This window comes from Myotis nattereri, assembly GCF_964212035.1.
Source record: "Myotis nattereri genome assembly, chromosome: 19".
Taxonomy (NCBI): domain Eukaryota; kingdom Metazoa; phylum Chordata; class Mammalia; order Chiroptera; family Vespertilionidae; genus Myotis; species Myotis nattereri.
Genome location: NC_138095.1, coordinates 25,736,671 through 25,797,618, shown reverse-complemented (window position 1 = coordinate 25,797,618; position 60,948 = coordinate 25,736,671). Strand labels below are relative to the sequence as shown.

The following is a 60,948-nucleotide window of genomic DNA, read 5'->3' as shown; positions in this document are numbered from 1 at the left end:
GCCAATCGGCGGCCTGTCCAGCCGGTGGATTCAGTTACAAGCTTGAGATCACCCCATACGCCAACCTCCTTCCTACCCCTCCCCAAGCTTCATTCATTGGCCCCGCTGCACCGGGTCTGCCGGGCACCGTTTCCGTTCCGCTCCTGTGCGGCTGCCTCGTGGGCCGGGCCGGGACCGCCAGGGCGAGGCATCCCATCCCGGCCGCTTTGTCTGACGGGGCCGGGCCCGGGGGCGGGATGAGGCTGCTGGGAAGGCTGCTGGGGGTGCTGAGCTGCCTGGGGGCTGCTCTGGAGGGCTCTCCTGCCCTCCGCTGGCACAGCACCTCCTGCCACCTGGCCAGGTCCGTCCCCGGCAGCCCCTCGGGGTCCCTGAGCTTCCTGGGCAAGGATGCGCAGGGACTGGCTGTGTTCCATGCCCACTGGGATGGGCACGGGAGGCTGCAGGCATGTAGCCGGCAGGAGGAGCCGGAGCTCACTGCAGCCTTCAGCGCCCTGTGTGCGGGCGAGATCTCCCGGGACTCCTTCATCCACAGCCCTGGCGCTGAGCTGCGGAGAGCCCTGGCCACCCTTCGGAGCCAGTGGGGGGCCTGCCCACCGTCTGCCGGGAGGCCAGCAGGAGCGAGGGAGAAGCGAGCGGCAGGGCAGCGTGGAGCACCGGGCGCGGGGCACCCGCGGGAGAAGAGAGGCTGGACCATGCCCGGCACACTGTGGTGTGGCTTTGGGGACACTGCCGGGAACTCCACGGAGCTGGGTGAGCCACGGGGCGTGGGCTGGGTACTGGGGTGGGGGAAGTTCAGGCTTTCACCCTGGCCTCCACTCTCCCCGGCTGTGTGTCCTTGAGGGAGTGACTTAACCACTCTGAACTCCAGTGTCCTTATCTGTAAAATGAGGGTGCCCCACCGTCTCATCACGGGAGGCTTCGATGAGATCACAGATGGGAAAGGTCCTACTCACCGCTGGGAGTCCTCGTTAATCACCGTCAGGGAGGGGACAGGCTGGGGCGGATCCGGGGTCAGCTGAACCAAATCGCCATTTCCTAAGAGGAGGCCTTGTGAGCAGAGAGTGGCCAGTGGGGTGGACGCCGAGGCCCAAGGGCCTGGGTTCAAATACCAGTTTAGCACATCACGCTCTTGCAAGCCTGTTCCCTCACCAGGATCATGAAGTGACACCTGTCTGGCAGGGCTGCCGCGAGCTTGCGTGTGGGAAGCCGGGCTCTTACGAAACACTCCGTAAAAGGCATTATCGCTCCGATGGCTTTTCTGCACTCTCAGCACGACTGCCTGTGCGTGTGTGCGGAGGGCCAGGGCAGGACTTGGCTCCTGAGCTGGGGCAAACTGGCCCTCTGACCATGTTTCATCATGCCAGCACCCAAGGTTGCACCTGCCTGTTTGTCATTCCATTCCACACACATCCATGGCCTCATCGTGGTATTTGGGTGTGAGCGTGGGTCTGCCTCCACAGTTCCTCCCAGGCGGACCTTTCCGTGGGCCTGGGCTCCTGGGTAGGCTGCCCTGCATTTGAAGTTGCACAGCACAGGCTGGGCCTGGGTGCTCTCTTTAAGCTTTGAAACTGTGAGTCCTGCCCTAGCCGGTTTGGCTCAGTGGATAGAGCGTTGGCCTGTGAACTGAAGGGTCCAGGGTTCCATTCCGGTCAAGGGCACATGCCCTGGTTGTGGGCTCAATCTCCAGTAGGGGGTGTGCAGGAGGCAGCCAATCAGTGATTTTCTCTCATCATTGATGTTTCTATCTCTCCCTTCCTCTCTGAAATCAACAAAAATCCTATATAATAAAAGGCTAATGTGCAAATCAACCGAACAGCAGAACGACCGGTTGCTATGATGCACACTGACCACCAGGGGGCAGACGCTCAATGGAGGAGCTGCCCCTGGTGGTCAGTGCGCTCCTGCCTCCACGCGCTAAGGATGTCCAACTGTCATCAGTTGGACATCCCCTAAGGGCTCCCCTTTTTAAAAAAATATATATTTTATTGATTTCTTAAAGAGAGGAAGGGAGAGGAATAGAGAGTTAGAAATATCAATGAGAGAGAAACATCAATCAGCTGCCTCCTGCGCACCTCCTACTGGGGATGTGCCCGCAACCAAGGTACATGCTCTTGACCGGAATCGAACCTGGGACCTTTCAGTCTGCAGGCCTATGCTCTATTCCCTGAGCCAAACCAGTTAGGGCCCAAAGGCTCCCTTTTATTATACAGGGCTCCCAAGGCCTGGCTGAGTGACACCCGCGCCCCCCCCCCCCCCGCCCCCCTGGAGTGCATGAATTTCGTGCACTGGGCCTCTAGTATATCAAATAAATAAAAAAAGAAACTGTGAATCCCATAGAGGGAGACTGACTTGCCTGAGGCCACCAGGTCTCTAGTCCCAACATCACATGGGCATAGCCAGTGTGTGGTTCCTGGGACCCTGATGAGCTGGTGCCCCCTCCACTCCCTACAGGTGTCTTCCGGGGCCCCGACCTCTGCTGCCGGGAGCATGACCACTGTCCTCAGAGCATCCTGCCTTTCCAGTACAACTACGGCATCCAAAACTACCGATTCCAGACCATCTCTCACTGCGATTGTGATGCCAGGTGGGCAGTGGGCAGTGGGCAGTGGGCAGGGGGCTAGGGTGGAGTTACTCAGCCCCTGGGTGCAGAGACTGGGATTCCAGAGCATCTTAACGGGTTCAGACAGCCCGGAACCACCACGCAAGTGGGAAAGCTGAGGGCTGAGTGGAGAAGAAACTCTTCATTTAAAAAAAAAAAAATACTAGAGGCCCAATGCATGAAATTCGTGCATGGGTAGGGTCCCTAGTAGCTGCCAGCCGGGCCTCCATTCCTTGGCTGCCAGCTGCTGGCAGGGGCCTTCCTTCGTTCTACACTGCCCACTGGGGGTCAGCGCACGTCATAGCAAACGATTGAACTCCCAGTCGGTCGAACTCCTGAGGGGATACTTTGCACATTAGGCTTTTATATATATAGATATTTTTATTGATTTCAGAGAGGAGGGGAGAAGGAGAGAGAGAGAGAGAGAGAGAGAGAGAGAGAGAGAGAGAGAGAGAAACATCAATGTTGAGAATCATGGATCGGCTGCCTCCTGCACACTCCACACTGGGGATGGAGCCCACAACCCGGGCATGTGCCCTGACCGGGAATCGAACCCTGACCTCCTGGTTTGTAGGTCGATGCTCAAACGCTTGAGCCACACTGACCGGGCAAGGGAAGGAACTCTTGGACCCATGCCACCTGCTGGTAGTGGCTGGTGGGCTTGGGGAGGAGCCGGGGCCCTCTGGGGCCCGGGGACCTGAGTGCCGCCTCTGTGGCAGGTTCCGGCAGTGCCTGCAGAGCCAGCGGGACTCCGTCTCAGATCTTGTGGGTGTGGTTTTCTTCAATGTGCTGGAGACGCCCTGCTTTGTGCTGGAGGAGCAGGAGGCGTGTGTGGCCTGGTACTGGTGGGGCGGGTACGTATCAGCCTCCTCTGCGCCCTTTCCCAGGGAGGGCGGCTGCTTGTCTGTCCTCCGGGGAATGATGCGTCGTTCTCTCTGTCCCCTCCTCAGGGTGGGACCCAGGAGGCAAACATCCCCCCCTTCCGCTCCCCCCCTGCCCCACACAACCCGGTCGGATGAGGGGTGGGGCTGACCGAGCCTTGGTCTCCATAGAGATGAAGGGGGGTGGGGAGCTTCTGGAAGCGGGGATTCTGGGTTACCAATTGCCATCAATTGCCACCTCCTAGGTGTAGGACGTATGGCTCCATCCCCCTCGCCCGCCTCCAGCCAAAGACCCTCTACAATACCTCCTGGCGCTCCCCAGCCATGGCCCTGACTCCCAGCCCCCAGAGCCCAGCCCCCAGCAAAGACAATGCCGCAGCCCTCCAGGCCCCCGTGGCCTCCCCCAGGCCTGATCTGGCCCCCACAGCGTGGTTGGAGGTCACCCATTCGGGCCATCAGGGGCCTCCGGGTGCCCTAAAACCTCAGGGTGAGCTCAGAACCTAACCTCAGGGGTGGGGGTGGGGGGGTCCTGAGGTGAGAAGGTGTCCCGGCCTCTGTGCATTGGGGCGGGGGGTGGGGGGGCGGTGGCGGGAGGGTGTCTGTGTTACTCCCTTTCCTGCTCCACGCTCTTCCCGGGGTCTCTCTCCTTCCCTCAAGTCACACTGCAGCCAGAGGGATTTCCATAAGCTTCCAACTCGACAATGTCACTGCTCTCCGAGCCCCCACCTTGGCTCTTGTTACCTGAACTGAAAATGTCCCAACACCCCAGGGCCCTCGGGCACTGGTTCTGAGAAACCTACTCCTCAGTCGAAACTTGAGTTTCACAAACTTCATTTGGTTCCTCAAAAGCAACTTGCTCTCTCCCACCTCTGGGCCTTTGCACATGCTGTTCCTTCTGCCCGGAGCACTCTCCCCTCCTCGTCCTCTCTCCAACCGAGCTTAGCAGCCTCTGCCTCCAGGGGGCCTTTTCTGAACACCCTCAGCGCTCTGGACCCCACTGTGTGTGTGTGTGTGTGTGTGTGTGTGTGTGTGTGTGTGTGACTGAGCCCATGTGCTGCTGTTTCTTCTGGATGGCAGTGGGCATGGGGGGAGAGGCCCCCTTGGGGGACTGGGCTCCCCTCACCACCACACCGCCCCCAGTCGCCCGCCAGGCCTGCCGCAGCTTCCGTCACCTGGACAGGTGTGAGTACCAGATCAGGCCCCAGGAGACCAAGTTCCAGCTGCTCAACGGTGCCCGAGAGCCCCTCTTCCACTGCAACTGCACGCGCCGGTGAGGCCTGCTGGGACCCTTGGGGGTGGGCTGCCCGCTACCAGGCACTGGGAAGGGGCACCTGGCTGGCGAGGCCTTTCCCCAGCCTGAGCCTGCCTCTGCCCTCAGACTAGCACGATCCCTGAGGCTCCACAGCCCACCCGCAAGTGCCAACATGCTTTGGGAGCTGCTGGGCACGACCTGCTTCAAGCTGGCCCCTCCCCTGGACTGTGCTGAGAGCAAAGAGTAAGTGGGAGCAGAGCCAGGAGGGAGGGGCACTTTTCCCGAGGGGGTGGGGTAGCCTGTGCCCGCCTGGTGCACCTGGGCCAAGTTAATGGGGCAGAGGTCAGGGACCTCTGAGCGCCATTGTCCTCTCCCTACCCCCTGGCGCCTCGGGTCAGCTCTGTAGTTGGCCCACATGGGTTGCATCTTTTTTTAAAAAAAAAATTATTTTTATTGATTTCAGAGAGGAAGGGAGAGGGAGAGATAGAAACATCAAGGATGAGAGAGGATCATTGATCGGCTGCCTCCTGCACGCCCCCTGCTGAGGATCAAGCCCACATCCCAGGCATGTGCCCTGACCGGGAATCGAATCGTGACCTCCTGGTTCATGGGTCTATGCTTAACCACTGAGCCACACCGGCCAGGCTGGGTTGCATCTTGACTCTGCCATTTACTTCCTATGTGACCTGACAAGTTGGGTCAACCCTCCATACCTCTATGTTCTTATCTGTAAAATGGTCACAGAAGCCAAAGAAACTGTGTGTGTGAGGTGCACCCAGCCTAAGGCCCGTGGACACGTCGTTAAAACGCTTGCTTAACTCACAATCTCATTTCGAGTCTGATTCTCCAAGCCTGCCCCGTGCTATTTTTCCTATTTCTCACACGTGAGGAAACCGCCCCAGACTGGCCCAGGTTCCTGCAGCCGGCCAGCGGCAGAACCCCGGCCTCTGGGTGCCGGGCTGGTTTATTCTGCCCCCTTCTGGTATCACCACCCCCTCCCCTTCTCCAGCCCTGCTCCCCACGGCCTCCGCTCCCCGTGTCCCTGTCCGCAGAGCAGGGTGGAGTCCTTGGCAGCCGTCACCGCCTGCCCCACTTTCCTCTTCCCGCAGCTGTTCCAGGGGCCCCAGGGCCATCAGGGTGTCAGCTCGGCACTTACAGCGACTCCGGCAGAGGAGACTCAGGGGCACAGGCACAGAGGAGGGGCAGGCACGGCCTTTGGAGCCCCCGAAGGCCCCCATGTCATTCTATGACCGGTGCCTGCAGCAGACCCAGGCAGCTCTGAGGACCCAAGAGCAGCAGACATCCTGGAACCAGTGACGTCATTTCACGGCCCTGGACTGGACCTTGCCCGTGGCTTTGCTAGGCCCTGGGGGGGGTCTCAGCCTCTTTTCCATGTGTCACACTGAAGCGGGGCTCTCACCAGGGGGCCGAGGCCCAAACACTGGACTAGGTCTCCTGCTGTGCTGGGTGACCTTGGGCTGGTGACCCAACCCCTCTGTGCTTGGACTGTGGTATTCAGGAGGCTCATTCAATGCCCTGGGGTTGGGCCTTGCCAGGGCACTTCACTCCAGATAAGCACGGGGCGGGGGTAACGAGTTGCAGCAGCCTCCTCGGGAGGTACTGGGAGGAGGCGCACGTACATTCATGTTGCACCGGGAATACACATCTCGGGGTCTTGCCCAGGGGAACCTGAGCGCCTGCGTGCTGAGGCCCGAGGCAGCAGGCAGGGAATGAGGGAGGCCACAGAAGTGCCTGTGTCTGAATCCAAGATCGGGGGCACTAGACAGCGACTTCCCAGCTCCCCTCCTCCTGGGAGACCCCTTCTCTGAACAGCTGCTGGCCCCCTCATTCTGCCCCGACCCTAAATTCCAATCTCCCCTGTGCCTTTGAGCAAGGGGCCTCCTCCCTCAACCCGAGCCTTTGTTAACTCCTTAAAAAAGAGCAGGATAAACAGGACGTACCTACCTCAGAGGGCTGTTGAGGGTTAAGTGAGCCAATGCATGGCCAGCGCTTAGGACCTAGTAAATATCCCCTCCCTCCAACACACTGCCAAACCGTGCTCGTGCTCCGGCGTCTGATTTTGAGAGGCCTCCCGCAACCTCTTGGAGGCCTCCGTTTGCTCACCTGTGAAATGGGACTAAGAACTGCACTGGACTCAACACCACTCAGGGCTGTGGTGCCGATTAAAGGAGATGGCATGTGTAATGTATACAGCTGGTGCCGATTAAAGGAGATGGCATGTGTAATGTATACAGCTGGTGCCTGGTGCTTGTCAGATGAGTACATCCTCTCCTTGAGTCCCTTTCTCTGACTCCTCCATCCCCACCCCCCCCAGACTGCTAACAAGTTAAGAAGGAATCAAGAGCAAGGCTAGAGAATTTAATTCCTAATCAATGACCTCTAGGATTGCCCTGCTCCCATCCCAGATGGGGGCCTAGGTAGGGCTTTGCTGATTGTCACAGTTGAGGTGTCAGGACTGAGTTTGAGGGACCCCAGTTGGCCACCCCTGGCCGGGACAGAGTGTCAGGTGTGGAGAAAGCTGGAGCAGCAGCAGGAGGGAGGCAGGTGGGTTTACAGATTGGGCCAGAGTGGGAGCCCACCCCAGCTTCAGGGCCCCAGGCCCCCTTCCTCCAGCTTCTGCCGGCCCTGAGGGCTGGGAGACAGGCTGTTGGGGGTTGGGGCCTCCTGGTCAGGTTCCCAGGGGCCACCACCTCCAGGGTCCACAGTCTCCAGGCGCAAGGCAGGCAGCAAGCCCAGGCTTCGAGGCACAGTTGGGGGGAGGGTCCAGGGACCAGGCAGCCCAGAGAGCCCCTCCTCACTACAGCCCTGGGTGCCTCCATCACTGCTGCCCCTGTTGGGGGCCACACAAGGCAGGCGACGGCTCTGGGGCGAGGGGCTGCGGCTGGTGCCCCGGCGTTCACAGGAGGAGGGCCGGAGGGCCAGGCCTGGGAAGCGGGCCAAGCCCGGGCTGCGGCTCCGGTGCCGCTTGGACTTGCCAGGGCTGGGGCTCCGGGACTTGGGTGCGAGCAGCTCCAGGGTGCTGTCATCCTCCTCCTCCGAGCTGGTCCCTGAGCTGTGTGTGCTGCTGCTGGCCGACTCCGAGGTAGGCAGCGAGATCTGGCGGGAAGGTGGGTCGCTGGAGCGTCCCAATCCCCAACCGGCCACCGACTTCTTCTCCCCAACCCCCAGCTTCTCCTCATTAGACCCGGGAGGTCAGGCTACGTGTAGGGGGCCACGGAGCAGAATGTAGAGGCCGTGCCCGAGCCGGTTTGGCTCAGTGGAGAGAGCGTCAGCCTGCGGACTGAAGGGTCCCAGGTACAATTCCGGTCAAGGGCACATGCCCGGGTTGTGGGCCTGGTCCCCAGTAGGGGGAATGCAGGAGGCAGCCGATCAATGATTGCCTCTCATCACTGGTGTTTCTATCTCTCTCCCTCTCCCTTCCTCTCTGAAATCAATATATATATATATGTATTTAAATGCAGAGGCTGGATCTCTGGCACCCCTGGCCCTGCAGTCTGGTTACTCACCTGGAAGGGCTCAGTGACTCCAATGAGGATGCTGTGGGTGTGGCTGTAATAGCCCAGGATGAAGTCTCCGTGGCCCTTGGGCAGCGACTCCTCACTGAAAGTCACCTGGTGGGCCCAGGGTATAAGCCCAGGTTGGGGTCAGAGTGGTAGTCACAGAACACTCCCCCCACCCAAAGTCAGCGGGGTCTTCCTCCCCTCCCCCCGCTTCCCTTGAGTACCTGGTAGTTGTTCCTGTCCACATCCTCATGTTTGGCCCAGACATAAGCCACATAGTCCTTGCAGTGGCGGAAACCCACCTGCGGTGACAGGAATCAGGGCTCTGACCCCGAGGGCCTGACCCCAGCAGCCTCCCTGGGTGGCATCAAACTCTGGAGAAGCCGTGATCCCACCTGGGTACCCAGTTGCTCTCCTCCAGGCCCTTCCTTCCCCAAGTCACTGACCACCTCGCCCTGCTCACCCGGTACAAGCCGATCCAGTCCCAGGAGCTACGGGCGAACACGGTTTCCACGCGGTACCTCACCACAGCCTGCTCCGGCCGCACCCACTCTTCTGCCACCTCCAGCCGCACCAGGGGCATGTCGTCCCTGAAGGCAAACTGCCCAGGGGCGGGGGCAACATTAGCGAAGACCCTGTAGCATTTCATGCACCCTTAGGCCTGAGCCAGCACACATAGGCTGAGATAAGGGCCTTTGAAGCTACTGCAGAGACGGGGAAACTGAGGCAGAGCAGGTCTAGGATAAAAGCTAGACTTCCTGCCTCCCAGCCCAGGGCTCTTCTGCTCAGAGCCTCCTTAAGGAGTGAAAGAGAACACAGCTTTGAAGTTCGTAGACCATGGGTTTGGCCCTGGCTCTATCCCTGACAGTCTACAGGACCCTTGGTGAGTTTTTTCTTTCTCTTTCTTTTTAATATATTTTTACTGATTTCAGAGAAAAAGGGAGATGGAGGGAGAGATTGAAACATCAATGACAGGAGAGAATCATTGACAGGCTGCCTCCTGCACGCCCCCTACTGGGGATGGAGGCTGCAACCCGGGCATGTGCCCTTGACCGGAATCAAGGCTGGCAGGGACCCTTCAGTCTGCAGGCTGACGCTCTATGCGCTGAGCCAAACCGGCGAGGGCTTGGTGAATTTTACAACCTCTCTGAATGCCAGGGCTCTTGTCTATAAACTTGGATGATCTTACTGAACTCTTGGAGCTGTTCGGCAGATTCAATGAGATGCCGTTCGTGAAGCGTCCCATACACTTCCCAGTCCACAGCGGGTGCCCACTTAGCGATTTGCCTATGTGCTAGTCAGGGAGACACGATGTGCTGGGTATGCCGGGGTAAGCCGAACACCCCTGAGAGGGCCAGAAAAGCCTGGGTAAAAGGCCGGAGACCTCAGGTCACTTCTAGGCTCTGCTACTTGCTTGCTCTGTGACCTCAAGGAAGGTCCCAGCCAACCCAACTCCCAGCTTCCCCTTCCGTATAGCAAGGAGGTGATGATGACCCTGTCATCAGTCCATAAAGACACTTTATAGCCACGGGCACCCTCCTCCCAGGGTCACCCGCATGGGTGGGGTTGCCGGGGTGGCAGGTGGCCAGGGTAGTGGCCCCTCCTCTGTCCCTCAGAGAAGGACTCCAGTGGTGCCAGCCTCAGTCTTTTGTCTGCTTCCTGTTGATCTGGTTTCAGGTTTCCCTCCCTCGGCTTCGGAGCCAAACTGTTCCAGAAAAAAAAAACCAACACAGCACATCCTCTCCCTGCCCCTGGGCTCCAAATCGCCAGTCTGGCCAGGTTGGGCTCTTGGGAATGGCCTCCAGGATCAAAACTTCCGCTAACACTCCTCCATCTCCCTCTCCCCACCCCCCAACCCTCCTTCTGATAGTGTTGCTTTTTGGGTTGGAGACTTGAATTTTCTGAGCCTCCATTTTCCTGGTAAGGAAACTGGGAGGAGAATTTGGACATCGCAGGGCCTACTCAAGGCATTCAAAGGGATGGCATATGTCAGGTGTCCCACAAGGGGCCTGGCATGTAGCCAGGGCTCAACAGGCAATGTTTACAGGGGACAGAGTCCCGGATGAGGAGGGAGGCTCAGGGAAGGACATCCAAAAGGAGTGGTTCTCGAGGTGAGGGTTAAACCTCACACCTCAGCCCTTTACCAAAGGTCACAGGAGGCCAGACACAGGCAGATTGTCTTTCCCAGCTGCGAATATTGGCCAGTGTCCCACTGACCGACCATGTGACAGAGTTATCAAGGAACACATTCTCTGGCCTGCTGGGCTCCCCCTTATCAGATCAAGAGATCGGAGAGCCTCGCGTTGGGTTTCAGAGCTGGAAGGATGGAATCTACCCAGCTCTGCCATTGAGCCTGTGTGCGACTCAGGGCACGTGTCTACCCCACTAGGGGCTTCAGTTTCCCTATCCGGTTGGGTTACCTCGTCTCTGGGTCCAGTTCTGACATTCTTGCGTTTCCTCTTTTTACATTGGCAACTAGGGCCTCAACCCTCAACACAATGCTCAATTATAGTAACTATTCAGAGTTTAGCTTTGTATTTTTTATATCTCTACGCCCTCCCCCCATAACTACCTTACTCTTATAATGCCTGGCATGTTATAATGCCATATGTTATGATGGTTCATAAAAAAAAAAAAATAGCCCTAGCTGATTTGGCTCAGTGGATAGAGCGTTGGCCTGTGGACCGAAGGGTCACGGGTTCGATTCCGGTCAAGGGCACGTACTTTGGTTGCAGGCTCCTCCCCAGCCCAGGCCCTGGTCAGGGCACGTGCAGGAGGCAACCAATCGATGTGTTCCTCTCACATCAGTATTTCTCTCTTGTCTTTCCCTCTCTCTTCCACGCTCTCTAAAAATCAATGGAAAAATATCCTCGGGTGAGGATTAAAAATAAAATAAGTATTAATAAATGCTGCATGGGGTTAAAGTAAACATTTTGAGTTTGCTGGCCTTATTATATGTTTGAATTTTATCATACGTTGCCCTAAACCTTTCCTGGAAGAAGGGAGTTACTGATGAGTGGAAAAGGCCTGGGCTCTGAAACCCGACTCACCTGGGTTCAATTCCTAACTTTTCCCTTCACCAGCTGTGTGACCCTGGGCACGAGATGCTGTGTCTCTGAGCCTCAGTTTCCTCATATGACAACGGAGATCATAACCCACTCCCACTCGGCCTCAACAAATGGGGACGGCCAAGGGCAGGTACGAGGGGTGGGCTGTCGAATGCTGAGCGGGGCTTGGGGACGTCATGAGAAGAGGGTGAGGCCAGGACTCACGTGCAGGACGAACTGGGCAGCCACAGGCTTGTGGTCACTGACAGTGTATTCCATGTGGCTTCGGTAGCTGTGCTGGGTCACCTGGAGCCAGTGGCTCTGCTGTCCGGAGGGGCTTCGGCCTCCACTGGGCACCTTGACCTTCCACAGGATACGGTCTGTCCAGGCTGGCTTCCGCTTTTTGGCACTGCGGTGGGCAGCGGGTGGCGGCACAGCCTTCAGCCTTGCCTCCCGTCCCTCTTCCCTGGCGTCCTTGTCTTGAAGACCTCAGCCCACAGCCCCCCACCTCATCCCAGCGCGGAGCTCACCTGGTATCGTATTTGTTAGTACCCACGTCAAACTTGAAGGTGGGTGCAAAGTTGAGGGGCCCCTCCTGGAAGCCCTTGAGGATGGGCCAGGTGTCCTTGGCCATGTTGAGCTGTGAGGGTCCAGAAAGGAAGAATTGGACCACAGCTTGGGCAGGGCAGGTGAGGGCGAAGACCATAGCCTGGGGGTCCAGGTGTGCTAGGGGTGTTGGGGGTGCAGGCTGGGGTTCCGCACCTGGTCCTTCTCCCAGAGCTGGTGGAGCTGGTTGTTGTCGATGGCGAACTTGACAAAGTGCAGGTCGTAGCTCTCGATGCGGAAGTTTAGGTCCCCGAACCAGAACACAAGGCTGTTGGGGGGGGAGGGGTTGTCAGTGGGGCCCATGGGGGTGGAAGAGCCCAACCCAGATCCTTCTCCACCCCCATCCAACCCGACAGCGCTGGATGCCCCTAGCGATGGCAAAGTGGCTGGGTGGCCGCATAACCCCCAGCCCGCCACGGAGTAGCAGTGAGCTGTGCGTCTGGAAATCTAGGTTCAGACCCTCAATACGGCTCTACCCCTCAGCAATGCGCCGCCCTGCAGGCTCGGGCCCCATCAAACTTACCAGCATTCCGGCTCCTAGACGGGGTGACCCACCTCATCAGCCCCGCCTTGCCCCTCCAGGCCCACCCAGGACGGTATCAAGTTCCTCCTTGCCCTTAGGGGGCACGCTCCGCCACCAGCCCCGCCCAAACCCCACTCGGCCCCGGCCCGCCCCGCCCCGGCCCGTACTCGTGGTCCAGGATGCCTTGCGCCCCGGGCCCCTGGAACTGCTGGAGGCTCAGGATGGTCTGGAAGTTGTCCTTGCGCTGCTCCGCCTTGTCCATGTGCGCGGGCAGGTGGCAGTTCAGGAAGCAGAGCATGTGCCCGAAGGCCGCCAGGCGCACGCTCACGCCGCCCTTGTTGCCCTTGGGAGGCAACGTCGGGCAGGTCACGGGCGGGGTCCCGGCAGGAGGCGAGGCACCGGGCGGGACGCACAGGGGAGCGGGGACAGCCCAGCCCCGCGGAGGAGGCTGGGAGAGGGGTGGGTGCTAGGAAAGGGGGCAGGGCCCTGGGACCCCCACCTGCAAGGACCGAAAGGGGGCGGGGTCTAGAAAAGAGGATGAAATGACGGGCGGGGCCGGGGAGCGGCGGGCCTCAGGGTAAGGGCTGCAGTGTGGGGAGGAGCCCGTGACCGCGCAGGGTGCCCGGGGACGCATCCACGGACCCCTCGGGGCTCCGTCCGCGCCCGGCCGCTCCCGCGCGCTCACCCAGTAGCCACCCAGGCCGGTGCGCGTGCAGTCGGTCTGCACGTCCCGCAGGAAGGGCAGGTGGTAGTACTTGGCGAACAGGAGCAGGATGACACCCTGCATCCGCACGGTGCTCACCTGCGGGGCAGGCGGCTTGGCGAGGGGCGCGGCCCGACCCCCGCTGCCCCGCCCCGCCCCGGGCCCGGGCCCGTCCTTCAGGTCTGCTCCTCCATCCTCCCTTTCCACAGACCCATCGGCCCGGCCTCCCGGGGTCTCTGCCCACCCGGAGGGCGAGGGAGGCCTTACCAGCACGAAGTTGAAAGGCGCGAGCGCATCCATGAAAAGCTCGCTCCACTGATCCGTGAAGAGCGCGTCCTTGAGCCTCTTGTTGATCATGGAGTTCACTTCCTGCAACCTGGGGTGCGGGGTGAGGTGAGCCGTAGGGTTGAAGGACGCCCTAGCAGCCCCTCCCGTGGGTGAGGGTTTGGGGGGAGGGGGGCACCCATCCTGTCCCCTCACCCTATGGCGATCATGTCTGTCCTGTCGCTGTCATCGCTGCCACCGCCCAGGCGGAGGAGAGATGTGACGTCGTCAGGGGGCATGGCGGTGCCCACATTCCACGTGACCACAGTGATCCTGGGGTGGGGGGGGGGGCGCGGAATAGGAGGGGTTACTGCTGGGCGCCACCCTCTCATCTTCCATCTCCCTCCCACAGGGCTCTTTCTGGAGAGGGAAACTGAGGCAGGTGTGGGTGGAAGCCCTCAGAAGGACCCTCAGTGGGCCCGTATCCCTCCCTCCAGACTCTCCCAGGGGAAATCGATTGAGATCAGGGCATGCTGTCTTCTGAGTGTCCCCGAGTGGGCCCAGCACCCCGAGGATGCTTCCCAAGGGAGGTAAAGTAGGATAGAAGGATGGCTAATCTCAGGGCTCAAGCCCCCACACTCCTCCTTGGAGGAGGCCCCCTCACCAGAAGCCGGGGTCGCTCTTGCAGGTGGGCTGAGCTGACCAAGAGGAGGAGGACGATGAGGTGGGTGTAGAAGACGAGGTGGTGACTGGAGCTGGCATTTCTCGGGGCTGAAAGCTGGGGCTCAGGTGCCCACCAGGCCCTGCACCCTGGGTGCCAGGCCTGGGGAGGGCCATCTCAGGGGCTGGGGGCACACAGGGGGAGCGGTTGGGAGAGCGGCTAGGGGAGCGGCTGGGAGACCGGGGTGGTTTGAGCAGAGGCGGGGGCACAGTCTGAACTGAGGAGGCCCCTGGCCGGAAGGTGGGGGACAGCAGTCCTGGGGAGCGGGTGCCAGCCTCTGCAGGGCCCTGGCTCACATCCAGGGGCAGCATCTGGGTTGGCCGGGGCAGGACAGGATCCTCAGGGCTGCTACGGGGGGCCTCGGGCCTGGCTCTGAAGGAGGGGGAGAGCCGGGGGTCTGGGGGAGATTGGATCAAAGATGGGGAGACCACAGGACTGGATGCCTGAGCTGGAGGCTGGCGATGCCCTTCAGAAGTGGGGAGAGACCTAAGGGCGGGGGCATCCCTCTGTTTAGCTGGTGTCGGTCCCACAGAGGCCGGGGCTGATGTCATGGATGCTGGAGCCAGGGTCTGTTCCTGAGAGGGCGACAGAATTGGACTGGGCATTGGGGCAGAGTTGGAGGGAGGCTGCGGGTGCTGCTCCTCAGGCGCCAGGGCCAGGCTCAGGCCGGAAGTGGCTAGTGCTGGCTTGGGTTTCACGGAGGCAGGTACTGTCTGCTTCTGGTCCCTAGACATCGGAGCCAGCCTGGGCCCCAGGGTGGCTGGGGGCAGCCGTGGCGCGTTTGGGACAGACATCACCAGCCGCCCCGGGGATGCCGGAGCCAGGATGGAGCCTGATGGAGCTGGAAGAGGCTTCGGCGCAGCAGCGGCAGACACCACCAGCTGGCCCACGCATGCCGGGGCCGGGCTGGAACTGTGGCAGGTGAGAGCTGTGTTCTGCCCTCCAGGGGTAGACGGCGGAGCCAGGAGGGGTCGAGGAGACGCCAGAGCCAGAGTTGGCCCCTCCGAGGAAGGTGGCACAGCAGCACGTGGCCCCAGAGGTGCCAGAGCCAGCCTTGGTTCCAGGGGCACTGGCACTGCGCTCTCTTTGGCCTGGAGCTGAAAACTCGAGTCCACCTTGTAGAGGACAAGGTAAAGACACAGGGTAACCCTAGCCAGTGGCTTGGGCCCCGACTTCTGTGTGAGACCCCAGAAGATTCCATCTAGCTAAGAAAGGTACAGCTTTCCAAGGAAGTTCTTCCTCATGTCTTACCTCAATCCATCCTGCTGCAAATCAGCTTCTCTTTGGCAGGGAAACAGGACACTGAACCGTATCCCCTCCCTCAAGTCTGACACCTCTGTCAGAGTTGGGGGGGGGCGGGGGGGAACTAAGACGCCTGACTCCAGCGAGGCAGAGTGTAGTCCGAACCTTCCTGGCTGGCACCCACTCCCTGGCCACCCTGGAGTGTTGGGGGGGGGGGGGGGCTGGAGCCGGCTTTCCTGGGCAAATTCCCTGCCATCTCTGCTGCTCCCATGGCCAAGGGCTTCTGACCTGACACCCCACATCAGCTCGCTCTGGACACCCTAGGTCCAGCCTGCTCAATCCCTTCCTTCTTCCCAGGAGCTCCCAGGAGCCCTCGGGCCCCCCCAGCACGCATTGCACACCGCGGTCACGGCCCTCTCTGTTCTCCTCACCCATCCCCAGAACCCCACGCAGGAGCAAGAGCCCGGGCTGAGCATGGCCGTGTCTATCCCAAGCCCAGCTCTGTGCGACCTGAGCCAAGTACCTCCTCGCCCAGCGCTGCAGTTTTCCTGTCTGTAAAACAAAGGAGCTTGGTGAAGGGTCCCTGGCCACACCTGGCTCCTGGAATACCTTAGTCTCATTTTTTTTTCTTCTGCATTTATGAGCCCAACGTTTGCTAGGATTCTACTTGAGCCCCACGGAATAGTCTCTCTTCGCCAGGTGAGATTCTAACATTCAGAGCAAGCCCGGCATTCTGTTGATTCTGGCGTCACACCTCTCTGTGCCCAGGTTATGCCCTCTTACCCTCCTCACCTTCTCTCCCACGCGTGAGGACCGGCAAGCAGCCTCCTTCTGTCCAGCAGGTAGAATGGGGGTCACCCGGCCCCTGGAGGGACCTCTTTTTTTCTTCCCCATCTGTCTCCTGTTTCTTGTCCTCTGCCAGCGAGGGCAGAAGATTTACATTCGCCCTGGGGTGGCCCCATGCCTGCCTCCAGAGACGCGGTCTGCCTGCATCCCGTGCCCTTCTCGGTCCAGAGAACCTGAAACTCTGCCTCCACCTCCCCCCCCCCCGCCCCCCCGCCCCAAACTCAGCCCTTTAAGGCTGCATTTTGGGCATCCTCCCTGGCTTCAGGTATCCCACTGTGCACCCACCACCACCACCAGCAGCAACCACCACACCGCCTCCAGCACTAACAACTTAGACATCCCAGATGTCACAGTTTTAGCCTTCGGGGACAAGCCTCCTCATTTTGCATTGGCTCAGAGAGAACAAGCAACTTGCCCAAGGTCACACAGCAGAGCTGGAGCCCAGCTAGGTCCCCTAGCACCACCAGCCCAGTGTCCTCCTGGGGGCCCCTGGAGAGGGCTAACTCCATTTCTCGCCGGATGTCCCATCACGGCCCCCACAGGCCCCGGGGGGCCCTGTTCACCCAGCCCTGCTCAGTGGACAGCGGGGAGTGCCAGCCCTCAGCCAGGGGCACGGGGGTGCCCGCAGTGTGTGTGTGTGAGGTGTGGGACCGAGGAGCAGGAATGGAGAAGCTAGGCTTTAAGGGTCTTACCTTGGAGGGTGCTCCAGTTTGGAAAGCCCCGTGGGGCATGGGCAGGGGGCCCAGGCCAGCCAGGGTCCCTGGCCTCCTGCTGCCACTGCTGCTGTGGCCCTCCATGTCTGCAGCCCCTGGCAGCCCGGGCTCCCACAGGCTCCGGCTCCAGCTCCTCTGCTCCCGGGAACCAGTGATGTCATCAGCCGCTTCAACCTGCTGAGAATTTAAAGGCACAGGCATCCCAACCTAGAGGTGGTCAGGGCCAGGTGGCCTACCCCCCGGGAACCCTTCCAGCTGACTGCTGAAGTTGGAACGGTCCTGGGGGTGTGGGGAAGTGTGCCCATTGGCTTGGCCTGGGTCCCACCTGGCAGCATGGAGTAAGCTGTCTGTCTCTCTGTCCCCTCCCACCCCCCACCAGCAGGCCTGGCTGGCCCTTGCTCAAGGGAGGGGCAGTGACACACCTGAGGGTAAAGGAGAGACAAGTCACTGGAAGTCAGTACCCCCTTCAGGGCCTCAGGGACACCTGAGTCCCTACCCTGATCCTGTGACCTTCCTGGTGTCCTGCCAGCTCAGGACTTGCCTCGGCCCCCACCCTTGCTCCATTTTCAGGCCTCGGTGCCCGCCCCCTGCCTGGCTCTATCCTTCTCATCCCAGAGGCCAGACACCCAGGCTCTGGCTACTGGAGTCCTTTCCCACCTCAGCCTCAGCACGGCCCCTCCTCTTCTGCTGACACTTCCGCTGCCCGCCCTGGGACGTCCCCACCCACAGCCAGGCCCATCCCAGCCCCGGACCTCTCAGCTTTCCTTTCTCCTGTGCTCGGTGGGTGTGGTTTGGGAGGGAGACACGTTCAAGGTCACCTAGTCAGCTGAGGAGGTCTCCTGAGTTCCAATGAGGAAAGGGAGCGCCCTCAGTAACCCACGACCAGTAGGAGCCAATTGGGGTACCGGAGGAAGGGAATCGGGGCATAGAAGAGCCAGCAGTGGGGGAATGGACTGCCAGGAGGGCCCTGGGAGCTCCTTTGGCCAGAACCTAGCACAGGACTTGATGTTCAACAGGCCCAGGGAAATGTTCGTTGAATGAATGAATGAACACATGAAAGAAAGAGAAGAGAGAATGAGTAACCAAGTTCCGGGATGTCTATGGTTCCTCTCCATCTTCCTCCTCCCTATTCCCATTCGTATCTGCTAAGCAGTCCCTGCAATCCCAGTTCCCCCGGAATGGCTGGATTGCTTAGCGGGATCCTGCTCAGTTTAGGAGGAAAATGTTCAGCTTTGTGCTTCTGCATTCTCACAGGCCTGTGTGGTTCCCTACACGAAAGTCATGTGGACAGATGCCTTTCTGTCCCTGGATGGGCCTTTCACCTCTGCTTGGCTGCCTCTGGGTCTAGTCTGTGTTTCTGGGCCAGCGACTCTGCGAGGCTGGAATTCGCAGAGGGGGAGACCCAGGTCCCCTCAGGGCCCTGGGGCAGAAGGGTGTTTAGATGGTGACGGTGGAGGCGATGATAGTGGTAATGGGGTAGGTGACTGTAGTGGTGGAGATGATGATGGACGTAATTATGATGATGCAAGTGCAGGGCGGACAGTGATAGAGGGGGCAGTGGAGCTCATGGTGATGGCAATAGAGGAGGTGATAACAAGGCTCAGATGGTGGTAGTGGAGGTAGTAGAATGAAGGGGTGGGGTAATAGTGAGGAGGGCGATGGTAAAAGTGGAGGAGAGATGGGCAGAAGAGGTAGTGGGATGTTATGTGGATGGGAGAAGAGGTGGTGATAGCATCGGAGGTAGAGGTGGGGGTGCGGGTGAGGAAGGAGGTGAGAGTAGACATGGGAGTGGTGTGCAGGCCACCAGAGAGGGCTCCTGGGCCCTCGCTGGGCAGCCCAGGATTTCCCCTCCCTGAGCTTCTGGTCTTGACTTACTTGGGAAAGTCACTTAGATTCCTGGTTTGTGTAAGGAGATAAAAACAGCTGATACCTCCCGAGGTGGCTGTGAAACTTCAACGAGATAGTACACACGGAGCGTTTAGTACAGAGCCTGGTACAAGTAAGTTCTGGAGTTCTCATCATCAGTATCATCATCAGTTTCATCGCCAACCTGCCCATTTGGTGGATGCGGAAGCTGAGGCCCAATGTAGTTGTATCCCCGGGGGGAAGGGGAAGGGGACTCTGAGACCCAGACATGGCTTTACCAGGGGAAGAAGGTGGGGGGCGGATTCCAGCTGAGAAGGGAGTGGGGTAGGAGCTATATTTGAGCTGCTGGTGTGATGACTAAGGAGGTTGATAACAGGCTCTGGGGCTCAGGGCGGCAGGATGGGGGCAGATGCCAGGGAGAACCGCCCCCCTGCTGCACAGAGCTGGCTCCCTCCCTCCCCGCACTCCAGGGGATGGGGCGCGCACTGAGGCACAGGGTACAGCGTGTCCGGCCCCCTTCCGGAAACTCCTAGTGCTGACCTTCAGGCTGTTTGGGTCGGGAATAGGAAAGGAGAGCGCTGGTGCTTGGTTACTCTCCATAGTAACCCTGGAAGGTTGGAAATACGATCCCATTTGACAGAGGAGGAAACAGGCCTAGGGACCCCACAGCCGGTAGGGGACAGAGCATGGGGTTCCCAGGGAGATAGCGGATAATTTCTCCCACAGAGATGAGCACTGAACCCCTTCTTTGAAGGTGAGTCCACGTTGCCAAATTGAAAAGAGAAGTGCCCCGGCGAACAGAGGGAGCAGCAGGTGCAAAGATATGGCTTGTGGAAGGTTCTGTCCGTGAAAGGATGCAAAAGTTGGACATACGCCAGCATGGCCCTTCGGCTCAGAGTAAGTACACCGTAAGCAGGTGTATACACCTTCCTCTTTCCTCCTCCTCTTCCCCTGGCTGCCTCCCAGGGCTCCTGTGAGTGGTAAGGTCCTTCCTTTTACGTCCTGGTCACCCTGACCCAGGCCACGCAGTGAGGGGGGCCACACCGTGGCCACTGAGAAACAGCTCGAGAGGTAGAGGATGCTGCATGCACCCGGGGAGGTGGAGAAGGGGAGCCTTCATTAGGGAGAGCTGCCCAGAGGAGGAAGTACACCGGGCATCAATCAGGAACTCAAGACTTCACGCCAGGGTTCCTTACCGGTGCCAAGTGCCACATGTTATGTCACTGTCCCTGTGCCCCGGGGCAGGTGACATCTCTACCTCCCGTCGAGCCTCTCAGGAAATGGGCTCAAGGAGGAGGAGTGACTTTCCCAAGGTCACACAGCAGGGGCCGCGCTCAGGCATCCCTCCTCCCTCTCTGACTCTCCCCCTCCTCCTAGGCAGCCTGGCACCCGCTGTCAGCTGCTCTGAAGTGAGTGGCTATTTTTATTCTGGTGCGAGGGGATCGCAGGCAGCAGAGCCATGTAGGTTAGAAGGCTCTAGGACACCCGGCTTTCGCAGGCAAGGAGAGGCTCGTTGCAGGGACGTAAGCTTGCCTACAAGCTGGGGGGCTCTTCTTCCTTGCAGGCCCACCTGCCTTGGGCTCCCAGGTCTTCAGAAATTTTTTTTTTTCCTTGAGCTCAGAACAGAGCATAAAGCCGGATTGAACCCTCACCCTGATCCCAGATCCAACTTGAGCCCCAATCTTGGTGTTAACTGAGCCCCAATCCCGTGCCAAGACTGAGCCTCTCTATCCCAGCTCTAGACTGAGCTCTGCCCGTGGCCTTAGGTTGAGCCCTGACTCTAGTCACATACGGAGCCTGATCCAGTCCTTACTAAGTCTGGTCCCAACTTGAGACCTCGATTCTGGATCCAGATGGATCCCTGATCCTGGCCCGAGACTGAGTCATAGTCACAGACTGAATTCTAACCCTAGTCTACACTAACCCTTGACATTACACTGAGCCCTAACCCCAAGTTTAGACTGAACTTCCAAGTCTAGTCATGAACTAAACCCTGGAACTGGTGGAAGACTGAGTCCTGAGCCTAATCAATGGACTGAATTCTGACAATAAACTGAGCCCGGACCCGGGGTCACACAGCTCTGGCCACACACTGACGCGTACCCTCAGCCTGTGCGTTGAACCTGGCCAAAAGCTGAGCCCTGAGTGTAGTCACAGACGGAGCCTTGATCCTGGAGGGTGAGGCCCGAGCCTAATCATCACTGGCTGAGCCCTGACTCCTGCTCCAGATTCAGCTCTAACCCTGACCCCAGGCTAAGGGCTGAGCCTGATCCGGTCTGGGCCTGACCTCATCATCACAGACTAAACCCTAAGCCCAGCTCCCTCCGAGGAAGTCTGCTGGCCGAGATTACAAACTGCCACGTGAGGGAATGGATTACCAGCAGTGATTGTTCTGGGAGACCGTGGGCCTCCCATGGCTGCCGATGCCAGAATGTTCCCGGTACTGCTTTGGCCGGTGTCTCTCTCACTGGTTCCACTGGCTGGCTGGTCAACCCTCAGCAGCCCAGGCTGTGGCCCCTGCAGTCCACGGCATCCAGGTTAATGCAATGAGAGTGGTTTGATGGCATCTCGCCAGTGACCGACGTGGCCCAAAGGGCATTGAGGCTTGGCTCTGTCAGCAGAAAACCACAGGCTCCATGAGGCCTCTGGCTTCAGACACTCTGAGGCTCTTGCTAGGATGTGTGTGTGTGTGTGTGGGGGGGGGGGGGCGTATAGAGGGAGCCCATTGTTTTTTTTGTTTTTTTTAATGATCATTGAAGTCTTTATTTGTTTAAATATTTTTATTGATTTCAAAGAGGAGGGGGGGGGGAGAGAGAGAGAGAGAGAGAGAGAGAGAGAGAGAGAGAGAGAGAAACATCAATGATGAGAGAGAATCACTGATTGGCTGCCTCCTGCATGCCCCCTACTGGGGATCGAGATGGCAACCTGGGCATATGCGTGGACAGAGAATCCAACTGTTACCTCCTGGCTTGTAAGTCGAAGCTCAACCACTAAGCCACGCCAGTTGGGCACATTGTTGTTGTTTTTTAATATATATTTTTATTGATTTCAGAGAGGAAGGGGGGGAGAGAGAGAGAGAGAGAGAGACATCAATGCGAGAAAAAAAAACATCGATCAGTTGCTTCCTGTATGTGCCCCAACTGGGGATCGAACCAGCAACTTAGGTATGTGCCCTGACCAGGAATCCAACCCACAACCTTTTGGTGTACGAGAGGATGCTCTGAACCGCCTGGCCAGGGCAAAATGTTATAGTTTTAATTTTATTTTAAAATCAGAAGAAAAAAATGAATATGTAATAATGAATCCAGCCTGGATTCTATTCTTTTTTATCAAAGCAGTTGTAAAATCCAATTTTTAATATGATTTCTTAGTGGAGAAAGGGGCCCAGAAAGGCAAAAAAATGCCCAGAGGGTCCATGAAAATCCTAAGGCAGCCTTGGTTTGACGCTGAGAAGAATTCTGAGTCCCAGTCTCGATCCAGTGGGAAAGCAGGGTGATCAGTTTGCTGTGTCTGTCTTAGGCGAGAAGAGGGGAGGTGGTATTTGGCTCCAGTCCTCTTTGGCTTGGTGAGATGAGCCCAGAGGCATTTCAGGTTCAAATCCCAGACCCACAACTTAATCATGCTTGACCTTTTCTGAGACTGTTTCCTAACCTGCAAAAGGAAGTAGTTCATGGGCCTTTAATGAGGTAAGGAATGGAATAATGAAAACTAGCACGGTGCCAGGGACTGTTCCAAAACCCTTCTACCCTCGCAGCTCCTACAGAGCACGTCATGTTCCTATCGCCACAATGTGTGCTTTAGGAATTGAAACCCTAATTGAAATTAAAAAAAAAACACAAAAAACACCATAAGCCAGGACTCCCCAGGCTCCAGTTTCCTCTTGAAATCCGTGTCTGCCTAGTAGACAGAAACTCCCCTGTTGGTCCGCATCCCGCCCGCGCCCCCTGCCGGCGAGAGGCGGTGCTGTCTGGACGCTTCCTGCCCGAGCGTCCTGGCCCTCGGGGGTCAGAGGGAGGGTGGACACTCTCAGGACATGGAAAGTAAAGGCCGGAGGGCCGGTGAGGACCCGGAACCCCACTGGGAGCCAGACAGAGGACCCCCCGCGGGCCCTGTGGCGGGGACCCGGATCTGGGGGCGTGGTCCCTGGCGGGGCGGGGCGGGGCCTCGAGCAGGGGCGGGGCTAGTCTGCAGGGGCGGGGCTAGTCTGCAGGCCCAGACGTGGCGCTGCGGCCGGGCGTTGCACCTCCAGCTTTCGGATTACCTTCCTGCGGGTTCCGATGCGCCTCCCGCTGCCTCCGCCGGCCGTGCTGCTGCTTCTGGCGGCACTCACGGCCGCTACCACCACCTTCCGGCCCGACTGGAACCGTCTGCATGGCCTGGCCCGAGCCCGGGTGGAGGTGAGTGCGTCGGCGGCCCCCAGCCCGGGAACCACCGCCCCGTTCAGGTCCCAGGACTCTCCCGACTCCCAAGTCCCCATTGGGTCGGGACCATCCCTCTCACTCCGCAGCCTGCGGACGCCCTAGCACCTACCGTGGAAGCCCGAGACACTCGATCTTGCTGCCTAGGAAATCCGAACTCCTCCCCAAATCCCTACCATATGGTGGGTCCCAGACACACTGACCCTGTCCCCTAACCATTCTCTTGGCCTGTAACTCTCCCAAACCTGCCTTCTGGAGCCCACCTCCCCCCGACAAGCTCCATCGATACACTTTTTCCTGGAATTCCTCCCCCACTCCAGTTCCTGATGGTCTCTCCCTTTGCCTGGGGGAGGGAAGGCTTTCTGGGTGCCCCCCCTCCCCCCATGCAGGAGCCAGAGAAGGGGCCTAGGAACTTCATTACCAATACTTACTCTGCAGCAGCCCTCCCCACCCCACACCCCTGCCAGGAAATTCCCCACCAGAGTCCCTGTCTTGCTGTGTGACATGAATCATCTCAGCCCCTCTCTGGGCCTTAGTTGGCTTTCTGACAAATGGAGGGATACGAGGAAGAGGAAGGACTGCAGTGGGTGGTCCTGGGGTCTGGAATCCTGCTGGGAGGTGTCCCTATACCTTTAGGGAGCGCAGGGAGGGGCCCTCCCATCCTCCCACGTTGGGGAAGCTACCAGATGGTCTGTAGGGCTGGGCCCCACGTGGCAGGGAGGGCCAACCCTGCTGGCAGCAGGGTAGGGACCAGATGGCAGGTGAGTGCCCAGGGCAGTTCTGAGCTGTTTCCTTCTGTTCTGTCCCACCCTGAGGCTTGAGGGGCCAAAAGCGAGGCCCAGGTCTCTACTGCCTGAGAGGAGTAGGTGATAATTTCTTTCTCTTGGGCACTGGGAGTGAGTGAGTCAACAGTCAGCCAGACATGCAGGCCAGAGTCCCAAAGACCCGTAAGTGCCCTTGGGGTTGGTCTCTGGCCTTGCCCTCTTTTCCCTTGGTATTCCCAGGCCTCAGTTTCCCCATCTATACAGAGTTCCCCCTTCTGCCTACAAGAGGCCTCCACCTCCACACCGTGGGAACTGCTGCTCTAGGGGTAGTCCACAGGCTGTCGCACCTGGGCGATGGCAGTGCAGTGGCCTTGGGGACATGGTTGGGGCAGGTGTGAGGTTGCTCCTAACCTATCGCATGTTGTCCCCCTCCAGTCCTGTGGTGGATGACAGCTGAATCGCCTGAAGGAGGTGAGTTGGAAGGAAGGGATCCCCAGTTTTGTCTCCCATGAGCCTTTTGGGGGTGGGCAACGTGGTACCAGTGATCCGGTCGGGGAGGAACTCTAGGCTTGGGTCACTAGGCTTCGGTTCCCCTTTGGTACCTGGAGTGGGTTGAGGTCTGACGCTCTGGTTCCTCCCCAGGTGAAGGCCTTCGTCACCCAGGACATCCCACTCTAGTATCCTTCTTCCGTGCTGGGGGAGGGCGGAGGGGGAGGGAAGCTGGGAGACTCTCCTTCCACTTAAATTCACGGATAGGATGACAAGTCGAATTGGTGGGCAGTGGCTGCCCAGAGAACTCCGAGGTGGTCTTCATGTTGGGCAGGCAAATGAAATCGACTAACGATGCCCTCGCCAGTTCAGCCCGCGGACTGAAGGGTCCCTGGTTCCATTATGGGCATGTACCTCGGTTGCAGGTTCCCTGGCCTTGGTTGGGGTGCGTGCAGGAGGCAACCAATCGATGTGTCTCTCTCACATCGATATTTCTCTCTGACTGTCCCTCTCCCTTCCAACAAAACAAAACAAAACAAAACAGACCCACAAAACAACAACAAAAGAAACTGACCAATGAGGACTGACTGCTGCACACACAGGAATGGGGAGGAGGGCCCTTCACTTCTGGGGACCCTCATTTCCTCACGTGTACATGGGGGTCGCTGCCTTGTCCCGCCACCACCCACCTTAACTCTCCAGCCACAACCTGGAGCTGAAACACCTGCCTGGGGCCGACCCTGAGCTCGTGCTGCTGGGCCACCGCCACGAGGAGCTGGAGGTGAGGCCTGGGGAGGCGATGGGCGTGGAGGAGGCGGGGTGAAAGCCGGGCGGGGCGCACTGACCCAGTCCCTCCACCCTCCACCGCAGCGCATCCCACTGAGCGACATGACCCGCGAGGAGATCAACGCGCTGGTGCAGGAGCTCGGCTTCTACCGCAAGGCGTCGCCCGAGGAGCCTGTGCCCCCTGAGTACCTGCGGGCGCCGGCGAGGCCCGCCGAAGGCGATCCGGACCGTGGGGAGCTGTAGGTCGGGGAATGCGCCCCCCACCTCCACCCCCGCCCGAGCCCTGGGGACCCAATGAAGCGCTCAGCGTCCCGGGAGCCCCTCCCTCGCTGAGGGCCGAAGCCCCGCCCCGGAGCCGGCAGGGATGGAGTTGAGGGTTCCTCTCAATTCCCCCGTTATTCCCTCCCACGGATCTCCCTTTAGCGCCACTAAATCCCCTTCCGTCTTAAAAGAGACTCGACTCCTTCCTTGCTGCGGGTGGCGGTGGGGGCGGGATGGGTACAGGAGGGGGGAGGGGAATAGGAGACCCCCCACCCCAAGTACCGCAGGATCCCCAACTGCCTAGCTCCCAGCGGGGGCAAATCGAAGCACCTTGTCGAGCTGCCCTCCATCTATTCAAGGCCCCCCCCCCCCCCCCGCGCAAAGAGGTAGAGACGGAGTCAGGGTCCTTGAAAACCAATAATTTATCAAAACGCTGCTTGTGTATGCCGGGGAGGGGGTGGCGACAGACCAGGCAGCGGTGGGCAGGCGGCAGGCGCTCGGGGCGGGGAGGGAGGGTGCCTGGACGGTGGGGGCGGCTGGCCGGGCCGCGGGCGGGACGGGCCCAGGCCGTGCGGGCGGGAGGCTAGACATTCTTGCCGCGCAGGCGCAGCTCGTGGCGCCGCAGGTGGTTGTAGAGCGACTGGACATAGGTGAAGACGCACTTGGGGTCGGGCTTCTTGCCCATGATCATCATGTCTTCCACCTCCACCAGGGGCACGCAGTCTACCAGCATCCTGCGGGAGGGGCACAGGGTGGCGGTCAGCGCCCGCGGGGGCTCTAGGGGTGAAGCCCCGACTGTGAGGTCTTCTCACTGCCAAAGCCTGCTGGTCTTCCACTCTCCGTTGTGGGTTGAAGGGAGAAGGTGGGGGGATGAGGGGCGGGGGAGCTGGGGGGATGGGGGGCGGGGGAGCCTTCCAAGAAGGCAGGGAGCCCAAGCTCCACTCATCCAAGCCTGGAGGCACTTTTGCGGAAGCGAGGCCAGGCTGGTGGAGGGGGAGGTGCGGGGTACAGGTCTCTACCCCCATCCCTGGGGAGGTCCCGACCACAGACCCCACCCACTTCTCTCTGGAGGGCCACCCTCTGCTCACCCTGGTGGCACATGCCAGGGCCATTGCACCCTGGGGGCCTTCCCCTGGCAAATCTTTCCCTGCAGCCAGGCCTGCCCCAGTGCCAGTTCTCTGGCCTGGTACCTCCTGCAGGGCTGAAGGCACACCACCCCTCCCAGCCCCGTCCTTGCCCCAGGGGACAGCCCTGCTGTGAGATGGCCAGGGAGGAATGTGGGTTGGAGGGGGAGGGGCAGTTCTTTAACCCTTATCACCCCCTTTGGTAGGGCGGGAAGGCAGATGAGGGTTCCAATCAATACAGACAAGACCATCTACATCACGCTCAGGGGGCGGGACCACCCCCTGTCCATCTTCCAGAGTGTTGGCGCTCTTTACTGACAGGGAGACCGAATCACAGAGTCGTTTGTTTTAAGCCCCATTGAGTGCAGGGCTAAGCCTGATGGGGCCCAGGGTGTTGGCACCTGCCTGGAGCCCCCTCTTCCCTACAGCAGGAGCCCTCGCCCTACTCTGGGGTGAGTTGGCTGCAGCTACTAAGCAACCAACAGCCTCAAACCTCTAATGCTGTAGTTTGCGCCCCGGTTCCCCCTTCCCTCCTCTCCCAGAGCAAGTCCGCCTCTGCCTTTCTCCCTCCCATCTGCCACACCTGGCGTACAGTAAGCACTCAGCCAGGGTTGCGTGAGTTTCCATGGCCTGGCATACAGTAAGCACTCAGCCAGGCTTGAGTGAGTTTCCCTGGGCCGGGAAGGCATACGGGCAGGAAGTGCCCCTGTTCCCAAGACACCACAAGGCCAAGGTCCTGAGCTCCCCAGCATGGAGCATGGCACCCCCAAGTCCCCAGTGCCTAAAACTGGAGGCCTGGGCGGCTTCGCTGACCCCCGTTCTGCCTCCCCAACTGGATCCATCAAGAAGCCTGTCCTTCTACTTCTCATTAAGCTTCTCCAGCTATCTAGTCCACCCCCTTGCTCCCCATCCCCCGCTCGAGGATTGTTCTAGAATGCCAACCAGACCCTGTACATCCCTCCTGTTTGGAAAACTTTGATGACTCTGGTCCTTAGGAGGAAGAAGTTCCTCTCCCGACCATGGCCCCCACCTTCCCCTCATGCCCAGATTAAACTTCCTTTCCCGGGGGTGCCATACACCTCCTTTCTTGTGTCTTCAAGGTCAAACCTGGGACCATGGCAGGGCTGAGGCCTGCGCCCAGCTCACTGCACTCCCTCCGAGAAGCAGCTTGGGAGGAAGGCGACCTTTGCTTCTGGCCAGGCTCTATTCCTGACCAGCTGTGGATGCTAGACAAAGCCCTGCCCTGTTCTGTGACTCAGTTTCCCCATCTTTATAGCCACGGAACAGTCATTCTCGACCTCATTTGAAACCTTGGAAGCACTTAGGATGAGTGAGAAGCTCCTGACTCTGTGGGTGATGCGCTGTGTGCCCCTGGGGTCAGCCCTGCCCCAGAGTGGGCTTGTTTTCCCAGCTGTACTATGATGGGAGGCAGCCTCTTTCTGTCTCTTCTCCCAGCTGTGGCTATCTCCCCAGGGATCCCAGCCTCCCGCCCCCCCATGTGGAACTCCTTCCCACCCCTGGTGTCTTCCCTGGAGACCTTATAAAGCCATTGTTGACACTGGGACTCACGGCTCAGGGCTCCAGCTGCCCTAGTGACAGGCCAAACACCAGGCAATTTGAGCAACAACACAGCTGAGTCACACTTTCCAGCTGGAATCTGGCCGGGTTTGGCCCCTCTCCTCCCAGGCCAGCCTGCTGGGCAGCAGCTCCCAAGCCCATATATGACCTGGGGACAGCACCAAGCCCATCCTCTCCTCACCTGCGCAGCTTCTCTGAGTCTGTGTGCACGTGTGGGCTGCCCCCCCCCCCCCGCCCGCCACCCCTGCAATGGCTCCAGGCCCCGCGGGGCATCTGAGTGCACCTCTAGCTCTGTCCCTGACTCACGTTACTTCGGCCAATCCCCCTGCTCCCTCTGGGTCTGTCTTTCCTTTTCTTTACAAAATGGGTAGGAAACCTGATGGGGCAAAGTAAAGAGCCACTAAGGAGGGGGGCGGAGGGGTCAGGAGCTCCAGTTTCTGGCCTGGCCCTGGCCTAAGCCCCCTGGGACTCTCTGAGCCCGCCCCTCTCCCCCTTGGAGCTGGTCTGGAATGGGCAGTCCGCTCAGGATCGGAATTCTCTACTGTGGCCCTGAGCTGAGGTGACCAGAGAGGAAATGCCGCAGCTGGCTGAGGGATCCAGGACCCCAACCAGGAACATCTTCCCGTCAAATGGACCAAGGTCCCGAGCTCCCCAGCATGGAGCATGGCACCCCCAAGTCTCTGGTGCCCAAACTGGAGGGCTGGGAGGCTTCCCTGACCTCCCCCCACTTCTGCCTCCTCAACTGGATCCATCAAGAAGCCTGTCCTTCTACTTCTCATTAAGCTTCTCCAGCTATCTAGTCCACTCCCTTGCTCCCCATCCCCCATTCGAGGATTGTTCTAGAATGCCAACCAGACCATGTACATCCCTCCTGTTTGGAAAACTTAGATGACTCTGGTCTTAGGAGGAAGTTCCTCTCTGGACCATTGCCCCCACCTTCCCCTCATGCCCAGATTAAACTTCCATTCTTTCCCGGGGGTGCCATGCTCTCCATCTCTTGCACCCAGCCCGGGACATAGGCTCACCCCGTTGTCTGGGGCTCCCTTTCCCTCCTTTAGCCTGAACATTGTCCTTCCTATTCCAACCCCGTGTGCGCTTTTTTCAGAAAGCTGTCCCGGACCTGCAGGCTGGGCCAGGTGCCTCCCCAGGGTCCCTCCTGTGCCTCCTCCACCTCAGTCCTGCTCACCTGGGTCACCACTGCCTAATTAGGGCTCCTTCTGGCGTTTCTCAGGGCCCCTCTGCTTTTACCACCCCCCTCCCAGACCTCTCTCTGTGCCCCCACGGAGCAGATTTCGGCGGGCGAGGCGGGCGGGCGAAGAGGCGTTTCTCACCGTGGGGCCCCCGAGCAGGGGTTAGGACTTTTTGGTTTTTACCAGCCCCTTCTGGACCAGACAGCGGTAGAACTCCTGGATGTACGTGTACACGCACTTCCAGTCGGGCTCTCGAAGCCGCACCATGTCCTCTGTGTCCAGGAGCTGCGGGCAGTCCGCATGGGTCCTGGGGAGGGGAGGGGAGGGGGCCGGGAAGGGGCAGGGAGACGGGGCCCGGGCGGGAAGAGGGGGAGAGGCAGAGAAGAGAGAGGGGAGTAGAACAGAGAGACACACACATACACAGAGACATGAGTTCAGTTACATTCTCAGTGCCGCAGTCTGCCAGCCCCCCGCATGCCCCCACCCCATCGTGGACGTGCCGCTCACTACCCGTCACTAATGGTGTGCGATGCAGACAGGGGTGGGGGGCCAGACCAGTCACAGGTGCAGAGAACTATTGGGGCAAGCGGGGACGCGGGGTGGGGGGCGATGACGTGGGCGCCCCAGGTTGGAGAGGAGGGCTGTGCCCCAGGGAGGGGGGGTGAGGGAGGCGTGAGAGGAAAACCAGAAAGAGGAAGGCAGAGAAGAAAGACAGATGGAAGACGGTGCTGAGGGTGAGGTGAGCAGACGGGGCAACGATTCCAAAGTGGAGGGCTTGCTGATCTCCTATATAAGCCTCTGGCAACACCTATATAGGCTGGGCGGGCACGGTGCCCGGGCCAGGAGCCCCCTTTTGGAATCTCCAGCCGGGATCCCGTGGGAGCAGGAAGCTCTGGTGATAGTGGGAAGGAGAGGAGGACAGAGAAAGGGAGAAGGGGGCAGAGGCAGGATGGAGGGGCTATGGACAGGGCCACCTGGTGGGCCTTGGCCGGGCTGGTAGGCGGGCCTGTGGCTCCTTCGTTCCGGCGGGCACCTGGCACACTCGGCATCGGGTGGGCGGGGTGGAGAAGGACAGGGGCTTCTTGGGGAACCGGGTCAGCCACTGTCTGACAGTGCAGCCGGCCAGCTTTCGGGGGGGCCTCGGAGCAACTAGGCCTGGCCCAGAGGCCCAGCCCCGGACGCCCAGCCACACCAGCAGGGCTGAGGCCCACACTTACTCGGCGGAGGAGAAGGCCACCTCAAAGTTCTGGCGCCGGTTCTGCGGGCTGAGCTGCCCGTAGTCAAAGGCCTCGGGGAAGAAGTTGTGCACCAGCGCACAGAAGGCCATGCCGTCGCTCCAGCTCGAGGAGAAGTTCTGGATGTCCACGTGCTACGGGGCGGTGGGAGGAGCTGTCAACCCCCCCCACCCCGCCCGCCCCAGGTCCCTTCTACCCCCAGGATCTTGGCATTAGAGATCAGAGAGGCCCTGCAGCTTGTCCAAGGCTGCACAGCAGGTGAGCAGTGGGAACATGAGCCTCCTCCCAATTAGTCTGTCAACAACTCGCATGGCTGCTACTTACAGGAACAGTGCGACCAAGCGGCCCAGCACCACCCAGCTACGGCCATGTCCCCATCACTCCTTCCTTAATAGAAATTTGCCCAGTGCCCCCCAGAGAGAGCAAGGAGGAGGGGACTCCAAGGGCTAGGGGCTGGCCCTGCCACTTAATCGCCCATTCTGGAATCTAGGGCGCGTTTTGTGCCCTCTCTGAGCTTGTTGCCACATCTCATTAGACTAGAGAGAGGGCTTCCCATCTTCACTGCCAAGCACGGTGGCTGCGAAGGGTACAGGTCGGTGAGAAAGTTCTGCCAAGAGGCAGGTGCCCAGCTGCAGGCTGGGGATGCCGCCCGCGCCCCCTGGCCTCACGGGGGCTCACCTCGTAGCCTCGCGTCTTAGCTCGGCACCAGTCTAGCAACATCTGCTTGATGCTGTTGGCGTTGGGCACCCCAAAGCTGGTGGAGCGCTGTACCGCCGCACGGGGTCCGCCAGGGCTGCTGCAGGGGGGTGGGGGGGAGAGGGAAGGGTAGTGTAGGATCTGGATCACAGGACTATAGGGGGACCGTGTCCCTCAGCCCACCCACTGGGCCTCAGCTCTGCCTTTCTTGACCTCAAGGCCCCGCCCACCACCGTTTATGGCCCGCCCATCGCTGTCCACCCCCCACCCCCCACCCCCCACCCCTGTGGTCACCAGGCCCCACCCCCAGCCCCCGCCCTCTGCTGCTCACCCCGCAGCGCCCTCCTTTTCCAGCTTCTCAATCATGGCCTTGCGCGCCTGGGAGGCAGAGGTCTTGGGGAGGCTCTGCGCCTTCATCAGCTCTTTCTTCTTCTCGGCCTGGCGTTTCTCCAGCGCAGCCAGGCTGCTGGTTCGGGGGCTGGTCTCGTCCTCACGGTCGAAGATACTGGGGGATGGGGAGGCGACTATTAGGGTGCTCCCAAGCCTCAAAACCGACTTGCCAGGTCGCAGGCCACACCCTACACTGGAGGCCTCCTCATCACACCCATTTCACAGAGGAGTACACTGAGGTGCAAGCGAACAGAAGATGGGAGCCAAGTTCTTTACAATAGACTTGGCCTCCAGGGAGTTCTCTGAGAAGGCTGATTGTATTAAGTTCCAGGTAAGTTCAGATTTTGGGCACTATCAACTAATGATGATCGGTATCATAGTAATGGTAACAATAACAATAGTTCATGATGTCGGCCTGCAGACTGAAGGGTCCCGGGTTCTATTCTGGCAAGGGCACGTACCTAGGTTGCAGGCTCCCAGCCCTGGTTGGGGGCATGTGGGAGGCAACCACTCAATGTGTCTCTCTCACATTGGTCTCTCTCTCTCTCTCTCTCTCTCTCTCTCTCTCTCTCTCTCTCTCTCTCTCCCTTCCACTCTCTCTAAAAATCAATGGAAAAAAATACCCTCAGGTGAGGGTTAAAAAAGAATAATACCGCATGTCTATTGAGCCTCTCCTATGTGCCACTTAAATCTTTACAAGAGAAGAGAGGGACCCTTCTCATTCATACTAGTGATGAGGAAATGGAGGACCCAGTCCTCAGATGTCAGAGGGCCTGACGGACAGCGCAGGAACTGGGGGACCCAGGTCTCTCTGACTCAGTCCCTGGACCCCTCTGGTTCCCAGCCTGAATCCTGATTCCTGTCCCTGCTTTCTATCAGCCCTGACATCTCTGTAACATAGATAGAGGGGTGTCCCCCTCCCTCACGGGTGCTCTGTGACATGGGATGTGGTCGGCAGACACCAGGAAGTGACGGTGCCACCGGGCAGCTCAGTGTGGCAGATAGTTCAGTGCTATTGGTGCCACTCAGAGCTGTGTGACCCGGAGCACAAGTCTCTGGCCTCCCCTGTGGTGCAGTTGAGGATTAGGTGAGACTACAAGGCAAGCAGAAGCGGTCTGATTCTTACTCTAGCCTATTACCTCCCAGCACCTCAGTCTACCCCTCTGTAGAATGGGTGTGCAGTGAGGTCCCTGTGATGCTGACTTCTCTGAGGTCTGGGCGTGGGTACCTGTGCTCACCTGCCCATCTTCTTGGATGATGAGGAGGAAAAGGTCTTGGTTTGTACCACGGTGCTGCCACCACCATCTGCAGGAAAAGGGAACAAGAGCAGGGTGAGGCCCGGGTTAGACGTGAAGAGATGGGGTGGAGGTCTGGGGAGAAATGGCAGTAGCCACAGGCAGAGAAGAGAAAATGACAACTGGACAGAGAAACACACAGACAGAAATACGAAGAGAGAGTTCGAGGAAGAGCCTGAGGAGGCGGGCGGGCAGGTAGGCACAGGGCGTCGCCAGGCGGCCTTACTCTCCGAGCGCCTCACGAAACTCGACTCCACCGTGGTGGTGCGGGCTGTCCGTGTGCCATCATCTGGAAGGGCAGGGACCAGAGGAAGGATGTGAGCGGCACAGGGGCCAGGGAGGTAAGCGTGTCCCCGCCCTGAGCCCCGATTGGCTCCTTACTGGAGTGGACGAGCCGCTCGGTCTTGGTGACAGTGCTGACAGCTGAGCCGTCGGCTGCCCGATGGCTGTGCCGCGTGGTGGTCTCGGTGGCCACGTTGCCCCGGGCCTCCGCTGGCCTGGCCCGCGCCTCCTGCAGCCGCCGTTCCCGCTCCTTGTCCCTCTGGTCTGGGCAGGGGATGCCCCGTGCATGCCCGGAAGGGCCACCCATCACCCACATAGCACACACGCAGGGGCACACAGGGCACATAAAATGGGGGGGGAGGGCAACTTGTTAGAAATACTGAAGACACGGGGTAAAGGAGTGGCTAGGGGTGAGGGAGTAGCCATAATTTGGCAGGGAGTGGGGGGGCGTGTGGGATGGGGGTGATGGGCTCAAGAAGAAACAAGGGAATATGGAAGAGCTGAGCTCACAGGAGGAGTATCTGGATCCAAAAATGGGAGTTCCTAGGGAACTCAGTAGCTGAGTCTGGAGGGAGTATCTAGATCTAGGGAGGAGCAGAGTCCAGGGAAGGAGAAACTGGGTGAGGGCCGTAGTTGAATGGGCCTTCAAATGGGTCTTAACCAGGAGGAGAGGGCTAGAGGAAGAAATATTTAGATCCAGGGAGGGAGAAATTGGAGGTGCCTGAGAAGCGATTTGATCCAGGGTAACAGTGGTTGGGAGAGAAGGTGGCAAAGGTACGGGTAACTAGGCCCAAAGAAGAAGTCGGTGGGTGGAGACAGAGGCTGAGTGGCCATCAGTGGGCCGTGGAGGAAGCAGCTAGACTCAGGGAGTCATTGAGAGTGTCTGGAGAAGCACATGGATCTAGAATCCGAGGGAAACAATAGCTAGGTTCATGGAGGAAGCAGTAGCTTTGCCCAGAGAAGGGGAAGCTGGGTGGGAGTAGAGACTAAGGTGGTCATCAATGGACCTCAAGGAGAAAGGAGCAGCTGGGAGAAGGAGTATCTGGATTCAGGGAAGGAGTGGTTGACAGGACTGAGAGAAGCAATTGGATCTAAGGAGGTGTAGCTGGGAGAGAGAGGAACGTGGTCTAGGAAGGAGAAGAGAAACTGGTTGGGGACGGTAACTGGAGAGATGGGGTGGGGGTGGGGGTGGGGGTGGAGACAAGCAGCTAGGGAAGGGAGCAGCTGGGGAAAGGAGGCCAAGGAACAGCTGGGTCTACAGAAGAAGCTGAGTAGGGCGGTTACTGAGCTGGTGTGTCCATGAATGGACTCCAGGGTGAGGGAGCAGCTGGGGAAGGGAGCAGCTGGATCTGGTGGGGCAGCTGGCTATCTATCTACCTCTCTTCTTTTGTCGGAGCTCACGTAGCGCAGCCCGAATGAGCTTCCGCTCCTGGAAGTCCGTCGTCTGATCCAGCTGCAGATAGAGCCCTGGTCATTGCCCACCTGGTGCCTGCTGGTCCCTGCCCCTGCCCCCCCTCATCCCACCGGATCTGGCTGTACCATCTTGTCCAGGATGTCCTCATCCTCAATGGCCATCAGCTCCTCGGTGCTCAGTGGGCTCCGCCTCTCTGGTGTTTTGTCCACCTGCGTCTGCTCAGTGCCATTGGCCACTTCCGCTGCAGCAGAGGGGGGCTCTGCTGGCTTGGGTTCCATCTGGGGAGGAGGGAGAGGGCATGGACGTTAAGCAGGGGACTGGCTAAAACCAACATGGCCCCCATGGACATGGCGCCAGGCTCTGGGGCTGCTGGCACAGCACTGGAAATAGCCACTAGCCAGCCAGACTGCCTGCCCGAGGATGGCCATGTTGGTGTCAGGCTCAGGGAAGGATTGTTGTAGGATTTGGGCCCCCTACTGGGGATGGAGCCCGCCACCTGGGCATGTGCCCTTGACCGGAATCGAACCCAGAACTTCAGTCTGCAGATCGACAAAGCTCTATCCACTGAGCCAAACCAGCGAGGGCTACTGTCCCTATTTGTCAGAAGGGAAAACAGGCTCAAGGCAGCTGAATGACTTGTCTATGAGCGCAATGCAGCAACGGGGCCTGAGCTAAAACTAGCCTAATGCTTGAACCTGAGTTCTTTCTACTGGTTCATTGCCAGCCCCAGGCAGGCTGTGCTCTGTCCTGCCAGTTTCCAAGGCCTGGGAACTCCTGGGCCAGTGCCCAGGCAGCACATTCCACCCCCGGCACTTACACCCCCCCGCCCCCCATACACACCGAGGAGGCTGGACCAGGGCCCATAGGCTCCCGACCAGGTGTCTGCCTGGGGCTGCCCAGAACCAAGTCCTCTCTGCCACCCACTGGGAACCACCCTCTGAGGGGCCTCCAGCCTCAACCCAGGGCATCTCCCTAGCCCCTTGCACACAAGTCCCCAGCCCAGATCACAGCCCCTCCCCTCCTGGCAGGGCCTCGCTGTCTGCTGTAGGGTAAGGAGAGCTGAGGTGGCAGCTGCTTCAGGGAGGCTCGGCCTGGCTGGGGCAGGAGGTGGGGGTGAAGCTGGGGGCTGGGCCCTGGCCAGGGGCTGCCGGGGAAGCCACCACGAGTGCCTCAGGGCCAGGAGCCCAATACCCTCTCACCTCCGTCTTAGAGCATTCGTGCCTCAGCCCCTTGTATGGATAGGTAAACTGAGGCTCAGAGATGGTGGTGGCCCACCTAAGGTCACTCAGCAGAAGCAGAGCCTGGCTCGGAGCCTCCCCGCCCCCCAGCCCATAGGGACTTACGAGGCTGCTGCTGTGGGCAGGACCAGCAGAGGAGCGGCGGCGGGTGCTGAAGGCAGGCGGGTGGGCCACCGGGGTCCCAGCATCCTCGGCCGCCTGGAACAGGGCCTCGGGGTCCGTGGCGGCCAGGAGCAGCTCACTGGGCTCCAGCTCAGGCTCAAGGTCGGGCACGAGGGGGACCCCAAGTCTCAGGCTCAGCACTTCCACCTGCCTGCCCAATGCATCCAGCCGCCGGCTCAGCGCTGCCGTCTCTGCCCGCAGCTCTTCCGTGGCCCGGGCCACGGGCTCCACGGCCGACACGGCTTCCTCGGCTGCCTGGGTCACCGCCACCCGGCCGGCCTCAGCCACTGCCCGCAGCTCCTCCAAGGCCCGGCTCAATCGTTCCTCCAGGGCTGCGGTCAGCTCGGACGCAGGCCCCGGGACCCCCGGCATGGTGCTGGCGGGGGCTCTATGGTGGGGTGACGATGGGGACAGTGGCCGGGACTGCTGCCTCTGGCTGGTATGTCAGAGTCTTTGCAGCTGGTCCGAGGGCGAAGGCAAGGGCAGTGGGCCTGCCCCGCCCCTGCTGGCCTCCCAGCCCTCCACCCGCCAGCTGGGGCTGCAGCCCAAATAGAAACCTATTCTGAGCTGCTTGTGGAGGGGGCCTGGGGGAGGGGTGGCCCGCCTCAGGACTTGGACGCTAGGCCTGGCCCTGGCCCTGCAGAAATCACACCCGAAGCCCAGCAAGTGCGCACGGGCTGGGAAGGGTGCCCGAGGCCAGGGTTCCCGGCCCCCGGGTGAGACAGCTGAGGCCCGGAGCACGGGAGGGGCCTGCCTGGGCCTCCATGTGCATTAGCTGCGAGGATCCAGTCTGCTGGACTCCAGAGCTCGCACCCCTTTGCCCTCATGCCATGCTGCTTTAGAAAGCCTTGAACAGATGCGGGAAATAGAGGCAGGATGTTGAGCAACCTGCTGCAGCAGGTGCCTTCTCCCTGAGATAGGCACTTGGACCACCAGACTCTGAGCAAGTACACTATAGGCGCGTTATCTGCGTTCTTTGGTTCTAGACGGGGAAAGTGAGGCGAGGTGGTGGTATCAGACCCAGGGCTCACTGTGACACTTCCCACCCACCCCAAGGGCCTCAGCCATCCCCTCCCCCCCTCCTCGCTCCCTGCTCTATGGGGGAAGGCTGCCTTCTCGCCCCCCCATCCTCTCCCGGTCACCCCTGAGAAGGCCCAAAGCTGGCTTTAGCCACCTCACCTCCGCCAAAGTCCCATTCAGTCCGCGGTGCAGCACGGAGGGCATTACCTGGGCAGCCGAGTGGCCTGCTGGGGATTCCTTCCCCAGCTGAGCCCCTGCCAGCTGATCCCGGGCTCGGGGATGAATAATGGAAGGGTGCAAGGGATTCAATTCCCGTGGCACCTGCTAGGTTGCTGCCTCACCTGACTGGCGCCCCCCCCCCCCCCGCCTATCTGTCCCCCCTCAGTGCTTCTGCCCAGCACCCCCTCCCCCTGAAATGTTGACGCAGATGCTAATCGCTAATCTCCAATCTTCTACGGGGCCAGGCTGATCTTGGATGGGCAGATGAGCAGCTCTGAAGCTCAGAGCTGAGGTCCAGTGTGGGGTAGGAGCCGCCACAGGAGGAGGGGGCACGCCTGTGCCACGCTCCCTGCCCCTCGTTTTCCCGTTTGTTCATTAGGAACAAACCAACCAACTTTGCAGGAAGGATGAGAGATCAGCATGTGGGAAGCTTAAGGCAAACAGTACTTTTCTGAGACATCTAGTGGGCGAGAGGCTAGGGTCTGGCCTTAGCTGTGCCACCAACTGGCTGTGGCCTGTGGGCAGCCGCCTGCTCTCTCTGGGCCTCAGTCTCCCACGTGCACCACGGGAGAGGAGCGGATAGAGGAACCCTCCAGCCCTGGACCCGGAAGCACTCTCTGTGAGGTGGCTGGTGATGGTGGAGGGGTGAGGAAGGGCTCACCTTAATGCTGCGGCCTCCTTGGCCACCGGGAGAGGCATGGCTGAAGCTGGTGACATGAGTGACAGTGCCCAGTCGGGCCGGTGTCCCAGGGCCGCTGATGTGGGTGATGGTACTCTTGCCCCCACTGCTGGTGCTGAGAAGGGTGGGGGGCGCCCGCAGCCCCAGCGTCACTTCTGGAAGGGGAGAGAGGCTACTGTAGATCTCGGGGGCGGTGAGGACAGCGGCAGCCCCGGTGGATGACATCCCCTTCGCTCCCAGAACCCCCCTCTGGAGACACCCTGAGCCCTGGCCGCAGCACCTGTCGGAGGTGCAGGGCTGGGCAGCTGCAGGCACTCATCTCCAGCCGAGGGGAGGCCTACCTGCCCTCTGGCTGCCTGTGGGCAGCAGCACCCGGCCTGTGGGGGTCTGGCCACGGCCATCCTTGATCTCAATGGTGAATGTCGTCTTCATGTTGGCCCCTGGCTCGGCAGTGCCGACAGCCACGGGCAGCAGGGCACCGGGCTCCTCTGAGCAGGCCCCGGCCCCCCCTGCTCCATTTTCAAGGGGCCTGGCAGCCAAGCCCCGCCCTCTGGGGCCCTCCTCCTGGGGGCAGCTCTGAAGCTGGGCCAGGGGCTGGGCTGTTCCTCGCTGCTCTTTGCTGAACCGGGAGGAGGTATCACTGGAGCTCCGTGCGGAGGAGCGGCTGGAGGAGGAGGCAGGGGTGGTGCTGGTGTGGGAGGAGCCCGGGAGCCTTGCGGGGGTCGAGGGACCTAGGGCTGCCCGAGGTGGGCCATCCTGAGCCATAGGAGAATCAGACGTGAACTTGCGCATGCGGTCCCGCACGGAGCCGGCCCGCTGGAATGAGGGAGGTCCACTGGCAAGAGGGGTGGGCTCTAGAAGGGGCAGGAGGGCTGTCAGTGGCTGGGTGGCACAGGGACTGCCCAGAGCCTGGGGTAGTGGAACAGGCAGTACCTCGGTTCTGGGCCGGCTGGCGGGGGCTGAGCACGGAGCGTTGGCTGGGGTGGGGTCCAGCTGGGTTTGACAGTATCAGGAGGCAGTAGCAGCCACGTGGGGGAAGAGAAAGGAGAGTGGCTGGGGGTCCACCTCTCATAGTCCTCTCCTGTACATGTCTGCAGCCTCCCAACCCCTCCTTGAACCTCCCACAGCTCCTGGCCTCTCTCTTACAGCCCCCCCTCCCCCCCCCCCCCGTTCCTGCACTGACCCCAGGATGACTTGGACACTCCCGGGGGCTGGGGCCAGGCTTGGGCGGGAGCAAGGGTGCCCAGATCCTCCCTGCAGATGGGGATGGAGGACACCCCCTCTGGCCAGCACTGCCCACGCTGCAGCTGGGAGATGGGCGCACTCCCTTATTGGGGAAAAGAATGTGCCCGAGGCCTGTTGCCTTTCAAGGCTGCAGGGAGGCCTCTGGCCATGGGTGGGAGGGAGGGGGACACCTCAGGGGCAGTGGGAGGAGTGTCAGGGACTGCCTGGACCTGAGGAGGCTGCAGCTGTCTAGGCATAAGAGCCCATTTCCCAGGCAGGGAAAGAGAGGCCAGGGAGAGGGAAGGCAGATGCTTGCGGCTCCCCTTGCTGGGATCCTCACCTGCTCTCTTTGTGCTGGAAGGGCCTTTGGTGGGGCCTTGGGCCGCAGGGGGCTCTGTGGGGCCAGGCAGGAGCTGTAGGGGAGACACGGGGAGGGCCTGACTCCCAGACCAAGGAGCCCACCTGCCTGGCATCCCTCGCCGTCATCCAGACTCACCTCGTTGACCTCCTGTCTCTCAGTGCTGTGGGGGGCTGCAGTCTCCTGGGGCTCAGGGCTGGCGGCCGTGGGTGGGCTGGCGGCCCTGGGTGGGCTGGGGGGTGGCTTGGGGCTACGCAGAGCCTCAGCGGCAGGGCCCTGGGCCTCAGCAGGCTCTGGCGGAGGCTCAGGAGAGGCGGTGGGGGGGGAATTGTCAGGTGAGGCAGGGGAGCTGGATGTGCTCCCAGGGGGCACCTGCAGCAGGAGCGTCACGGTGGTCACATCCCGACTGGTGACTTCGGGGGGTGGCTCTGGGACCTCTGCCCGCTGCTCCCGTTCCTCTGGCTCTGGCGCCTGCGGAGGACCCACCGGATGCAGCCAAGGCTCCCCGGCTGGCAGGTGCTCAGGGCAGGGCATGCAAAGCAGAGGAGCCGGGCACGGCTTCCTGCAGACCCACTGGCACCAGCGTGGGCACTGACACGCTATGGGCAGCCCTGACCCTCCTTCCCAACATCCTGGTGTTGCCTAGTCACGGGCAGTTCAGAGAACCCACATCCAAATGCCAGGGGGTGGGGACAGCCGGCCCAGAACCGACAGGAGACTTCCAGACTCATTTGATCCCTGGAGTGGAGGTCCCTGAACACTGGCCTCCACTTGGTTAGTCAGCGGGGAGGGTGGGTGTCCTGCCAGGGACCCAGCCGCCTCTGCTGGCCACTTAGGGAACCTTCATGGCCTGACCTCTCCCCCACACGCCCTGGAGAACAGAGTCTACTCTGTGAACAGTGCTCCAGGAGTCAGCTCGGGCCCGCGATGCCAGCCCTATAGGCCAAGGTAAGGATGTGGGCTGTCTGGAGGGGGAGGGGCAGCTGCAAGATAGGTTTTAGCTGGGGAGGTACCAGGCTCAGATTGCATTTTGGGGGGATCCCCTGTGTGCTGAGTGGAGGCCGAACGGCTGGCGTGAGGGTGGAAAGCCAGCAGGGAGGTCAATGAGGGTGGTCATGGGAGACGGACAGGAACCTGGGAGCAGGGCGGGCAGGCTGGCTTTGGGGGGAAGGCCTGGGTATAGACAACGGAGAAGTTGGGGGGGGGGATATGGCCAGAGGGTGCCTGGGAGAGTGGGCAGAGCCTTGAGATAGACTCCTAGTGGCCCCCAAACTCTGCTGGGGGCCCTTTTCAGTCAAGTACCAGTTTAGCAAAGACGCAGGTGCTCTGGGCTATTGGCATCTGCGGGCACAGGGCCCTGGGCCCTCCTCACACCTTGGCCACCTCTTACCTCACACCGCTCCAGCCTCTGTGCGGCCTGCCCCTTGCTGTCCTCTCTTGAGCCACTGTTGGAACGCCCACCGCACAACCTCCCAGCCAAGGTGGCCGCTAAGGGAGAGAGGGAAACTCTCAGGTGAGTGGCCGGGTGGTGCTATGGGCAGCAGGGGCAGGGGGCGGGGAGGGGCAGGGCGGGCACGTACCTTCGATCTCCTGGGCCCGGACTCGGCGGATGGCAGCCCGGATCAGCTTGCGTTCCTCATACTCGCCGGCCCCTCGCAGCTGTGGGTGAGAGGCGGGCCACAGGGATTGGGCCATGGAGTCCAGGACTTCACCTGCCCTGCCCCCAGCCCCTGCCCTGGCCTGGGCCTCACCAGCGCAGTCAGCTCCTCCACATCATTCATGGACTCCAGCCGCCCTGCCAGCTGCGCCAGAGCAGCCCGCTGCTCGGCCTCTCGCTGCTGAGAGCTGCAGGGATAGCAGGCCCGTCACTCCCACTGCCATGGCCAGGTCATGGAGGGTGTGGGCTGAGGGCAGGGGCCAGGACAGGGTACCCAGAACCTTGGCAGAGGGGCATGGAGCTATGAAAACCCTTTGGCTACATGCTGGTGCATGCATGCCCGTGGATGTGAGCACTAATGTCACACACTCAGACATGCTGTCCACATGGGCGTGGCCGGGACACCATGACTGGCATGTGGTCCATGCCCACAAACATCCCTGTGTATTCCGCCTGTACTGCCATGTTCACACCCATGTGCCTGTCTGTACCACCTGAGCTGAGCCCTGGCACATGCTCCCCGCACCTGCATGTCCACGCCCCCCCCCGCCCCCCCCCCCCTTCACACTCACTGCAGCCAGTTCTCCTTGTTGTCCTGCCGCTCAACACGGAAGCGTTTGGATGCCAGGGCCTCCTCCTCTCGCTCTAGCTCCTGCCGCTGCAGCTCCCGGATGGCCGAGCGGATGCGCCGCCGCTCTGCCAGATCCACGGTGACCTCCAACTGTAGGGCAGGCGGGGGCGAGGGGCAGGTCATTTTGGCTGCCAGGGGCAGAGGGCGGGCACTGGCTGCCCACGGCTCGGCCTGTGGCACAATGAGTGATCTGTCTCCACGCCCGCTGCCCCAGGCCTGTCACGTGCCCGCTCGCCCACCCACCCAGCAGGTCTGGGGGAGGCCCAGCTCACGAAGCCTAGGCTTTTGGACAGCCCGCCATGATTCACAGAGTGGGCAGCCAGCAATTGGCCACCTGGGCCAGGTGCTAAGCCAGGCACGCCTTCCTTTGACTCCTGCCTCTCAGAGCCACTCATCAAACCCCTGAGAGCCAGGGACTTATGGGAGGAGGAGGGGGAGGGAGGCCATCCTCTGGGCCCCTAACAGTGTCCCTGGGGAAGAAAGGTTGATTCAGGCAGCTGAGCAAGAGAGACTCCCATTGTCTAGCCCCAAAGTACCACAGTCCTGCTGGGAGTGGCAGCCTCACCCACATTGGACAGATGGGGAAACTGAGGCAGGGGCTATTGTTTTCCCTGCACTGGCCAGGCCTCGCCACCATTGAAGGGGTGAAAGGGCCCAGAGTGGGAGGGCCAACCCCCCAGTGCATGCACTAGGGTTCACCCAGGGTGTCCAGGGACGACAGGTGCTCCCACAGGCTCCTGACCCCCTCAGTCCCTGGGAATTTGGGGTGGCTGGTCTAACCAGGTCTAGGAAAGGGCACCTTCCCTTCTCTGGGGAGAGTCAACCAATCGTGTGGCCTCCCCCCGCCCCCCACGGTGCTTGCCCCAGGGCCCCAGGAAGATAATGGCAGAGATAAGCCTCCAGTGTGGGTCTGAGCCAAATGGGAACAAGTGTAGTCCGGGTGATTCCCTCTGCCCCCACCCCCAAATCACTTAGGGCAGTGACGGCGAACCTATGACACGCGTGTCAGAGGTGACACGCGAACTTATTTTTTTTGGTTGATTTTTCTTTGTTAAATGGCATTTAAATATATAAAATAAATATCAAAAATATAAGTCTTTGTTTTACTATGGTTGCAAATATAAAAAAATTTCTATATGTGACACGGCACCAGAGTTACGTTAGGGTTTTTCAAAATGCTGACACGCTGAGCTCAAAAGGTTCGCCATCACTGCCTTAGGAGTAGGGCCTTCTACCCACCTTCCTTTCTAGCTTCCTCCCTGATCATGCCTTCCTTCTCCATGGTGGAGCCAGATGGGGTGTGGGGGGTAGGTTTCAGCAGGGAGTGTGGGCTGGCCCAACTGAGCCATGAGCTCACTTGTCCCAATCTGAACAGAGCAGGTGAAACCCTGGGACAGAGTCACTTTGGGTTCCTTCAGGCTCCACATTCCTGGGAATCTGTGGGGGGTCAGGGTCAGGCCGGAATTCCCAGCGGACTCTAGCAGTCTGGTCCTGGCGTGATGGTCAGGGGCATGTCCTTAACTTCTGTGTCTTGGTTTTCTCATGGGCCCGATGGAACAATGCCTCCCTCTCAGGGCGGTGGGTGGGGATGGGGACAGCGAGTCTCCCCACCCCCGCACCTGCCACAGCTTCGGCTGCAGTGAGCATTACCCCCCAGACACTCAGGAGGAGGGAGAACTGAGGGCAAATGAGTACAAGACACCCAGGTATCAGGAATATTCATTAAGAATCTGTATGCCGGATCCTGTGCTGAGCCCCTCACTTGTCCTAAACTCACAGAAACCCTGGCACTTTATTACTCCCCTTTGACAGATGGGAAAACAGGCTCCGGGAAGAGGAGCGATTTGATTACGGTCAAATGATCTGAGCCAGGATTTGAATCCAGGTCTCTCTGACTCCAGGGTCTGCCCTGGGCTGAGGATAGGTCTGTTGCTGGGGTCTGTCTGCCACGGGGGGTACCTTGAGGGCCTTGACACTGTGTTGGGGTCCCCTTCTAGCCTGGACTAGAGATACCTGTAACAGGTCTAAGGAGGAGGGGCTATTATAGCAGAGGGAGGGAGAATGAAGCTCACCTGCCCACCTCCCAGTCCTGGCCTTGCCTCAGGCACAGAGCCCTCTGGGGTACACTTGGAGGTGGGGGCCAGAAAAGAGCGGATCCAGCCCCCCAATGCGGAGGTCAGTAAGCTTAGATGCAATGACTAGCCCTTTTGTCTTCTGGGTCACCCTTCGCAAAGCCCTGACCTCCAGAGGTGGGGTCCTTGTCTCTGAAAAAAAGCCCAAACTTGGCCACCTCTGCAACACCTGGGAACTTCAGGGTCCTCATCTGGAAAACGGGGGCCTCCGTTTGAGCCCCCCCACCCCCACAAGTGGGTAGGGCAGGGCTGGGGGATGAACAACTTCATTCCACTGGCCACCCTCCAACATGACCCTTCCTTTGGGCCTGGAGGCCAGGATCCGCCCACAGTGTCCCTGCTGTGTGTCCTGCACTGGGGGCCCCCGCTGGCCCCGCTGCTGCGTGTGGCGGGGCCGTGGGAGGGAGGGAAGGAAGTACAAAGCGCCATTGTCCACCAGGGGGAAGGGGAAAGGGATGGGGCGTTTCCGAACCTGCCCTGTGAAATTCTCCGGGGAGGAAGGAGGGCGCTTCCTCCTGGGGAGCGGGCGGGCCTCTGGGTACTTTCTGCCCTCGCTGCTGGGGGCACCCCACAGGCCCTGGCGTCTCCCCACTAGCACAAGGGGGGAGACCCACTGGGCCTTCCTTCATTCCCATCTGGGGGACCCGCTGGCAGTGGAGCGAGGCCTCGCCAGGGGGCGCTGGAGGCCCGCAGACTCCCGAGCCGCCGATCCTCCCAAGGCCACGCCCCCATCCAGCCTCACGCCCCGCCCCCAGCCCCGCACTAGGCGCCCAGGGGGAGGCAGACGGGAAATACCGCGATACCGGCTATTTTTTGGTTAACCCTCACCCGGGGGCATTTTTCCATTGATTTTTTTTTTTTTTTTTTTTAGAGAGAGTGGAAAGGCGGGGAGGGAGAGAGAGACACATGGATTGGCTGCCTCCCCCACGCTCCCCAACTGGGGCTGGGGATTCATGCCCTAGACCAGAATCGAACCCCGGACCCTTCAGTCTGCAGGCTGACGCTCTACCCACTGAACCACACCAGCAGGGCCCGGCTGCTCTCATAGCCTCCGCCACGGGGAGGAAACCGAGGTTCACAGATTGCAAACAGCTCCCCCAGGCCTCCCTGCTAGTGAGTGAGTGAAGGAGTCCGAGCTCGAACCCGAGACCACGGCGTCCTTAGGTGCCCTCATCCAGCTCCCGTCCCCGCTCGGCCGCAGGAATGTGCGGGAGCCCAGGCCGGAAGCGGCTGCCGGGTCCCCGAATCGGCCCGACGCCGGGGCGGGGGCCAGCTTTCCCTTATAAGGCCCGGGCCGGCGGGGAGGAGTCCGGCTCGGGACGCCCCCGTTCCTGCCACGAGGCGGCCGAGGCCGGGCCGGCGCGCGGGGCGGGACCCTCGGGGAGAAGCTATGCGCGCGTCCCGCGGTGGCGGCACCGGCCCGGGTGGCAGAGACCTCGGGCGGCTTCAGGGTCCAGGGATGAGGGGCGGGGTCCTAGGAGTCCCTTCCCGGGGAGGTGGGGGGTGGTAGGCCGGCTACAGCCACGCGGCGGCTTCCCTGAAACTCTTCCGGCGCCCAAATCCCACGCGGGTGGAGGGGGTGGCGGCTGGAGAAGCCCAAGCTCCGGAGGGAACTCCTAGAGGTGGAGCTGCGCGGGGACCTGGATTTCTCTCTGGGAAGCTCGGCCTGGCCGACCTCCATTAGCATTGCGACTTCCTGAATGGAGGTCGAACTGACCTTTGGAAACCCAGCCCATCCCCTCCAGGATGCGCGCGGCGGGCAGCGGCGCTGGCAAACACCTGGCGAGTCTAAGGTGTTTGCTGGTCTGAGGGCACACAGGCCTCGGTAGATCCTGGCAATGGCTGGGCACTGCCCAGTGGCTGGGTTGGGCTGGCCGGCTCCATCCCCTGCTTCTAGAGGAATGATGGTGAAGGAGTGGGGTGGGTCACCTGCCTTCTCCCAGGGAAGGTAAATCTTTAATTTCTTCCCCGGACAAGGGTCAGGGGCTGGAGGGGTGGGGCTCTGGTCCTTCATCCAGTTCAGCTGCTCTCTGCCCTTGCTGGTGGGCACATGCCTGGCCTGTTGTAATGCCCCTCGGCCTCTTTGTACGTGGTGGGGTGTGGGACAGGGTTAGGGTACTCGGGAAGAAGCTGGGGAAAGGGGATAGATTGGACCCACCCTTCCGCCTCAAGATCTGAACCCATGCCTCACTCCATCCCCGTGCCAACTCTCAGACCTAGATATTGGGTTCACACACATCCCCCCTCCCATTTTATAGGTAAAGAAATGGAGGCTCAGAGTGGAGAAATGACAGACTAGAAGTCACAGCTCATAAGGCTCTTCCGGCGTTGACTTGCTCAGGACTCCGGGTTCTTCAGGGTCCCCTTGGAGGTTTGTTTGGATCCTGGCACACCCTCTTCCCAGCTGGGTGCCTTTGGGCGGGTGATTTCACTTCTCTGAGGCAGAGACCTCTTTGCTCTCAGAGTTGCTGTGTCCATTCTGGGAGATGGTGTGCCCAGCACCCAGCCTGCCCCCCCCCCCCTGCTGTGCCCTGGCATTATTAATCATGTCTGCTGCTTTATCATGGGGCCAGCGTCCAGGGGTGGGCACTGCCCAGGCTGTTGCCAGGAAGAGCCCCATCTAGCCTCCCCACACTTGTGGCTGCATATGGGTGAGTCCTGAGCAAGTTACTGTTTAAACAGGTGGTAGCCGTTGGGGGCTGGGCGGGATCAGGCCTCAGCACCTGGCACGGACAGGCATATGCCACAGGGGCCTCTGCATCAACCATGTGGAACAGGCCTAGCCCTGTTCCCGTGAGCCCTCCTCCTGCTCCCCGCTCCCCATCACCTCCTCTTGTCCACTGAGAGGTAGCTTAGTAGGCCCTGCCTCTCTGGCCTCACATGGGGGACAATGGGGTCACTTACCAGCTTCCGCAGGGCGCCCTCATCCAGCCCAGCTAAGGCCTCGTCCGCCATCTTGCTGGCCCCTAGCTCCGTGCGTCCCCTCCTGGTGAGATCCTCAGTGCCTGTGGCACCTAATACCAGCTCAGGGAATTCTGCAGGGGACAGACATAAGTCAGGCCTGTGGGGGTCTCTTCCAGTGCCTCACACACATCCCCCCTCCCATTTTATAGGTAAAGTTTCTCCTCTTACCCATGATCATTCATTGTTGTCCTATCCTTGCTACCTGTGATGTGGCTTCTGGTTGGAGTTGCCCTCTGCGCTAGAGTAGTGTACTGGATTGAGAAGCTGGGCCCCAGCAAGGCCCACCCAAGCTGTGATCACCACCAGGGGGTGCTCACCAGACTCCACAGTTTCCTGCCCCACCCACCCATCCCCAGGGTCTGTCCAGCTCCACTACCCCCCAAAAGCTCAGCCTCTGGCTGTGGGCTGAGCCCATATCCAAGTCCTCGCTGTTACTGCCACTCTCATTCCCTTCGGTGACTTAGGCCTTGAAGGTAACACCCTGTCTTTCAATTCCCGAGGACAACCCTCTGTAAACACCCCTCTCCATGCCTCCCCTTTTTGCTGTCCCCCTGATGCCAATTGCCCTGAAGCAAGGGGTCCAGGCACCCAGCTCCTTTTGCTAAATTCACACACTTATAATCCAATTCCCCGGCCGGAAGGGTTTTAAGAAACTGACCCAGCCAACCTCTGGATTTAGACAAACTGAGGATTAGAGGGGACCCGGGATTTGCCCCAGGTGGGAGGGGAGGAGGATCCCAAAGACCCAGAGGGTAGGGGAAAAATCTGAGCCGCCTCTGGCTTCTGAAGACGCCTTCCAAAGTGCCCCTGGGGACTCAGGACAGCCCCCTTCTGCCCCATCATTACCCATCAAAGGGGCCCCCTACATCCTGGCCCAGCCCCCCAGTGCAGCTCGTTCTTCCCTCCTGCAGCCCCAATGTTTTTCTTGCATCGGGGGGGTCCACAGCCTGGTGCTTAGTTAATGTATGGGGACCGAAATGGCCCCAGGATTCCCCCATTTTGTTGATTCATCCCTCACTCAACCCTTCCCGGTCCCCAGAACAGTCACTTGTTGAGTCACCCAATCCGGTGAATGGGTCTGGGGGTGGTGGGCAGGGTCCCAATCAACACTGTTGGTTTCGCTGGACCCTGCCAGTTCAAGTTGTTGCTTGCTGGCTTTTCCCTTCCCTGTCGGCTCGCACAGATGTCAGCCTCCCACCCTCCCTCTGTTGGAGTCCTTGCTTCTTACCTGCCTACGTTGGGGTAAACCCCGCACCCCCAAGAGTGGCACCTACCCATCACCAGGTTTAGGTTCTGTGGACACTCTGAGTCCCCCCCCCCCCCCCGACTTCTGAGGGCAGGGGTCCCTAATCCGTAATCTGGGGCTTCCAGGGGATTGTAGGAAGTCCTTTTCCTCAGGTATTCCCGCTGCTGGCCCACACTCTGTCGCACACTTTTGGGTTCCTGGCGATTGTGGGGGACTTCCCCGGAGTGTCTGCAACCCCCACCCCCCGCACCCGCCCAGTGGAGGTGGTGGAGCCTCCTGGCCTCCGAACCTTATCCCAGGGTTTAGAAGCCCCGCGGACGGGCGGGGGCTCCCAGGTCTGAGAGTCCCAGAACCCACGCCCAGAGATCCCGGCTCCACTCCGGGACCCGGAGGTCCGCACACCCACCTCTCGGTCCGGCTCGCCAGCCGCGCGCGGGCTCAGGTCAGGGTCGGTGGCTCGGGATCCGACAGATGGAGCAGGAATGTGTCAGGCAGAAGGCGTGACGCCTGGGATCCCAGGCCCGCGCCGCAACCGTCCTCCGGACTCTGGCTGGGCTGTCTGTCCAGCCGCGCCAGCAGCCCGGCCAGCCCCGCCCCGCCCCGCCGCGCCAGCCAACCCTGGGGACGGTCCCGCCCACCCTCGTGCCCCATTGGGGAAATTCAATTTGCCGGCCACGCCCCTCGCGGACCAGTAGCGTAGGGGGTTGTAGTCGTGGGACCTCGGCCGCGGGGGCCCGGCTGGTCGCGTGGGCATCGGCAGGAGGACGCAGTTTGCGCCAAAGTCCAGGAGGGCGCCCAGCGCCGGGGTAAGAGGCGCGGGATCGCCCGCGTCGCGGCGCCTTCGGGACAGCCCTACTCTTTGTTCCTGAGACCACGTCCCCTCCCTGGACTCCGCCCCCTTCTCGCGTCAGTGGCTGGGTTTGGTCGCCGGCCCCAGGCTGCTTTTGGGGGACACCTGGTCGGGGCCACCTCCGAGGAGCGACTGCGTAATCGGCGGCATCTTGACCCCATGTTGGCGCATCTCAGGGACCCCCGCAGATGGAGCAGGATCAGTCACACAGCAGCCCTCTCTCGGCCGCCACATCTTTGCGCAGACATTGCCCTCATCGGCCATGCGTCTCCCTTCCAAGCCCCCCCAGGATCTGCCTCTTTCAGCGTTGGGATCCCCAAAATTGGGAATATGGAGTTCAGACTCTCATTCAACAAATGGAGGAAACTGAGGCCAGAGAAAGCCAACATGCCCAAGACTACACAAGGAGTCAGCCAGGGGACCCACCGAGCTCAGACCCGCTGGGGAAAGCCGCCCCGTCGCCCTTGCTGGAGGCCCGGGAGCCTCCCACCCGTCTCCATGTAGACCAAAAGGAGTTGGAGCCTGGGAGGTGGGGTCTGGTGTCCTGTGTGTCAAATAAAAACAATAATAGTATCACCTCATTTATTTTATTTGTATTGTTTATTTATTTAGGCAGATCCTGCCTCAGGTTTATTTGTACACATAGCACAGGAGGACACCAGCTCCATGCAGACAGGAGCCCAGGGGTCACAGCTGAGCCTGAGCTTGAGCCTGAGCCTGTGCTGCAGCCACACCCGCAGCCTGGGACTTGGTTTCGGCCTTGGCTTTGGCCTGCAGAGCCTGAGACCCTTGGCGATGCAGGCACCAGCACGTTTCCCAAGCTTGGCGTGAGCCATGTAGGCAAGCCCACTGAGCTCACGGCTGCCGCCCTTTGGGATCTTGGGCCTGACCTCCTTGGGCTTAACCAGGGCCTTGATGGCCTCTGCTCATGCGCTCATGGCCTTGGCGTGGTTGGCCTACATCTTCTTCAGGCTCTTGTTGTGCTTCTTGGCACAGCGCATGCTCCTCAGGAACTTAGGATCTGCCCGCTTAAGAGATTCGAAACTTTGTGGTCGGGGGTTTCTTGATGCCATCTCTGTGCCATTTTGGGGACTGGTTATGTGTGGTGTGGTTCTTAGACTTGGGTGCCACCCCATGTCTACCCCACCATCTACCACCTCTAGAGGATTTTCTGTGACTACCCACACACCCACCCCACCTCTACCACCTCTACCCGTATTTAGAGAGGTCCAGTATACTCTTTTTAAAAATATATATATATATTTTTTATTGATTTCAGAGAGAAAGGGAAAGTGAGAGAGAGAAACATCAATGATGAGAGGGCATCATTGATTGGCTACCTCCTGCACGTCCCACACTGGGGATCAAACCAAACCCATAATCCAGGTAGGTGCCCTGACTGGGAGTTGAACCTGGGACCCTTCAGTCCGCAGGCCGACGCTCTCTCCACTGAGCCAAACCAGCTGGGGCTCTGATACTCTTTTAAAGGTGTCCTATTTCACCCCCGCATCCTCGCCAGGTGGCTCCTTTTTACCCATGGGAAAAGCAAGGTGCTGAGAGGGGCGTGGACTGGTTCAGGTCCCACAGGAGGAGGAGCGAACAGCCCGGCCCCCTTCCCCCGGGCAGGCCCCGTCTAGACCCTCTCGACGTGACCCAGATGCCATCTTATCCTGGTAGCATGAGTCAGCGCCCTCCAAGGCCAACTCGGTCCTACTTCAAACCTCGCACGCCCCTTGGCACAGCCCCTTGGGGCGGGGCACACCTCTCCGCCCTGCCTGAGGGGCAGCTCCAGGCTCGAATGAATGGCCTGCTTCTTGCTAGCTCCGCCCCCCCGTGAAGCTGGGAAGAACCGCACAGGTGAGTCTGAGTCCGGACTTGTTGGGTCTGACACAAGTTCAGGAATTCTCGGTACCTTAAGCCCTCGGGGCTGGGGTCCTCCTACCTGCCTGCCTCTGCCCTTCCTCCCTGCAAGGGGTGGGGCGGGATGGTGTTGACGGTGAAATAAAGATCAAAGGGCAGTTCCGTGCGCGGCTGGGGAAGCGTCAGTCACAGCCCGGGACGCATAAACATCCTGAGAGGAGGGTCCTGGCGGTTCCTGAGCACTTGCTGCGCGTCAGACACAGGGGTTGCCCTCTTGCAAGTTGCCCCGGATTCTGCAGAGGAGGAAGCTGAAGCAGCTCTGGGAGGCGAGGGCACCTTGGCCTGGTAATGGCGTTCAAACTTGAGTGGCGTTCTGCCCATGTCCAAGTCCCTTTCCTCCACCTTGCTGCCTCTAGCATAGGGGGAATCCTGGAAGACTCCTCGGAGGAGGTGATGTGCAAACTGATCCTTGAGGAAGGATGGAAAGAAACCCACCCCACAGAATAGAGGGGGAAAGGCATGGAAGGGCATTTGTGACGGAGAAACAGCGTGAGTAGAAGCCGGGAGGTTTGTATGTAAATGGGAAAGGGAGGAGAGATGGGCCATCAGTGGAGCAGAAATGGAGGTGGGGTGGTTCTCTCTGTGACGTGCCCTGAATACCAGCTGAGCAGGGTGAACATACCTTATGGGCACTGGGGAGGCCTGGGCCTCAGTCTGTCCATCTGTAAAATGGGGGAATTGGACTGGCCCACGTCAGGCCCTCCCAGGGCTAGGGGGGTGTAACAGGAAGGGCCCGGATTCCTCCAGGTCCAACCTAGGACTTGGTAGAGTGGGGGAGTAGCTGGAGCAGCTCAGGGGGCCAAGGGTAATATTTTGCTCCAGTGCCTGAGTTTGAGAATAAATATTGTACCAGGCTGGCAGTGCCAGATCCCTGAATCACCCTGTGAGCTCTCCCCTCCCCCCCACACCCTCCACGCCCCATTTTCCCCAGCCAGGATTCCGCAGGGAAAGCCCAGGCCTGGGGTCAGGACTCAGGAGGGGTGGCGAATCTTAGCCCTGGCTCCACCCTAGGCTAAGTACTGGTCCCATGGAAACCCCAGTTGCCTCATCTTCACAATGGGGCGATTGTGACCTCAATTCTCTAAGTCCGTTCCTGCCAGACTAGACACCTTAAAATTCCAAGACTGGCCCGGCTGGCGTGGCTCAGTGGTTGAGCATCAACCTATGAACCAGGAGGTCAGGGTTCAGTTCCCAATCAGGGCACAGGCCTGGGTTGCTGACTCGATCCCCAGTAGGGGGCGTGCAGGAGGCAGCCGATCCATGATTCTCTTTCATCATTGATGTTTCTATCTCTCTCCCTATCTCCCTTCCTCTCTGAAATCAATAAAAATATATTTTTTTAAAAAATTCCAGGACTGTCTGGGAGACCCCACTTGGGATGTGCTCACAAGTGGCTGTGAGGTCAGCCAAGGCCAAGACCTTGGGCCTATGAGAGAGTCCGGGGGCTGCTGGGCATTGCGAGGGTTGGAGGGGCTAGAAGTGGATCCAGGTTGGTCCTGCTGTTGGAGTCTCATAGCCTAGGGGCAGAAGGGAGACAGACGTGGTGTGTGGAGTCTGAATGGTGGCAAGAACAAACCCTCACTTGCTGTTTGGCATCTGAGGGGATGGGGAAAGGCAGCATGGAGAAGGGAACAGCATGGGCAAAGGAAGGGAGGTCGGACTGTGAGGACTTTGTTGGGGAAAACTCCGGTAGGTGAGGCAGGAGCATGGGGTCTCTAGAGGAGAAGAATTGGTTCTTGTTGGGCTTGGCTGGATCCATGGGCTGGATCCTCCCTCGTCAAATAGGCAGAATTGGAGGCCCCTAGTGTCATGGCCGGCAGCCCCAGGAGTGGGGCTAGAGACCTGTTTGGAAAACCAGTTTGGCAAGGCGGTCTCCTCCATAATGTCATCCAGCTGCTGTGTCCTCTGAGTGACAGTGCCAGATAAACTTCCGGCCTGGAGGAGGAGAAGGCGGCTGGCCCCATGTGCCGAGGGATGGGAAAGGAATGACTGTTGATTTTTTTTTTAAGAGAGAGAGAGAAAAAAAAACACCTCCATTTGTTGTTCCACTTGCTTATGCATTCATTGGTTGATTCTTGTAGGTGCCCTGACCAGGAATTGAACCCGCAACCTTGGTGTATTGGGACAATGCTCTACCAGTGGTCGGCAAACTGCGGCTCGGCAAACCGCGGCTCGCGAGCCACATGTGGCTCTTTGGCCCCTTGAGTGTGGCTCTTCCAGAAAATACCTACTTCTGCGCATGGGCCACGAAGTTTCAATCGCACTGTACGTGCGCGCCCACACGTGGTATTTTGTGGAAGAGCCACACTCAAGGGGCCAAAGAGCCGCATGTGGCTCGCGAGCCACGGTTTGCTGACCACGGCTCTAACCAATTGAGCTACTCAGCCGAGGCCAGAGTGGCTCTTCAATATAGGAAACTCAGAGGCACGTGGGCCCTGGGAAGAAGACCTTAGGGGGCTTGAGACGCCCACTGAGCTGTGATGAACCCCAAGAGGCCACCCTCTTGGACATAGGACAGGGTTCTTATGGGCCGGGATTTTTTGTGACTTCTGGGGGTTCCCTGATGCCTGATGTCATCTAGACTCATGGCAGGGGCCCCGTGTAATTGCTGTCCATTGGGTTGGAACTTGGCTCCTGATCACCCTTCTAATATATGAGTGGCTGTTTGTTATTATCATGACCCTCACGGCTTGAACCCTGTGAGGTAGGACTATCGTCATATAAATGAGAAGACAGGCTCAGTGAGACCAAGCCACACCAGCACCTCACACAGAATTCGAACCCAGAACCCTTGGCACCCTGCCCTCTACCATTTGGAATCTCTTCCCACATGGGGCCTTGTCATATTTCTTTTAAAAAATATATATTTTTTATTGATTTCACAGAGGAAGGGAGAGCAAGAGAGAGAGAGAAACATCCATGATGAGAGAATCACTATTGTCTGCCTCCTGCAGGCCCCACACTGGGGATGGAGCCTGCAACCCAAGCATGTTCCCTGACCGGGAATCGAACTTGTGAGCACAGGAGTGGGATCTTGGCACCATAGAGTCCTAGGTGCCCACTTTGTGGTCCGAATAGGCACTCTGAGTCCCTGCCTTCTCCGGCACAGGCTTCAGGTAGCACAGAAGTAGGGGTGGAGCCACTCTGTGCTCCAGGTCCCCAGTTTCCTAAATCCCTTGTTTCCCTCAGGAGCCGGCACACCCAAGCACGAAGTGACAATAACCGGCGCATACTGAGTGCCTACTACCTGCCATTCACTCACTGAATCACCACCACAGCCCTGTGAGGTAGGTGCTATGATTATATCCATTTTACAGGTAAAGAAAAGGCTCAGCCTGGCCGCTGTGGCTCAGCGATTGAGCGTCGACCTACGAACTAGGAGGTCGCTGCTCGATTCCCAGTCAGGGCACAGGCCCAGGTTGTGGGCTCCATCCCCAGTGTGGGGCGAGCAGGAGGCAGCCGATCCATGATTCTCTCTCATCATTGATGTTTCTCTCTCTCTCTCTCTCTCTCTCTCTCTCTCTCTCTCTCTCTCTCTCCTCTCTCTCTCTCTCTCTCTCTCCCTCCCTCTCCCTTCCTCTCTGAAATCAATTTAAAAAGGAAAGAAAAGGCTCAGAGAGGAAATGTCACTTGTTCAAGTTGACACAGCGTGTTGCCGGTAGGGCTGGGACTTGAACCCAGTTGTGTGGGCCCTTTCCCCAGGAGACGAGAGAGTGCACGGCCCCTTTGCAGGCTGCAGAGGCGAGCTGTGTCCAGTTGAGATTTTCCACACAGGCCTGGCCTCCCAGGGGCGGGCAGAAAAGTGCTGAGGCTGTGGAAACACTGCTAACCTTCCCCGAGGAGGCGGCCATGGTGGGAGGCGGGCTTGGTGCAGACCTCAGAGCCAAGTGCAGACGTGGCAGCTTGGACCGGCTGCAGGCAGGGTGGGGCCCAAGCCCAAACCCGCCTTCCAGCCTGTTCCCAACCCTCCACCAGCCGGGCCCAGCCTGGCCCGGCCCTGTCCGCCCCTCTGGCTCCCCATCTGGATTGAAGATGAGGACTCGGGGCCTAATAATAGCTGACTGGCAGCAAGGGCAATGCCTGGAGCCACGGCCAGTGGGGGGACTGAGGTCCCCCATAGTCTCATGCTGGCCTACAACAGGTTTCAGAACTTTAAAAAGAATACCGAGTGCCCTGGCCTGTTTGGCTCAGTGGATAGAGCATTGGCCTGCAGACTGAAAGGTCCTGGGTTTGAGTCCAGTTGCAGGCTCGATCCCCAGTGGGGGGGCCTGCAGGGGGCGGCCAATCAATGATTCTCTCTCATCACTGATGTTTCTATCTGTCTCTCCCTCTCCCTTCCTCTCTGGGAAAAAACAAACCCATAATAGTAAGGGCAGCATTGTGCTAGGGCTTAGCCCACAGTAACTCATTTATTCTTTACGACCACCCCAGTGAGAGGAGGCTGCTATTAGTCCTACTTGATGGATAGAGAAACTGAGGCTCAGAGAGTTAAGCAACTTGCCTCCGATGATGATTAGGGCAGCCTCAACTGCTGGCCACAGACATGTCCATCCTGGGCACTGTGCTAGGCACTTCCTGTGTGTTTTCCCATTTGAGGAAAATACATCAGTCATCATGGGCAGATTGTCATGTGTTTAGATGAGGCAAAAACGAGACCCAGAGAAAAAAGGGAATAGCTCAAGCTCCTGTGACTGCAAGGGGCAGAGTTGAGACTCGAACCCAGAACCCTCTAACTTTAGAGAGGTTACGACTTGGGCTTCTGGAATCAGACAGACCTGAGTATGCTGGGGACATCACTGCTCCCTAGCTGTGTGGCCTTGGCAAGTCGCATCACTGGCTCAAGCCTCTGCTCCTCCGTGTAATGGGGTTTTGGCCTTAGCCGGTTTGGCTCAGTGGACAGAGTGTCGGCCTGTGGACCAAAGGATCCAGGGTTTGATTCCAGTCAAGGTCTCATACTTCGGTTGCAGGCTCCTCCTGGGCCGGGGACCTGGTTGAGGCTCGTACGGGAGGCAATGAATCGACATGTTTCTCTCACATGGATGTTTCTCTCTGTCTTTCCCACTCTCCCTAAAAATCAATGGAAAAATATCCTCGGGTGAGGATTAACACACATAAAACATGGGGTTTTGGTTGAGATGATGCTGATGCCACCTGTCCAGCTACTAAGCCCACGTTGGGGTCATTTACAGCATGCATTCACATCAAGCATCCACCCATTCCGTTGTCGCAACAGCCCCCCGCGGATGGGGTGGGGGGATGGTTTTTTTCTTGCACCCGTTTTATAGATGAGAAATGTGAGGCCCGGAGTGGGGAAGGAACTTGCCCTGGGCCATCAGCAAGGGAGTGAGGATTTGGGCCCAGAGCTTCGATCCCAGAGGCTGAGCTCTTATCTCTGTACACTTTGCATCCTGATACTGCAGCGCAGAGGGAATGTGAGCTATGCCTGGGTCACACAACAGCCATAGACCTCAGGGCCATCTGATGTGGGAGGGCCAGCCCCAGTCACTGCAATCACAGCTTCTCTGGGCTTGAAGCACAAGATGTTCCCTCGCCTCAGATTTCTGGAAAGATTTCTAACCTGTTCTCCCAAAGGTTAGGGCAAGACCCAGATTTTTGTGCCCCTCCCCTGGGAGGCTAGGATTCCAGGCTTATCTGGAAGAGGTGGGCCGATCAATGATTTTCCCTCATCATTGATCTCTCTCTCTCTCTCTCTCTCTCTCTCTCTCTCTCTCCCTTCCTCTCTGAAATCAATAAAATATATATATTTTTTTGTTTAAAAAAATCTTTTTGAATTTGTTGTTAACATTTAAAAATCAGGAAATTTCGCCAGGAACCCTTCACTCCCTCTGCCCCACCCACTCCTGTTCCCGGTCCCCCCACCCCCTTCCCAGTTAAAAAAAAAAAAAATCAGGAAATTTCGTGTGACAATCCAAATTTGTGTTTCTGGGGTCTCAAACCTGGGTGTGGATTCCTCCAGGGCAGCCGCTTCCTCTGAAGGAGACACTCCGGGGGTTCCTCCCTAAGCTCCCCGCTCCCCCCCATCCCCCCAATGGGACTGTGCAGTTTGAGACCTTGAAGAAACATCACCCTCATTACCAGCAAGGACCAATCAGGACCCTGGAATCTGACTTAATCAGATGAATAATTCCTCCTTCTGAGGGCAGGTCCAGGAGGAGTACACCCCACCCCCAGTCTCTGCCAACAGGGAGAGGGAGGGATGTTTTGCTCCAACTTTTTTTTTAAAATTTATTTTTATTGATTTCAGAGAAGAAGGGAGAGGAAGAGAGAGATAGAAACATCAATGATGAGAGGGAATCATGGATCGGCTGCCTCCTGCACATTGGACTGAACCCACAATCCAGGCATGTGCCGTTGACCGGAATCGAACCTGGGACCCTTCGGTCTGCAGGCCAACGCTCTATCCACTGAGCCAAACTGGCCAGGGCATTGCTCCAACATTTTTTTATTTTTTAATTTTTATATATTTTATTGATTTTTTACAGAGAGGAAGGGAGAGGGATAGAGAGTTAGAAACATCGATCAGCTGCCTCCTGCACATCCCCACTGGGAATGCGCCCGCAACCAAGGTACATGCCCTTGACTGGAATCGAACCTGGGATCCTTAAGTCTGCAGCCCGATGCTCTATCCACTGAGCCAAACCAGTCAGGGCTGCTCCAACTTTTTAACCCGATGTCTGACTCCTGAATCCCTGGGGGCTGAATGGATGCAATGAGTGCTTCTCAGGCCATGCTGGTCCCCCCCCCCCCGCCCCCCACCTCCCCAGCCTTTGCTCTTGCCTTGCTCCCTGCTTGGACCACTCTGCCTCCTCACCTTCACTCCTGCTGGGTCCTGATCACCATTCATGTCTCAACGCCAACGTCACCTCCATAGAGAGGCCTTCCCGGCGCACCTGTCGGAAGCGCCAAGCAGTACTCAGTACTGTGTTACCTTTATTTATTTTCATACCCACTATTATCTGAAATTATTTCGTTGCTGCTGTTTGGCTCCTGCTAGATGTGAGCTCTGGGAAGGCAAGGACCGAGTCTGTCTCACTCACCACCGTCTTGAGTCCTCAGGGCCTAGAACAAGACCTGGATCCTAAGAGGAGGTTCAACCCACAGCAGTGGGGCCTGTGAACCACGGGACTCACACAAGACCGTTCCCTGGAGGATGCCCATGCCAGCCTGTGTGGGCGGGAGCTGGGAATGGGCCAGCGGGTTCACAATTAAGAGCAATTAGTCACCAGCTAATTGGTGCACAAGACAGCGGAGGGGCCGGGAGGAGAGCGAGGGACTGGCAGTCAAAAGGAGCCTCAGGTCTGTTTGTGGGAAAATACGGAGAGAGGGCAGTCAGTGAGGAACCCCCAGGGTAAGGTTTGGAAGCCTCTTCTGAGTTATTGAAGGAGATTAACTTGTACCTTCCTCTGGGTCCACTAACATCCGGTCCTCAAACTAAAAGTGCTGTTGAGTTAGGAGGCTGGGTCAGGGGCGAGCTCATCTTTTCACTTTTTGTCGTTGCTATTGTTGTTAATCCTCACCCGAGGATATTTTTTCCAGTGACTTTTAGGGAGAATGGAAGGGAGAGGGAGAGACAGCGAGAAATATTAATGTGAGAGAAACACACTGATGGCTGCCTCCTGTAGGAACCCCGGCCAGGGCCCAGGTCCGGGAGGAGCCTGCAACCAGGTGACATGCCCTTGACGGGAATCAAACCCGGGACCCTTTGGTCCGCAGGCCGATGCTCTAGCCACTGAGCCACACTGGTGAGGGCCCATCTTTTCAGATTTTGAAATTGTTACTTTAAAATATGACCATGTTAGGTCTCTCAGTGGGACACAAGTATCCGTCTGGGCTTGTTCAGCACTCCCTGGGTTCCAAGAGTTACCTTTTTTTAGGGCCAAAACGTTGTTGGAGGAAGGCAGTGCCTACTTCTCCCCCTTGTTTCTGCTACGGGAGGCGGGATCGCCTGCCTGCCACCCACAGGTGCCAGGTGTCCCCTGGCGCCTCAAGGCAGCTCCCCAAATTGCAGGCAGGGTCTCCGGAGGAAATGGTCAGTCTCCACAAGGCTTGCCCAGTGTCTCCAAAATGTATTCAATGACGTCACAAGCAAGGCTTGGCACATAGGAAAGGGGAGTCTGGCCAGTGAGGACAGACAGAAGCCTGCGGGCATGGGAGACTGCCAATAGGTGGAGGTTAGGACAGGGCTGGGCACTTTGGAAGGAGAATGAACAACCCAGTTAGCAGAACATGCTCACCAGCTCGGCCCTCCTTTCTCCTCAGCAGCCCTGGGTGGTCAGATAGAATCATAATTATTATTTTTAAGATTAATGTGTGTATATTTAGTTAGCTAATCCTCACCCAAGGACATTTTTCCATTGAGTTTTAGAGAGAGTGGAAAGGAGGTGGAAGACAGAGAGAGAAATACTGATATAAGAGAGACACATCGATTGGTTGCCTCCCATCCGCTCCCTGACCAGGGCCGGAATTGAGCCTGCAACCATGGTATGTGGCCTTGACCGGAATCGAACCCACGACGCTTTAGTCTGCAAGTCCATGCTCTATCCACTGAACCAAACTGCCTAGGGCATCAGATATAATTATATTCATTTTGCAGGTAAGGATCCTAAGATCCAGCAAGATCACAGGGCTGCACATTGCCAAGCCGTGCACGTTAGACCAGTATTCGGCACACGGTGGGTGAACACTTGATGTTTATGGAATAAAAGCAGAATGTGTACATTTGATGGCACTTTTAAAAAGAACTGGAAATGATGAGAAATCTGTATTTCTGCATAGCCTTTAGTATCACCCCCCAAGATACTTACTAATTACAAAGAGACCCTTTACAACAGAGAAGCCCAGCAGACACCTTAACCAAGGAATCAATGTTCATATTACCAGCAATAAGTTTTATTGGTAGACTGGAGCTATTAAGGTAGCCAGAATAGTTTTATGTGTCTCTCAACCCAAAGACACTAAATGACTATGGCTACTCTGGGTTATTTGCATAAATGTTCTATCTCTCCCGCTCATCTGGAGATCGCCACATGCCTGTTCTAAATAAAATTCTCCCTGGCCCGGGGTTAGTGAGAAAACTAGGACAATGTGGTGAGTTACTTATAAAGGAAACTTTTTATTCTTAATCCTCACCCGAGGATATGTTTTTATTGACTTTTATAGAGAGAGAGGATGGGATTGAGAGAGAGAAAGAAACATCAAAGTGAGAGAGAAACATCGATTGGTTGCCACCCATACACGACCCAACGGGGGATTGAGCCGCAACCTTTTTGGTGTTCGGGGCCACGCTCCAACCACCTGGGCCACCCAGCCAGGACGATAAAGGTAATTTTTAAAAAGTTGGTTAATTCTGAGATTAGTCCTTATTAAATTTTATGATGACGGTAGAAAGTAGTGCTTTGTTGTTATTTTTTTTAATGTACTTTGACAAATTACAAAATGTTGGCAATTGTGTGTTCCATCTGCAAAGAACACTTTACTGGGATGTGAAATCCCAGAGTCTGGCAAGTTCTGGCCAGGTAATGATTCCTCGGGCCAGGGCCCTGGCCTGGCTCCCCCCATAGCTCCTGGCTCCTGGTAGGGCCAGAGGTGCCTCCTGATATGAGGGAGATGAGCTAATGGGTTTAGAAAGCCGTTCTGGCCTCCTGCCTGTCATGCGGAGAGGCTCTGATTTAGAACTGTTTGTTACAGCTTATTCAGTCACTTGATTCTTCTTCTTCTTTTTTTAATATTTGGGTTATTTATTTATTTATTTTTTATTCATTCTCACCCGAGGATATTTTTTCCATTGATTTTTAGAGAGAGTGGAAGAGAGAGGGAAAGACAGACAGAAACATGGATGTGAGAGGAGCACATTGATTGGTTGCCTCCTGCACGCACCCCGACCAGGACCCGGGCTGGGAAGGAGCCCGCAACCAAGGTACG

The 60,948-nt window shown here is 58.9% G+C and overlaps 4 protein-coding genes across 7 annotated transcripts; 2 read left to right on the top strand and 2 right to left on the bottom strand.

Annotated features, from left to right (window-relative positions):
- Positions 1-236: 236 nt before the first annotated feature.
- On the top strand, positions 237-6,981 carry PLA2G3 (phospholipase A2 group III; the record flags this gene model as incomplete). Its single annotated transcript, XM_081114258.1, has 7 exons — positions 237-750; positions 2,452-2,584; positions 3,319-3,453; positions 3,726-3,967; positions 4,621-4,750; positions 4,859-4,975; positions 5,842-6,981. 7 exons carry the CDS (start codon positions 237-239, stop codon positions 6,047-6,049), a joined length of 1,479 nt encoding a protein of 492 aa, XP_080970384.1. The 3' UTR covers positions 6,050-6,981.
- A 110-nt stretch (positions 6,982-7,091) lies between these two features.
- INPP5J (inositol polyphosphate-5-phosphatase J) lies at positions 7,092-17,553 on the bottom strand. Of its 4 annotated transcripts, XM_081113904.1 has the most exons (14): positions 17,341-17,553; positions 16,898-17,095; positions 14,061-14,692; positions 13,613-13,729; positions 13,400-13,508; positions 13,115-13,231; positions 12,597-12,772; positions 12,063-12,174; positions 11,831-11,940; positions 11,526-11,709; positions 8,717-8,854; positions 8,478-8,555; positions 8,260-8,364; positions 7,092-7,849 (listed from the first exon to the last, which is right to left on the bottom strand). In XM_081113904.1, exons 2-14 carry the CDS (start codon positions 17,000-17,002, stop codon positions 7,340-7,342), a joined length of 2,493 nt encoding a protein of 830 aa, XP_080970030.1. In that variant the 5' UTR covers positions 17,003-17,095; positions 17,341-17,553; the 3' UTR covers positions 7,092-7,339. The 4 variants fall into 4 exon arrangements, with proteins under 4 accessions (XP_080970030.1, XP_080970032.1, XP_080970031.1 ...); XM_081113906.1 differs by lacking the exon at positions 17,341-17,553 and having other exon boundaries at positions 14,061-15,232; positions 16,898-17,017; XM_081113905.1 differs by lacking the exon at positions 17,341-17,553 and having other exon boundaries at positions 14,061-15,214; positions 16,898-17,017.
- Positions 17,554-19,252: 1,699 nt separating this feature from the next.
- On the top strand, positions 19,253-25,688 carry SELENOM (selenoprotein M). Its single transcript, XM_081113902.1, has 7 exons — positions 19,253-19,456; positions 19,539-19,681; positions 23,034-23,181; positions 24,402-24,437; positions 24,609-24,643; positions 25,158-25,236; positions 25,326-25,688. Exons 3-7 carry the CDS (start codon positions 23,062-23,064, stop codon positions 25,482-25,484), a joined length of 429 nt encoding a protein of 142 aa, XP_080970028.1. The 5' UTR covers positions 19,253-19,456; positions 19,539-19,681; positions 23,034-23,061; the 3' UTR covers positions 25,485-25,688.
- Positions 25,689-25,906: 218 nt separating this feature from the next.
- Positions 25,907-41,864, bottom strand: SMTN (smoothelin). Its single transcript, XM_081113853.1, has 19 exons — positions 41,836-41,864; positions 41,358-41,451; positions 41,187-41,265; positions 40,997-41,094; positions 39,745-40,077; positions 39,589-39,661; positions 38,958-39,017; positions 38,366-38,878; positions 38,007-38,179; positions 34,832-34,984; positions 34,670-34,745; positions 33,392-33,556; positions 33,237-33,299; positions 32,954-33,020; positions 31,657-31,830; positions 31,308-31,425; positions 30,612-30,763; positions 29,536-29,701; positions 25,907-26,236 (listed from the first exon to the last, which is right to left on the bottom strand). The coding sequence occupies exons 2-18, from the start codon at positions 41,385-41,387 to the stop codon at positions 29,557-29,559; spliced, it is 2,472 nt and encodes an 823-aa protein (XP_080969979.1). The 5' UTR covers positions 41,388-41,451; positions 41,836-41,864; the 3' UTR covers positions 25,907-26,236; positions 29,536-29,556.
- Positions 41,865-60,948: the final 19,084 nt, after the last annotated feature.

Coding starts and splice junctions, on each gene's coding strand:
- INPP5J (XM_081113906.1), bottom strand. CDS start 17,002: ATGGAGGGCCACAGCAGCAGTGGCAGCAGGAGGCCAGGGACCCTGGCT. Junction 12,175..12,596: donor CAAGGCATCCTGGACCACGA/GTACGGGCCGGG, acceptor CCCCCCCAACAG/CCTTGTGTTCTGGTTCGGGG. Junction 11,941..12,062: donor AGCTCTGGGAGAAGGACCAG/GTGCGGAACCCC, acceptor GGACCCTCACAG/CTCAACATGGCCAAGGACAC.
- SMTN (XM_081113853.1), bottom strand. CDS start 41,387: ATGAATGATGTGGAGGAGCTGACTGCGCTG. Junction 41,266..41,357: donor TGGAGGAGCTGACTGCGCTG/GTGAGGCCCAGG, acceptor TCTCACCCACAG/CTGCGAGGGGCCGGCGAGTA. Junction 39,018..39,588: donor TTCCAGCACAAAGAGAGCAG/GTGAGGATCCCA, acceptor TGTCAAACCCAG/CTGGACCCCACCCCAGCCAA.